The sequence below is a fragment of the Erpetoichthys calabaricus genome, chromosome 8 (genome assembly GCF_900747795.2).
Source record: "Erpetoichthys calabaricus chromosome 8, fErpCal1.3, whole genome shotgun sequence".
NCBI lineage: Eukaryota > Metazoa > Chordata > Cladistia > Polypteriformes > Polypteridae > Erpetoichthys > Erpetoichthys calabaricus.
The window spans coordinates 676,207-745,626 of NC_041401.2; the positions used below are offsets into that span (position 1 = coordinate 676,207).

Here is a 69,420-nt window from a genome sequence, read left to right on the forward strand (position 1 = left end):
CTTTATCCACTATTGAATTGCAGCGGGTACTTAGTGGGTGAGAAGGGTGGCACAACACTTTCTCGCCACCCCAACAACCACCACGCAGCGCTTTACAGTTTCACTCCAGGTTTGGTTAAAGGAGGCATGAAAGACGGAGCAACAAATATATAAGTATAAAAAATAAGTGGCAGATTAATTAAAGCAATAAAAGAAAAAATGAGAAAAAAATCAATTTATAAAGAAAAATATCTGGGGGTCTGTGAGTCCAGGGGGCCAAAAACTCAACAACGACGAGCCACTTGAAGAGTCCAACTGTCTAAGAGGAGACGCGCAAAAGTCCTGGGATTCAAACACGAAAAGGACGGCAGTGACAGAAAGGCTGGGACTCGCCATCCAATGAAAAGTCAGGCGGGAAAACAAACAAACAAACAAACAAACAAACAAACAAACAAACAAACAAACAAACAAACAAACAAACAAACAGACAGACAGACAGACAGACAGACAGACAGACAGACAGACAGACAGACAGTCTGCGGTACAATACAAGAACATTCATGACGTCTCCATTCTAATTTCTACTGAAGCCCGTGAGGGGGACATGGGAAAAAAAAAAAAAAAAAGATGTACTCTCGCGAGATCTCGCTGAACGTCTCTGGGTCATTTGGTCACCATAGAAACGACAGGGACGGGTCACATGTTGTGTTAGCGTCTCTGTTCTCGGCCTCAGCAGGTTAGATTGGTTCATTAGCTCCTTATAACCGCACTGAGGGGCTCGCCACGTGGACGAGAAAATAAAAATGACAAACGGAGCACCAAAGCCTGAAAAGTCACAGAGGAGGATTTGTTAGAAACAAAGAGACAGGGTGGGCGGAAAGTCCTTTCATGATCTGAAGTGCTTGTGTATTGTGACGTCCCGCCGCATAAACACACAAAAAATGGAGCCGCTTGTCCGGGGGAGTCTTCTAAATAACGACTGGCTTTTTATTGAATGTGCCGCGATATAAACGGTGCCCGTTGTCTGGGTCACAGGGACACCCCCAAAATAACAAAGACAATTCACATTCGTCCTATCTACCTCTTTAACTGTTCGCTCCCTTGGCCACTTGGTGCTGTCCGTCTGTCTCTCCGGCCATCACCTCCCCTTTTCTTCACACTCCGTTAATTAACCCTTCACTCAACTCTCTCTCTAGAGAGGCGCCCCAAGTGTAACCCCAAAACTCTACCGCAACGCTGCCTCCCCTCCCTACAGCCCATGCAATGGCAGGACACGCCACAATACTACTATTAATAATACTACTGTTACTATGTCAACGGTGACATCATACAAAGTTACTGTCCGTTATACCAGCCTGGGACTCTCTGGGACTGTGTGCTTATCAGTATGCTGCTGGTGGTGATGGAGTGTGTGAATTAGGGATTAAGAAAGTATCTATCTATTATATAGTGCCTTTCTGTCTATCTATCTATCTATCTATCTATCTATCTATCTATCTATCTATCTATCTATCTATCTATTATATAGCGCCTTTCTATCTATCTATCTATCTATCTATCTATCTATCTATCTATCTATCTATCTATCTATCTATCTATCTATCTATTATATAGCGCCTTTCACTCTATCTATCTATCTATCTATCTATCTATCTATCTATCTATCTATCTATCTATCTATTATATAGCGCCTTTCACTCTATCTATCTATCTATCTATTATATAGTGCCTTTCTATCTATCTATCTATCTATCTATCTATCTATCTATCTATCTATCTATCTATCTATTATATAGCGCCTTTCTATCTATCTATCTATCTATCTATCTATCTATCTATCTATCTATCTATCATATAGTGCCTTTCTATCTATCTATCTATCTATCTATCTATCTATCTATCTATCTATCTATTATATAGCGCCTTTCACTCTATCTATCTATCTATCTATCTATCTATCTATCTATCTATCTATCTATCTATCTATCTATTATATAGCGCCTTTCACTCTATCTATCTATCTATCTATTATATAGTGCCTTTCTATCTATCTATCTATCTATCTATCTATCTATCTATCTATCTATCTATCTATCTATTATATAGCGCCTTTCACTCTATCTATCTATCTATCTATTATATAGTGCCTTTCTATCTATCTATCTATCTATCTATCTATCTATCTATCTATTATATAGCGCCTTTCACTCTATCTATCTATCTATCTATCTATCTATCTATCTATCTATCTATCTATCTATCGATTTTGAATCAAATGTTAAAGTCAGACAACGAGACTCAGTAGGACACGTCAGTAAGCACACACAGCCATCGTTCTTCACGTCATCTTAAAGTGTAAAGTGTTTCATTTGCTTTATGTCAATTTCTGTGACTTTCTAGTTTACAAAGTTAAGAAACGTTAAGTCAGTGCCACCTCATAGCCACCTAACACGGTACGAGACACGCTGTAGAGGCTGCTGTATCCATCATTCACCTAATTCTGATCTAATCTAATTTAGTAGAAGGTCTCTGTAAATCCTCCGCCATACCGTATATACAGGCAGGTGATTACCGAGCGGCGCTGTGTGCCCAGGACACGTGGATGTGCTGTAAATTCCTCAGGTGTTCTTCTTCTGTTGAATGACACACTGACTGTGATTACTCCTTCGATTCTCACCACTGGATTTCTGTAAAATAAAAAGGCGTATAATGAATTTTGTAAGCTGTCTGTGTGTTTTTCTTATTCCTGTTTATTACTCTTCTTACATCTGATGTTCCGTATTTACAGATTGACAAGGCGGTGCTGCCCAATGTGACTGATGTCCAAACGGCACAGTCCCTCTCTTCCTGCGGTGACAGACTTGCCGTCCTCTCTTTCTGTCCACAAGTGACGTCCATCACTGATAAAGAGACTCGTTTACAAACACGAAGAGCTAAAATAGAAATGAAAGACAAAGGAGCCTCGTGTGGCACATCATCTGCGGTTGGAGAGGAAGGTGACGTGATAGCAAGACAGGAGAAAAGACTTCAAGGAAGATGAAAAGATGAAATTAGGTAAAGAATCCCAGCAGGTGAGGACCAGGAATGGTGGAGGAGGAAGACGTGTCACCGTCACAAAGACATCAGCTGTGTCTCTGATTTTGAAATACGGTTGGAGTTGAGTTTCCCAGACGGACATTTGACAAAAGGAAGAGCTGAAGATTTTACTTTTGATGTCAGTGATTTTCAAAGAGAGCCGATTCCTGTGGATGTTACGGTCGGCACGTTTTACTTTTGCACAAATGCAGACGCTCCTTTGACAGACGAGTCATCTCAAGTCTGCCAGCCCAGTGGACTCAGACACACCGACACCTGTGGACCTGGTAGTGGGCCCAGTGAAGAGGTGTGTGACATCACAAGATGTTTGTTTCGGTACACTAATGTATTTTACTCGACTTTCCCCCCTTTTGTGTTATTAGTAAGTAGCCTCAGTCAGAAGGCCTCAGATCTCCCAGACCCTCCGTTGTTTCTAAGGTGTTGTACTTCATATCTTCTCACCACCTTCAGTCCTCCATTCATAACCTCAGGCAGTTAGGTGTAGTAAAAGACCAGCAGGAGTTACACTTTAACTAATGTATCATTGATAATATTCATAAATAATAACAATATGCAAAGTACATTTGAATATCGACAACCATACCACCTGGTGGAGTTGAGGTGGCACACAGACATGTGAGTTACTGTAAACGTCTCCAGTGAAGGCCTCATCGGTGCTCCTCTTTCTTCAGCACAGGCCACGCGCCCGTCTCAGTATGGCTGCTCAGCTCTGCTCTTCATTGTGTTGACCTTCTCAGTTCATGGAGTGTGTGAGCTGCTCCTTCATCAGCTGGTAAGACTGAGCAGATTTCTGGATGTTCTCTCCAACCCCTACAGCCAATAGGACGTCATGGTACTTAAAGGCTTCTGATACAAGCCACTCCCAGACAGCCACACTTCAGACCAATGGGGTGACAGAACACCTTCACACCTGCCACCCCCCCAAACCACATGTTAAGGTAAAGCTTGGCACTTGGGCAGCCTGACTTTCCTATTGGCTGAGACGTTCACTAAACTTGTTTCAGGAACTTCATCTGTCATAAAATTCAAAGAGACTCAGCCCTGGTCGTGGACATGGATGCTTCTCACCAACGTGACTCTGATATTCCATTTGGTTTGTCTAAGTTACAATTAAAGACATACAAAATATTTATCAACTTAAATGCAAAATCTCACATCACAACAGAAGTATTCATAATAGATACAGTGATGATGGTGATGATGGGGAACATGGATGGAGATGGAGTCAACTTTAGGTAGGAAGTTAATCCACATGAACTTTGTAAACACAGAGCTGCATTTTGTGCCAGCAATCACCCTGGTGCTTCTCTGGAACTTTTTGCACGTGCTGTGTGGCGAGTGGCTGGGGGTGGCACCCAGCTGGGATGCCCAGAAGGACCAGAGGAGGAATTTGCCTCCTCCAGACCACAAGTGGATAACCGCCCTGGTGACTTTTGGGACCACAGGAACTGAGCTTGGAAGCTGAACCCTATGGGGGCCTGTGGCCACCACCAGGGGGTGCTCTGATGCCTGGAAAGCTCTGGTCCCTGGAAGTGCTGGGGGAAGACAACCAGGGACACCCGGAGTGCTTCCAGGTGCACAGCTGGTACTTCTGCCACACTGGGGAGTGCCAGTGGAAGATTATTGGGAGGCACCTGGAGCACATCTGGGTGATTATAAAAGGGGCCGCCTCTCTCTGTTCAGGGGCTGGAGTCGGGAGCGGAGGAGGAGGAGGAGGAGGACGAAGAGGCATCATTGTGACAGGCCTGGAGTTTGGGGGAGTTCTGGGGTTGTGTGCACCTTGTAAATAGTATTATGGTGTAACTAAAGGTGTGCTGGTGCTTTAAACATGTCTACCTGTCTGTGTCCAGCCGTCCTCCTCAGCTGTCACTGCTCTGTTTTTAGGACTTTATTCTTTACGTGTGCTGAGGTCCACTTAGTGGTGAGAACATTTTAAAATTGATGGAGTGCTTTATCCTTACTAAGCCGTGTGTATCTTGTGCAGAAGTGTGGATTTCTCACTGCCACTATTTGAAATGAGGACTAAACACATTTTGTTTCTGTTTACTGCAGAAGTTCATTTTCAGTTGCAAACAAGAACCAAAAAACAAAGGAGAACAATGTCAGCGGAAGTCACGTCATTGTCATTCAACCCCAGAAGACCCTAAAGTGCTTCACACTGGAAAAAGACAGGAGATGATGATGACAGCATTTGGAATCCATTCGTCCACCCATCTGTCCACCTGTTATCCAAGCCGCTACATCCTAACTACTGGGTCACCGGAGCGTTTGGAACGACACTCCCAGTCCTCGGATGATTTCCCCAACTCCTGTTTGAAGGTGTTCACCTGACTGGTCCACTCGTCTCTCCTGAGTCTTCTGAAGATCTGGCAGAACTCGACACAGAAGAGGCAGAGACAAGTGCTTGGGATCCACAGGATGATCTTGGTGGAGAATTTGGTGATAAATGGGATTACAACACGGGGGCCACACAGCTAATGACTAAGACCAGGAATCATAAGGGCACAAAATCCAAACTCCTTCCACTTGTTAAGGTAAACCTTCTGTCAGGTTTGTATGTTCGGTGAACTCCATTATCTAAACGTTACTCACCTGTGCGGTGTTACTGTAATTATGTTGTTAGACTTAAGCGCAGCGTTTGACACCATCGACCATTCGATTTTACTGCACAGGCTAGAAAATGATGTTGGGCTTACAGGCACCGTGCTCGCTTGGTTTAGTTCTTATTTATCAAATCGATTCCAATATGTACAGAAATGTGCTGACAGGACTCCATCATTATACACAGAAGTTCAATATGGTGTCCCGCAGGGCTCAGTACTGGGACCTTTACTGTTTTCACTTTACATGCTTCCACTGGGATCTCTCATTAGGAAACATAATGTTAATTTTCACTTGTATGCAGATGACACCCAGTTATACCTTTCATATAAATCAAATGAAGTTTCTCCGATGTTGTCTTTAATTAGTTGTGTTTGTGAATTAAAGGAGTGGATGGATGAGAACTACTTGTCTTTAAATACAGATAAAACAGAGATGTTACTTGTTGGAGGGAATGACGCTGATCATAACAATATTTTGTCATCATTTAACTCAGTTGGAATCCCAATTAATTTTACTGAATCAGCCCGCAATCTAGGAGTTATCTTTGACTCTAGCAGGTCATTTAAAGCGCATATTACAAAGTTGTCCAAAACATGTTTCTTCCATCTTAAAAATGTTAGGAAATTAAGGCGCTTTCTAAATAAACAGGATTCTGAGAAACTAATTCATGCATTTATCTCTAATAGGATTGACTACTGCAATGCGGTGTTCACTGGATGTTCAAACTGTTCTTTATAAGCCTCCAGTTAATACAAAATGCGGCTGCAAGAATTATTACAAGAACAAGAAAATACGAACACATAACTCCAGTTCTTAAATCCTTACACTGGCTCCCGGTTAAGTTTAGGGCAGATTTCAAAATCCTCCTTTTAATATATAACACATTAAATGGCCGAGGTCCGGCTTACTTGTCTGAACTTATCATGACTTACAAACCTGAGCGCACATTAAGATCTCAAGATGCTGGTCTGCTTAGGATTCCAAGGATTAATAAACTAACAGTGGGAGGTCGAGCTTTTAGCTACAGGGCCCCTAAACTGTGGAATGGTCTGCCTGCTACTATAAGAGATGCCCCTTCGGTCTCAGCTTTTAAATCCCGGCTGAAGACTCACTACTTCAGTTTAGCACACCCTGACTAGAGCTGCTGATTAACTGTACAGACTGCATCTCTGTTGTTAGTCATTAGCACTTAAACATAAGTCACATGACAGTTAGAATTGGATACTAACCCTCACCTATTCTGTTTTTCTTCTCGGTACTCAAATGTGGCACTTGGTGCCATGGCCCACCTGCCAACTTGTTTTGCCTGCCTAAGGAAAAGTCATCTCTGATGGAGGATCGCAGGAATCGTCAGTTTGAGGGGTCCTGTCATCGGATTGGCTGGCCCAGTTATGGAATGGCCAATAGGGGGAGGCAGCTTGATGGCTGAGGTCTCCAGGACTCTACACAAATCCAAATCTTATTATGGGATATCATCTACTGTTAAATTCTGCTCCGTACTTCTAAACTTTTTATTTGTATACTGTATTGAGGATTTGTTCTGTTCTGTGTATTGACCCCCTTTTTCTTTTTGACACCCACTGCACGTCCAGCCTACCTGTAAAGGGGTCTCTCTTTGCCTTTCCAGAGGTTTCTTCCTTTTTTTCCCTACTAGGTTTTTTTTGGGAGTTGTTTCTTGTCTTCTTAGAGAGTCGAGGGGCTGGGGGGCTGTCAATAACCAGGGTCTGTTAAAGCCCATTGTGGCACTTCTTGTGTGATTTTGGGCTACACAACAGATAAATTGTATTGTATTATTATATTGTATTATATTATTGTATTGTATTACATTCGTACTCTGGAGAGGATCAGCTGCCTCTCCTGTGATACGCCGTCCGTCTCCGCTACTCTGCCCACAGCGTGTGAAGGAGCCGCTCTGACTTACGTGTCTTGTTAGGATCTCATCGGCCAGTAACTGAGACACATTTATTTTTCAAACTGCATAAAGTCAAACAAGAGCTGATGACAACCAGTGGAATGACAAGGACTTTTTCATATTTTTATTAGCATTTCTATAATAACCTTTTTGTTTGTTCGTATCTCTGAAGAGCGTCACATCCAAGTCACAGACGAACAACAAAGCAGCAACAGTTGTTAGCTGAGGCCTGTGGATCAAAGCGTCTGATGGCACAGATTTCACGATTTCTTCTGCCCGTGGAAGTCGGCTTTTTACTTTTTCATCTTTTGTTAAAATCTAAATCTCGATGGTCTCACAGCCATCCCTGGATTTAACTTGAAGGGCGTTATTATAACATTTTAGTTTTTACCCACAGCAGTATGCAATACCATTTTTGTGTTGTATTCCTGTTGTCTACATGACAGGACGGTGATTGTGTCTTCTCATGTCACTAATTATTTAAGAGCCTTAGTCATCAGCTAGTGGCCAACATCTGCCACAATGTGCTGTCAGTGAATGAAGAAGAAATGCCAACTACACAGGTGAAGCGCAGCACAGCAAGCAGCCCGTCTACAGACGATAGTAGGATGACATTACAGCCGGGACACCTGGAAGGAGGTCTAAACGTCCCCTTGGCCACGAGGGGGCAACTGCCCTGGATAAAGAGGGGACCACGGGGACGGAGGCTCAAGCCCAGTGGGGTCCGTGGCCACCCTGAGCTTCGTGGAGCCTGGGAGATCTGGGGTGCTGCAGGAAGCTCATCAACAAGCACCTCTGGGTGACGATAGATAGATAGATAGATAGATAGATAGATAGATAGATAGATAGATAGATAGATAGATAGATAGATAGATAGATAGATAGATGACAGGCACTATATGATAGATAGATAGATAGATAGATAGATAGATAGATAGATAGATAGATAGATAGATAGATAGATAGATAGATAGATAGATACTTTATTAATCCCAATGGGAAATTCACATTCTCCAGCAGCAGCATACTGATACAATAAATAATATTAAATTAAAGAATGATAATAATGCAGGTGAAAAACAGACAATAACTGTATAATGTTAAATGTTAACGTTTACCCCCCCAGGTGGAATTAAAGAGTCACATAGTTTGGGGGAGGAACGATCTCCTCAGTCTGTCAGTGGAGTAATAAGAGGGGCGGCCCCCGGACATTGAAAGGTCCGTATTGGAGTGTGTGTGGTGCACGACTGTGTCATCCATCCATCATCCAACCCGCTATATCTGAAGGGTTGCGGAGGTCTGCTGGAGCCGATCTCAGCCAACACAGGGCGCAAGGCAAGAAACAAACCCCGGGCAGGACACCAGCCCACCGCAGGGCACACACACACACACACACACAGTCTTTGGACTGTCGGAGGAAACCCACGCAGATGACATGCAAACTCCATGCTGGGAGGACCTGGGAAGCGAACCCAGACGGGTCTCCTTACTGTGAGGCAGCAGCAGCGCTACCCACTGCGCCACCCTGCCAGCTTGTGTTAAAATATCAATTACAACATTATACTGAAACAAACCCAAGACTAAAAAGTTGAAAATAATAGCAGTATAAAAAATACTTTATAAAAACCACACTTAGATCAAGTTACAAAGTCTACTGAAAGTACAAAAGAAGTCAGTCAGTCGTCAGTCGTTGGGCGCCTTTGCTAAGATCTGAAGCCGTGTTTCTGAATGTTGATCGGTGAAAGGCGCCCAGCGCTGTTATTTTACGAGTGACGACTGACTGACTTCTTTTGTACTTTTCGGTAGACTTTGTAACTTGATCTAAGTGTGGTTTTTATAAAGTATTTTGTATACTTCTATATATTATTTTGTCTTTCTGGTCTGTCCAACAGTCCAAAACAAAAGATATTCACATTTAGAATCTAAACCACAGCTGGTTATTAAAAGTCAATCTGATTATTTCTGACAGATGAACTTCTGACAAGCAGCAGCGTCTTAGGCTCACTGATGTCCTGTTTGGGGTCACATATGAAGTGACCCTCCAAGACACTCCGGACTTATGGGTACACGTCGAAGTTCACAGCGTGACACGGATCATTTGGTAGACTGAGGTGGCTCTCCGCCATATTAATATCGCATATTAAGTTCATATCTTTCTACAGTATTTAGATCTCTGGATCGCAGGGTTTGGCTGACCGACACACACACTCCTTTCTGCCCAGTTGATGCTCATCGTCAACTGGGTTTAGAAGATCTCTTGTCCTGTACACTTCAGACACAGCAAACATGACACGAGGCCGAGCGCTGGGGACATTCGTGTTTTTGGACGGCCTGCTGGCGTGCGCACCCCAAACCTGTGCAGAGTCACCCAGAGAACATGCACACAGATTTAGGCAGGCCACTAATAATCCTGAACCCGATATGAAGCAGACACACACAGCAGATTTTTAACTGTACTCCTCCCCTCTCTCTGTCATTTCCCATCCTGTCCTCCTTTTTCTCTTCTTTCTCCTTCTCCTGCTCTTCCCCTTGCTTCTCACAAACAAACTCCCGTATAACACTATAATATGAGAACATTATCATCCATCAACTCACCTGGATAAGTCCCACGCAAGAAAACTGGAGAAGGTGTTTATCCAGTAGCCTGCCGTCAAAGAAGTCTGCACACAAGCCTAAGCAGAACTCTATGCCCTGGCTGTGAAGAAAGCCCACCAATACTCAAGTCTTTGATTGGCAGCGCCAGTCCAGGTGACTGTCAAGTGTATTGTCTGGCTGAGTGGGGAGGAGGAAACGCTGAAAGCCTCGGACAGAACTGTTCTCGGCCCCAAGATCACCCCTGACAACTCTAGGACTGCCACCTAAACGTTGCACTGCTTCCATGTAAAATCCGCCGATCACCTTTGGGTCACTATCTGTTGTGTAGGCATTACGCCAGATGATTCTTCTGGAAAAGCCATCAATACATCCGTTTAGACCAATGTCAGCACAGGAATCCAGGTGCCAGATGAAGGTCGAGAGCTACCACCCTGGCACCTCGGCCCCATCCTCACAGGTGGCACAGTGGCAGTGCTGTCGCTGTTTTGCAGTAAGAAGATTGTGGGTTCGCTTCCAGGGTCCTCCTTGTGTGGAGAGCGCTTTGAGTAGTGAGAACAGCGCCATATAAATGTAAAGAATTAATATAATAATTATTATTATTATTACAAGACGACCTCCTTGGCACGAAGACGGCGCGCGTCCTCCCAAATAAACTTCACAAACCAAACCTCTAAGAGCTCCAGACACGTCAGCTCTGACGAATATTGAAAAGGCCTAAAAGGCTCCTTCGGTAGCCGCCCGCGTGTTTTATTGGATTATTAATTATTAATTATTATTATTATTATTATTCGTTTGCTTTACGTGAACGTCTTCGCGTGATGCCCGCCGCAGTCCTTCTGCACTTCGCTCTGCGCCGCTAGTCTTAATGTCGTTTGTCTATCATTCCTTACTGGTGACGTTGTAGGTGGGGCCTCACCAGCGGCCCCGCCCCTTGGCGCTGATTGGCTCGCGGCAGCAGTGCCAGCCAATGGCAGCGCAGCAGCGGGGAATACCGGATGGCCCCGCCGTCAAGCAGAGCGCCACTCTAACGGAGGGCCGCGCGCCGAGGTAAGTCGCTAGCTGGGCTCCGAATTCGGGATCGCAGAGAGGGACGGACGGAGGGGGGAGCGCCGCTCGCGATGGCTTCGCTTTTTTGCCGTCCTCCGCTCGGCTCGTCGGTCTCCTGTTTGAAAGGCAGAGGCGCAGGCGCGAAATCGCGTAAAGCCCCGGGGAGGCTGGCAGGAATGTGCTCGGGGGGCAGCGCGATGGCGCCTCGTAGCTCAGGTGAGGGGCTGCGTTACAAAGGGTACAGTGCGGCCACTTTCAGAAACAGAAAGAAGGGTCGGGAGAAAACAGGAGGCAGCCATCATCATCATCCTCACCTTTATCGCCATCCCGATTGAGCTTGAGGGTCGAGGGGGCTTCTCGGTGTAAAGTGCTTGTTGTAATTGAGAGCTGCTGGGGTCCGCTGGGCACACACATGGGTACACCTGAACCAGTTCCTTATGGTGGTCCCACAGACCCCTCGCGGCTGAGGGCTGAAGGGGGCCGCTTGTATTTGTAGGCTGGCCTGCATGCTGCCACCCCCTTGAATGAGTGTGCCAGTGTCCTCAGCTCTGAGTCTCCTGTTCACCTCCAACCCGCAGAGGGGACATGACGGCGGGCACACGGCTGGTTTGTTGCCTCTGGTGAAAAGGAAAGCCTCACCCTGGGGAAGTGCCAGTGAGGTGGTGGTCTTAGATTTATGAAGGTATTGCTGTGTGCTCTGCCCTTTGAGTGCCTGGCATGCTATTAGTGCCACCCCATTCGCCTTCCTGAGTTGTAAGTAAGGTTACTTTGTTGAACCTACAGGGCACAGTGTCAATGATGAATGTGTCACTGCAGGGTGCCATCTCAGGAGAAGCAGGAGCAGGGCACCTCCAGCCAGACCAGGCTGAGCCCGAGGACACGAGAGGTAACGAGAGCGTGAGGTGCCAGGGCTCAGAGGGCAGTGAGCCGTTCTGTTTATATGGCACCTTTCACCGTCACATTGAGTCTTCACTGGCTGGCTGTTTACTCCAGTGCCACCAAACTGGTGGGCAAGTGACAAGGACCCTCTGGATTGGAGGAGCGTGACAGTCGGACATCATCTGGTGACATCAATAGCAGGGACAGTGCAGGCTTGAGGTACAATATGTGTAAGGGACGTGTAGAAAAACAAAAGGCCATATCCAGCTGGCAGGTGACAAGCCAGTGCCACAAACCCAGGACAATTTTGGGAGTGGCGTGTATGGCGAAGTGTCATGGTAATAAAAACATAAAAGAGATGTGGCCATCGGTCACTCCCAGGATACGAGGCCTGCACGAGTGAGGGACACTTAGACAAACAAAAGGCCACATCAGACCGGTGAGTGGCAGGCCAGTGTAAAGAGCCCAGGGAATTCTGGGAGTGAGCGAATGTGTACAGTGAAATGCCATGTAGGGTGATAAGGACGTCAAAGACGTGTGCAGCAGTAAGGCGCGGTGTGTTTGTGTCACACGTGTGACTACTGTGTGTGCCGCCAGTGACAGGTGTGTGTTACATGTGTGTGGGCGGGACTGGGCCCTCAGCATGCCTACCGAGTCCTTATCAAGTGACGGGCACCCTGGCATGCCATTCACTTTTCTTGTCGTGTTCTCTCTCCGTTGACCTTCTCGTGGCCTGCACTGTGTGAGTACAGAGAGCGCCCCCTGATGGCGCGCTCAGCGTTTTCCATTTCAGTTCTGGTGCCCAGGAGCCGCGGTGTCTGTGGCCAGTGGGTTCTACGCCAGGAGCTGGACCGGGCACCCCACCTTAACTTGGCCACATGGGCCATTTCTCTCTCTCTCCTTTCCCCCCATATGTTGCAGGACCCGAAGCTGGCAGGATGTCCGATGTGCTCGCCGCCCTGGTGCGTGCCTCTGAGAAGGCGGCCAACATCGCTCGGGCCTGCAGGCAGGAGGCGCTGCTCTTCCAGCTGCTCATTGAGGAGAAGAAGGAGGAGGACAAGAACAAGAAGTTCGTCACGGACTTCAAGACCCTGGCAGACGTCCTCGTCCAGGAGGCCATAAAGCACGACATCGGGCAGCAAGTAGGTGGAGCTGCTTAGACGAGCGCGGTCTTGGCCCCCTCTGGTGGGCACTAATGTTACAGTTGGACTGTCGGAGCCCAAAAATAGACACTCGGTGCTCCGCCATCTGTTTGGGCTCCAAACGGACCACGAAGGCCCAGTGCTGTCCTCAGGGGTCCAGTGGAGAAAGTGACACCTAACTCTGTCCTCTGCTGTCCCCCTGAGTCCCCATGTGGTCACCACAGGAGGGAGTGTTTGGGCACTGGAGGTGACCACAGATGATCAGGCTTGTTACTACGCTGTTGATGGTCCCTCTGCACGTCCATAGTGTCCCAAGAGGGGTCTGGTCAGTGATGTTGGCCGACTTTGCCCTTTGACTCTTATCTTCTTGTTTTCAGTTTCCTGACCTCAAAGAGTACATCTTCGGCGAGGAGTCCAACGAGTTCACAAACGGCCTTGGTAAGCCTGCTGACCGCTCATCCTTATCTGGAGGGGAAGGCCCGGGTGGCCACTGGACATGGTGGTCACCGCTGGTCACAAAGCTCTGGCGCGTGTCTCCACAGGACAGAAGATCTGCGTGAAGATCTGCGAGACGGAGAAGGAGACGGCCAAACTCCTGTCACTTGTGCTGGATGGCAATGAGGAGGCGGCCAGTGCCCTCGCCAGTGCTGCCCACCAGAGTGCTGGCGAGCTGGAGCTGGACACTGGGCACACTGAGATCCCACCAAGCATGCTGGGAGTCTGGGTGGATCCCATTGGTAAGTTCCTTGTGCCACGGGGAGGTGGAGGCTCCGGGTGGGCACCTGGTGACTGTGCCTACTTCAACTTTGTCTTCCAGACTCCACCTTCCAGTACATCAAAGGCATCGGGGACTCGGTGGCCCGCGGCGGTGTGCACAGCCAGGGTCTGCAGTGCGTGACTGTCCTGATTGGTGCCTACCTGCTTCACTCGGGAATGCCCGTCATGGGCGTGGTCAACCAGCCGTTCGCTGCTCAGGACCCAAACACAAAGAGGTGAGGTGGCACTGAGAACACATGGCGCCACCTGTGGGTGAAGTGCGGGAGGCCAGTCAGTTTGGTGCCGTGACACTGATGTCCCCTTTACCTTTGCAGATGGACTGGCCAGTACTTCTGGGGTCTCTCATTTGAGGACGTGAAGCTGAACTCGCTGCAGACCACCCCTGACCCCTTGGTGGACAGCACCCATCTGTCTGCAGTTCTGAGCTCGGGCGAGGCGCCAAGTGTCCGGGAGCAGCTGGGCATGGCCTGTGGAGAGGACATCCACTACGCCGCTGGGGCTGGCTACAAGTGTCTCTGTGTCATCCGCGGACTGGTGGACGTCTACGTCTTTTCTGAGGACACCACCTTCAAGTGGGACTGCTGTGGTCCTCATGCCATCCTCTGCTCGCTGGGCGGTGGCATGGTGGACCTGAAGGAAAGCCTTCGGCGGAGGAGAGAGGGCACCTCTGACCAGTGTGCCGAGCTGCTTTATAATGCCCCAGTGGCAGGTGCCCACGGTGTGGACAGATGGGCCAATGCGGGCGGCCTGGTGGCCTTCCGGTCTTGTGCCCACCTGGAGCGTGTCTTATGCGTTCTGTCCAGTCTGCCTTGTTGAGTAAAGTGGGGCTCAGTGCCCGAGGGCCAGTCGTGTGTGGCTTTGTGACTCAGGGTGTGGGAGGGGTGTGCTGCCCACCTAGGGCTGGGCACAGGGTGTGATTGACATGAGGCTGCGGGAGAAGAGCATGCTGGGAATGAGTTGGCCTGCAACTGCTGGGGTAACTGAGTGGGAGCCTGTCAGTGCCGCTTGGCATCCCAATTCCTGGGCCAACATGGCAAATCCAAGTAAGTCAGGCGGTGACAGTCAAATAAATGACAGCATTAAAAAAAATATATATGGCACTGAAATAACATGGGGGGAGGGTGGACAATTGAAATGGGGGGAGTAGTGGGCACTGACATGGTGGGTTCAAGTCCCCATTTCCTGCCCTGGGCTGCTTGTGCCCACTGAGTTCAGCTTTCATGCCAGAAATGCTCCACTGAGAGCACACAGGGTGGTCCCAACTCAACCCCCCCAAGTAACTGACACACAGTGGTGGTGGCAGCAGAAATGTCCCCCACATCGCTGCTGACCACCCTGTGGCTCACTGTGAGGGGATAGTCCCAGGTTCAGATCCCACCGCTGGCACCCTGTGGGGCTTCACACACAAGTCATTTCAAGACTCGGGGCCACTGGTCTTCTATGATGCCCACTTGGGTGTGTTTCAGTGGCACAGAGCAGGCAGGAGCAAAAGACACTCAAAATAAGGTGGGCACTTGCTGGGGGTGACAACTGGCAGATGGTAAAGCACAAACCTAAACCAATGGCACCTGGCAACACACTTGAGTTTGTAATGTACAGTTCACGCAGGATGGCACATCTAGGGCATCAGACATGCTGAGAAGGGCACTTTGATATGCCAATAAGCCCCCGAAGCAGAAAACTAAACACCTGAAAATCTCAGAATCGCTTTGAAGGATTTGATTGAAAGGCGTTGACTTGCTGCCACCCTGCGTGTTTTACTTGTCGGTAATAATAACGACGACACTATTGGTGGGCCACAGTGGGAATGCCATAAATGACGACAGACTTTATATAGCGCCTTGATAGACTTTACCCAGCAGCCCTCAGTATCTGCTTTCTAAAGCGCCTTGCGAGGGGTCTCTTGAATGGCACCATATAAAGTGCCATTCAATTAATTAGACATAACTTAGTGAGTGCCCTGCGCGTGGTCAGACTTGGCAAAACGAGGAGAGGACGCCACCTGCTTTGTGCTGTGCCACAAAACGACTGACCAAGATGTGTCTGATAGACTTGGATCAATGCCCGCTTCTGTCTGCCCATCTATGGGGCAAAGGTCAGCTGCTAGCAGAGAATGATGCCAGGGTAGTGAAGACAGAACAACGCTTGTCTCATTGTCTACTGTGGTCTGCCCCGGTCACTCTGGTTGGCCCATTGCTCAGTGGTCTGTCCAGGGCTGGTACATCCCTTGTGCCCAGTGGTGCCAGGATGGCTTCTGACCCCTTGAGTCTTGAGGTCCAACCAGCTGTCCAAGTTTATAACTAGAGATGGTGGTGCCAGAGAGTGGGTGGGTTGGCACACTGGCCTGGCATCATTTAAGGGTGCCCACCGATCCCCCCTCACTTCACCACATGTCCTGGTGACTTTAACTGAGCAGAGGAATGGCAGCCTTGTGCCTTCTCTGAAGTTCATGTTTTATAGTGTGAGCACTGGCATGTGAACCTGACCTGCTATGCCAAGATATTAACACTTGAAAATCATCTATTAGGGCACTCAGTGGCACAAGCCGCCATCTGTGCAGGACACACTGCACATAACACCCTGAGGGGTCACTCACGCAGAGGGGCTCAAATGGAACAAAGATGCCACCTCACAAGGTCCTCACAAGTCTCCTTTGGCCTCTTTAGGGCCTCCATGTGTGCTTTGGTCACACTCACAGGGACAGGTCACCAGGCCACTCTACTGACCACCTGAGGTGTCCATCATCTGCTGTTGGCTGTTATGGAGACAAGCAAGTAAGGGGCCTGCAGCTCGAAGGGACAGCACGGCCAGCCTCTAAGTGTCCCTGCCCTTTAGGGGTGACAACAATGGTCATCCAGGGCATTTGACCATGTGGCTTACAGACCACGGGTGAGTTACAGTCACGGGTGAGTTTATGCAGTGTAGCCAGGTGACAGATGGTGGCTTGTCCCCAATCTCCGTTGTCACGTTCTCTGACGCCCATTAAGGCCAAGGAGGGACTGACCTTTGGGACTGCACGCTTGACATGAAGTGACCTGACTGGCCCCTCAAACCTGTCATTGTACCCCCTAACCAAATGAAACAAGCAACTGGGATGTGTGGGACACAAATGGGGGACAAACTGAGAACATGTCTTCAAAAAACAAGCAGGGCCTCGAAACCACTCAACGCCTTGTGAGCGAGGGGCCGCAGTGGGGTCAGCACGCAACTTCATGGACGCTTTAAAGGATTTGTCAGGCGGTGGGCAAGCTGAGGGTCTTGGAGCGCAGCGTTGACGTCCGGCTTTAGACGAGGCGGTGTCTCCGGTCTGACTTGTTCAGCCTGACGTGGCCAATGAGCTCGACTGTGTCACGCTGTAGGTGACAAGGGCGCCAATTGGCAGACAGGCCGAGTGGTGCTGACATGAGCCGAAGATGAACAAGGACGTCACCCGACTTGGACCCCGGTGGGCTGCAATGGCTGTCTGTCGTTCAGCCCCTTCCTTCATGTCTGCTCTTCTCTTGCTTCTTGGCTTCATTTCGTTACTTATCAGCCAGACATAAAAAGATGGAACACAGAGGTCTCCAACAGTCCCTTGGGCGCCATGCCCACTCCGCACAGTCTTCTGTCTAGCGGGCACTGATTTCATGGGCACAGTCTTCTGTCTAGTGGGCACTGATTTGATAGGCACAGTCTTCTGTCTAGTGGGCACTGATTTCATGGGCACAGTCTTCTGTCTAGCAGGCACTGATTTCATGGGCACAGTCTTCTGTCTAGTGGGCACTGATTTGATGGGCACAGTCTTCTGTCTAGCAGGCACTGATTTCATGGTCACAGTCTTCTGTCTAGTGGGCACTGATTTCATGGGCACAGTTCTGTCTAGTGGGCACTGATTTGATGGGCACAGTCTTCTGTCTAGTGGGCACTGATTTCATGGGCACAGTCTTCTGTCTAGCAGGCACTGATTTCATGGGCACAGTCTTCTGTCTAGCGGGCACTGATTTCATGGTCACAGTCTTCTGTCTAGTGGGCACTGATTTGATAGGCACAGTCTTCTGTCTAGTGGGCACTGATTTCATGGGCACAGTCTTCTGTCTAGCAGGCACTGATTTCATGGGCACAGTCTTCTGTCTAGTGGGCACTGATTTCATGGGCACAGTCTTCTGTCTAGCGGGCACTGATTTCATGGGCACAGTTCTGTCTAGTGGGCACTGATTTGATGGGCACAGTCTTCTGTCTAGTGGGCACTGATTTCATGGGCACAGTCTTCTGTCTAGCAGGCACTGATTTCATGGGCACAGTCTTCTGTCTAGTGGGCACTGATTTCATGGGCACAGTCTTCTGTCTAGCGGGCACTGATTTCATGGGCACAGTCTTCTGTCTAGCGGGCACTGATTTCATGGGCACAGTCTTCTGTCTAGTGGGCACTGATTTCATGGGCACAGTCTTCTGTCTAGCAGGCACTGATTTCATGGGCACAGTCTTCTGTCTAGCGGGCACTGATTTCATGGGCACAGTCTTCTGTCTAGTGGGCACTGATTTCATGGGCACAGTCTTCTGTCTAGCAGGCACTGATTTCATGGTCTCATTCAAAAACTGATTTTCCCAAAGGCTTGCAGACTCCGCAGGTCAGAATTCCTCAGGCCTTCCCTTCTTCTTTTCAGATTGGGAAAGACGCGGGTGCAAATGTCCGGCCATCTCGCTCTGCATCACTTTATTAAGAAAAACCGAAACAATTCGAATGAGGGCGACACCCTCACACATCTGGGGGGGCCACAGGAGGACAGCAGCAGAGTCCCCTCTCCCGTCGTTTCGTCTCCTCGACTGCCCTCCTCACAAGTCACGTGCAGAAGGGGCGCTCGGCCGACTGCGGTGGTCGTGCTCTGGATGCCCGTCCATCCCTGACTGAGACCGGAGGACTCGGCAGCCCCACTCGACTTACAAGAGGAGAGGAGCGGCCTCGCGGGCCGTCCAGGGAGCGCGCGGCGGGTGTCCGCGGAAGCGGGGCGGGGCCACTTGTGCACGAGCTCGCGAGTCGCTGCCGGGTTTCGCCCCACGTGACCGAAGCCGCGCCGTCACACACTCGCTCGCCTCCCGCCCAGCAGCAGCATCAACAGCAGCAGGTGAGCGCTGACGTCACCAGGAGGAGCCTCTGACGGACATTCGGCGTTCCGGCAGCGGCTGCTCGCCATGGACAGGTGGCTGCCTCGACCGCGAAGTAAATCCCGCTGAGCCCGAAGCCAGGAGTCGCGCGAGTCCAATCAGGTGAGCCAACGCTGTCGCCCCCGCTCCATCCGCCCGCCGATCGTTCCATCCGGCTTTATGCACCCCGCACCAGCCGCTGCTCGTCTACGCGTCTCCGGGCCGAGGCTCCACCCGCCGCTGCGCTTCCGCAAACGGAGACGCCGGTAATCCGCCGAGCCGCCGCCTAAAAGTTGGCAGGAAACAGCGTGAAGAAGAGCGAGTCCAGCCGCCGCCGCGGAGAGCTTAGCCTCCGGTAAGTAAGTGGCACGGATGAGGGCTGGCACTGGCGGTGGCAGCAGAGGGCCTGGGCACAGGAGAGCTGGCGAGCCATTAGGCAGAGCTAGTGCCATCCGCTGATGGCAGGCCTGGCACAAGGCTGCTCAGGGTGGCAGCACCTCGGCTGGCGGCGGGCAGTAGGAGCGCGTCCCCTGACCCTGTCCATGTCTCTCTCTTGCAGCTTTTCCATTCTGCCAACATGGCCAGCGATGACCGTGTGGCTATCCTGTCTGACGACGAGGAGGACCAGAAGAGGAAGTATGTCCTGGCAGAGCCTTTTAACACGCTGTCACTGCAGCAGACCCCCGAGCCCCCAGCAGCACCCCCGACGCCGGCCACGCCGGAGTCCTCAGACGGGGACATGGACTGGCTGGAGAGGCGCTGCTTGAACATCAACAACGACCTCCTGGTCTCCAAGGTCTTCTATTTCTTCTTCTTTTCGGCTTACGGCTCCCTGCACCCCTTGCTGTCTGTGTACTATAAGCAGCTGGGCATGCTGCCCAGTCAGAGTGGCCTGCTGGTGGGCATCAGGTACTTCATTGAGTTCTGCAGCGCCCCCTTCTGGGGGGTGGTGGCCGACAGGTTCCGCAAGGGGAAGGTGGTCCTGCTCTTTTCCGTTCTCTGCTGGATCCTTTTCAACTCCGGGATTGGCTTTGTGAAGCCGGCCACCATGATGTGTGTCCTAAAGAATCCCACCACGAGTCCCGCCAACCTGACGTCGAGCACCACCGGCCCCCCCATTGCGCCCAATGGCAGTCACGGTCGCCTGCAGAGAGACATTGCCTTTGACCAACCGCTGCTGCCACTTCGGCGCTCGTTCAGGAGCGTGTCGGGCAATGCCACCGACACCAGCACCACTGCGCCCGTCACCAGGCCCCCGAGCGACTACAAGCTTGAGTCTGACAGCGAGCAGGTGGAGACCATCTTCTTACTCATCCTGCTGGTGATCATCATTGGAGAGTTCTTCAGCGCCCCGGCCCTGACCATCGTGGACACGGTTACCCTGCAGTACCTGGGCAAGCACCGCGACCGCTACGGGCTGCAGCGCATGTGGGGCTCTCTGGGCTGGGGGCTGGCCATGCTGTCGGTGGGCATCGGGATCGATCATACCCACGTGCGGCCCCTGGTGGAGGGGGCTGGCTGCCTGCTGCCCGACTACAAGGACTACCGCATCGCCTTCATCGCCTTTGGTGTCCTGATGACGGTGGCGCTGATTGTGGCCACGCAGTTTCGCTTCCACCCCAGCCACTATAAGTCGGAAGAGGAGCTCAAGGAGGCCCAGGAGATGCCCCAGGTCGCCCGTAATGTGCCCGATGGGGAGGCCCCGGCAAGCGGCCAGTTCCAGTTCCGAGAGCTGGTCCGGCTGCTGTGTAGCGTCCAGTATGGCAGCGTCCTCTTCGTGGCCTGGTTCATGGGCTTTGGCTACGGCTACGTCTTCACCTTCCTCTTCTGGCACCTGGAGGACTTGCAAGGGACCACCACGCTGTTTGGCATCTGCTCGGCCCTGAGCCACGTGTCGGAGCTGGCCGCGTACTTCTTCAGCCACAAGTTCATAGAACTCGTTGGTCACATCAGGTAAGCCCACCGGGAGGCGGCTGGGGTGTCTTCATGCGCCCGCTTATCAAGCTAACCACCAGGCTGTCTCTCGTGGCAGGGTGCTGTACATTGGGCTGGCATGCAACACGGCGCGCTACCTCTACATATCCTACCTGGAGAACGCCTGGATCGTCTTGCCCATGGAAGTACTGCAGGGTGAGTGTTGGGGCTTGGGTGGGGTCTCCGTGGTGCTGCCAGGTTCAGGGGGCAACAGAAGCTCTGCATGTGTCTCTCTGTCTCCCTCCAGGTGTGACTCACGCGTCGGTCTGGGCCGCTTGCATCTCCTACCTGAGCGCGGCAGTGCCACCCGCCTTAAGGACATCTGCACAGGGCATCTTGCAGGGACTGCACCTTGGCCTTGGCCGAGGCTGTGGCGCCATGGTTGGCGGCGTCTTTGTCAACTATTTTGGTAAGGCTGGGTGAAGCTGGCAGGAAGGGGATGGAGGGCATCGCGCTAACTTGTCCCTCTCTTGGTTCCAGATGCTGCCAGAACATTCCGGGGAATCGGTATGGCATCGCTGGTCATCCTCTTGATCTTTGCTCTTATCCAGTGGCTGTCAGGTGACAAGGATGACGAAGGTGATTGGCCACTGGGCTGGCGTGGGTGACGTTGTGGCCTTTCTCGTTCATTTGTCCTCATGCGTGTTTCTTCTTTCCTTTGTGGGGCAAAAGAGGACAAGATGCTGGCAGAGAACATTCCGGTCCCGTCTAGTCCAGTTCCCATTGCCACCATTGACCTCGTCCCCCAGGTGAGCAGTGCAGAGCTGCCCCAGGCGGAGGCCAAGCTCCCCCTGAAGAAGACCCGGCACCAGGAGGAGCAGGAGGACGTCAACAGGCCGGCTTGGGTCATCTCCTCGGCGCCGTGGGTCAGCATCACCTTCTCCCTCTGCCAGGTCAAGGAGATGATAAAAGTGTTCAAGCGCAGCCGCGCCAACGAGCAGCAGCCCCCCCAGGTGAGCCCCCTTCCAGCAGGTGCCTTTCTCCCTCTGACCTCTTTGTAACCTCCTCTTTCTTTCTTTTCCATGCCAGCCTGGCTCTTGGCAGAAAGGTGAGCTGCTGCAGCCAGGCTCTGAGCACTCGGTGCCCCCGTGCCCGACCCCGACTCACTCCTCTGTGCTGTCTTCTACAGCGAACAAGTGAGGCGGAGGTGCCAGCGCCCACACAGGAAGCCCCCGAGGTTCGGGACGACGTCCCTGGACAAAGCCACCCAGATGCCACGCCGGTGCCGGGAGATGCCGCTTCCAGTCATGCCCCAGGGACACCACCCAGCACCTCGGGCACTTGAGATGTGGCGGCAGCCCCTGAAGAGAACTCTGCTGCCAGCCTGGGTGAGGGGGGCACGGAGCCCCGAGACGCGAGCCCCGCCTTCTCCCGACGTCATGTGCCTTTTTATCTCTTACTGTTGGTGGAAGTGTTTCCCGAGGGAGAAGACGGGCGCAGACGCGCCAGTGCAGATGTCGGACTGATTCTGTTGCCCGCTCCTTTACTTTATAGTTTTAAGCTTCAAATTAAATCTGAGAAGTCAAGTCCTGTTGATTGTGGTGCCAGTCAGTCTGCCTGTGGTCGGGTTTAGCTTCACATTTTAATTGCTTTGCATTCACCCACATGCACTCTTAAGTGGGCACTTTGCATCATGCTAGTAAAAGACAGCAGAGCTGCTGGCACCAAGGGTGGTGGGCCGCAGCCACGACAGCTTTTTTCATTACTTGGTGGCGTGGACGGGCAGTGCCCTCGTTGGTCCACCTTGACATTTGTGACATTCCCAGGTGACAGTCAGTGCTCCTCCTTTCACTTCACGCTGAATTGTGCCCCCTCGCCAGTATGGCAGCCGATGTAAGAAACAGAGAAGCAGTTCAGAGTTTGGCCCCAACATGGCAGAAACAAACTCCTGCAGCCGTGGCACGGCCCCTCAAACCCGAGGCCCACACCTGCTGCAGTTTATGCCAGTGCCGCCGCGGCATCTCGTGTTTCGTCTCCGTTGGCCGCCGTCTGTCTACAGCTGACTTCATGACACGTGGACAATAAACTCAGACCAAGGGACGCAACTTGTGGTACTTAGACGAGAAGTGGATGTGGCAGGAGCGAGCGAGTTTGGGAATAGGCCAGCTGGTACAGAGGGGGGAGTCACCCACCTGGGTGCCAACTTTAAACAAAATGCTTGGAGGGATGCCTACTGCTAAAGAGCGGGTTCACAGCAGAAAGGCACTGTAGGGCGGTGGTGGTGATGGTGCCCATCCCCTCGTGTAGCGGACGTGTTGGTCAGGGCGCTGCTGTTCTTCTGTGCCAGCGAATGACTGGACGACTTGGGTCTTTATTACAAAAAAAATCGGAAACAGCACAGGAACTTTAATTCATTGTGGATTTTCTGGAACCATCATGGGATCAAAAATATCCTCACACCCACCATGATGACTAGTGAGGTGGTGCCAACGGTCCTGGAATGTGCTTGAGTTTGGTGCCCCTCGTCTGCCTGGCAGCACTCAAGGCGGACCCCACATTTGACCAACACACAGCATGATGGGAAAGTCCAAGGAGCTCAGTGCAGACGTGACGAGGGGGGTCAGGAATGGGGTCTACTACTTTAGGGTCCTGGGTCAGCACAAGTTCTTTGGAGGTGTAGCCACACTGTGCCAAGGTGTGGAAGGAGACCCCGACTGAATCCCTCAGCTGACAGGCAGGTGGTGCAGAAGGTCTGATCAAATCCAAGAGACCACTCTGCCATGAGCTGGAAGTTGGTGGGACACCAGTGTCACTGGCCAGCGGGTCCTACACCAGCAGGGGCCGAGAGGCCGCCTCTCGAAATGGACGCCTTCAGGCCCGACTCAAGTCTGCGGCTAATCAGAAGGACTAGAATAAAAGTGTAAAGGTCAGGCAGGGATGGAGTCCTCCTGTTTGCAGGAGTAAAGGTGGCACCGTGACAGCACTGCACCCTGGGGTGGTCTGGTGCATTGTGGGAAACCTCCGAGCAGCAGCACACCAACGCAGGCTCACGTCAAACATGTGGAGTGGCCCGACCTCCGCCTAATGGTGCCCAACGGTCCGCTCTGTGCCAGTAAAGAGACAAAGTCGCTTCAGCTCTACGAGAGTGGCCAGACCTCCGGCCCACGCTGCGCGGGTGTCCTGCCACAGGGTTAGGCGGACTGGCGATGTGTGTGTTCGCCCCAAGATGGACTGGCGCTCTGGCTGCCAGTCTGACTGCCTTGTGCCCCCTGCTGGCTGGGATAGCTCTGGTGACCCCTGACTGAGTGACTTGGTCTAGCAGAAGCTCACTGATGGCTGCCAGAAGTGTGTGACGGAGGCGACAGTTGACCACATTTTAGGATATTTTGGACCCTGTGATGGGCTAATAAATTAAAACGGGGGTGCACTGAACTTCAGGTTTTTTGTAATAAAGATGGACGTTGTGCCCTGCTCTCTGGACCCCAAGGACGCACTCTAACACGGGTGGGTGAGGACGTCGCCCCGCTGAGCTCTCTTCACAAATCACGCCGGCTCACTCGCTCTTTAAAACCAGTTTACTATAAAATCCTTAAAAACTTCACCTGAGCGCATTCTCGGACCACTCCAAAGAAATGCAAAGAGGATACAAGACTGCAAGTCAAACGAGACCCCATTAAAAACGGAGCTAAAAAAGGTCCTCCTCCTCCTCAGCTGGCATGAGAGCCATGGGTTCAGAGTACTCCATGTCATCGTCGTCATCCTCCTCCTCCTCCTTCTCGTCCCCTCGACCGCCCTGCAGAGCCGCGGAGGTCATCCCGTTTTCGCTGCGGGGTATCAGGGGCTCATAATAAGCCCCTCCTGCGCCGTAGTGCTGGTCGTAGGCCTGCCTCTCCTCTGGGGTTACATGAGGGGCGCCCTGCACGAAAGCTGCAAACCTGCAACGAGAAGGTGGGCACAGTCAGAGCGCTGCGGCGCCACCCAAACCCACCCACATGCGTCAGTCACCGACCTCTTGGGGGACTGCAGCCTGTGCACCACCTCCCACATGGGAAACAGGGGGCTGCGGCTGTGCTCCCTGAGCCCCTGCAGTGCAGCCCTGGTCTCTGCCGCTCCCTGCTCCCTGTACTCCTCCTCGCTCAGGAATCTGAAGTGGGCTTTTGAGGGCTTCTGTTGTGTCAACGCCGATTTGAAGGCCCTGTGAAGGAGAAGGACAGTTGGAGCCCACCAGCGCTGCTGCGGCAGTGCCCCCCCCCCCCAAGCCGTGGCGTCCGGTCAGGCCTGTCATTCCTGGGAGGGCACTGCTTGCATTGTTCTCATTTCAGGAAACACCCTTAGCGCACACACCCTGCCACTGCAGCGCCACCCTTTCCCGTTAAACCAGTCCAACGGCTCCCAGGGCTGAAAGCAAATGACACGGCTCACCTGAAAGCTAGCGGCAGGACCGCGACAACGAGGGCGCTCGAGACGATGGCATTGCTGGCGGTGGGATGAGTGAAGCCACGATACAGCAAGGCCACGGCTACGGTCCGCAGAGCCCACGTCAGCCCATTCAGGACCTGCGGGCTGCTGATCGGCCCCCTCTTGTAGCAAACAGCCAAGCTAAGGAGACCCGAACAGAGCAGGTACACTGCAAGAGAGACACAAGAGGGCGCATTAGAGGAGGTGCCCACCTTCAGCTGCGGGGCCGTTGACGAGCTCCTTACCAGACATGTATTTCTGGTACATCGGCTGAATGGCATCCCAGCGGGAGACAATCTGCTGGACCACCAAATACGACGCACAGGAACTCAGGAGGAGCAGCAGGACAAGAAGGCCTCTCTGGAAAGAAAGGGAGCGCAAAACAATTACAGCAAAGTGTGGAGTGCGACAGGCCCAGCAACCTCCCAGGCGGCAGTCGGACCACCTTTGAGCACCACAAGACGGACAAATCCCAGCTCTCCGCCCCTCCACCTGCTTGAAATGGATTGTGGGACACGTTTGTCAGCTGCAGGTCCACACGGCACCCCACCTCGGGTGACTTCAGAGACCCCGAGACATGTAAGCCACTGGACATGCTGCCCACCAATGTCCACCCCGGTACAATGCAAGTAGCGAACTGGGAGCGATCCACGCCTGGTGACGTCTGCTCCAACTCCTTCATCAATGGAGTCCATCCTGGTGGGCTTAGGAGTGCGCGGTGCCCCATGCAGGACCCGACATCCCAATGCCCAACACAAGCGGGTTGTGACAGAGCGCTGAAAGTGGGCTGGGCAGTGACAGGACCTGACAAAGCAAGCAACACAACACCCTCAGGGGGGGGGCACCCACAGGCTTGGGGTCTTTTACAATCAGCCACTCAGCAACAGAAAAGGCACAACAGATCAACACCATAAAGGAGCAGCTTAGAGTGCGAGGAAGAAGAGCAGCGCCAACCTGGGCAGCACCCACCTCTCACGCCCACAGACTCGGCACATCCCGCACCATCGCCCACCACTAATGCCAAGGCTTGTGCTTAAAACATTTAAACTTCAATGCTTGAATAGGATGGAGTGAGGGTGGGCACATGACTAGAAAGGGTAGCAGGTAATTGGCACTTTAAGGGGCACATGACTGAGCACTGGGCCCCAATGCCAGTCCAAAAACTGACACTTCTGGGCGCAGAATGCTTTGTGGTTGGGGCTGCGGGCAGGGGCACCCCCAGGAGATGTGCTGTGTTCCCCATAGAGGAAGCAGGACCCTGTAAAGCTCACTAACAAATTAGATATGCTGGGATTTCTAAACTGGCATCCTCAGAGCGAGTGCAAGGCTGCCACCGATGGCCCTCAGGAAGTGGGTTTAAAGAGGTGACAGGCCCAGTGAGCCTGGAGGAATTGGCACAGGACATGAGAAAGGGGCGCGCGTTGGACTACCGGGGCAGTGCAGGTAACAGACAGGGCGACACGCCTGGCACAGCGAGTTGGCGTCCTTTCTGGGTTTACGGCGTATGTCAGACACACTCGGTGACCACCACATCCACGCCGGTGTTCAATTCTGACACAGAAGGCCTGCTTACTTCGGAACTCGGGCTACCTTGGCATTCTCAATCCTTCCCCATCTTGCCAGGCATTCCAAGACTTTAGTTGATGGCGCACATGAGGACAGCCTGGCATTCCACCTAAAGGCCCTGATATCTTCAGTCACTAGGAGACTTCACTTGCATAATCTTTGTGCTCCCGAGACCGCCGATCGCGTAACCAACGACACACCCCGAGTGTTACGTCACAGCAGTGGGCTCTGAGTGTGCGAGAGGTGACAGCCAATGAGCGCTCAGCCAGCAGTAGAAGGCATGCAATGAGGCTATAAGGTGCTTTGGACCCCGCAAACTGAGGGGAGGCTCGTCTGTCTGATGTCTCATGTTTTATGGACCACAAGAGAATGGAAAACAGGAAGGATTAAAAAAAAGGGCCATCCCCCCCGAGACTCTCGCCATACCTGGAAATCCTTTGCACAAGCACTGGCCCAGTCAGCTGCCATGTTACTGGTGGTCATAAAAGGGGTTTGTGACACTTTAGAAATGTGCTGGGAAGTCGTCATGGAGATGCGACTCTGACATCCTCAGGCAGCAAGGCCAGCAACTGCAGCTGTCCAGTGTAACAATCAGCCCAACGATAAGTCGTAGAATGTGACGCCGGCTTAGGGGGCACAAAAGGCCCACCATGACGTGGGATGCCAAGAACAGCTGAGGCAAACAAAAGGCAGCAGACGTGGCTCACTGACTGCATACAAGAACCTTCTGGAGTCACGTGTGTGTGTGTGTCTGTCACCACCCAGGCCTCTTATGACTCCAGAACTTGCGTCAATGTGCCTGCTAGGCTTCCCGCCAGCTGTCCCCAAGTGACACCTGTCAGGGGGTAGGTGGCCTGCCCCCCTGTTTTTGAAGAGATGCCAGTGAAGAACTTGCATGCCTGACAGAAGGTAAAAAAGGCAGGGGGTGGCACTGCTCTGGTCACTGGCACATTAGCTGTTACACCCGGGCACGACTGCAGTGATGTTATGAAAACGCCAAGTGGGATCCCGGACTCACCACAGCTACCGAGGAAGGCTAAATGACGGCGACGTCCCCAACTGCCGAGATCCTTCATTTTCCTGAATAAGGCCTGTCCAGTCACCCATCACTTCAGCTCGTTGGTGGGCCTGTCACGTTTACCGGACACTCGGTGGTCTGTAGTAATTTAGTCATCGGTGTAATCGACACTTGGATTTTAAAGGACAATTTGTGAAGAGCACCAGGCCTAAAGGGGGTGTGCTTTTTGAGGTGGGGGGGCACCTTTAGGGCGGACTGGGGGGTCCTGGCTAAGGGTTTGGTTTTCTTTTTTCCTCCTCCTCACCTGTCTGTCACCACTCATCACTGCCCTTGTGTTCTTGATTGGACATTTGTCACGGTCCCTGCTGATGCGAATGTCACCCAACCCTGAGGCCTTAGGATGTCTGAAATGGGCGTGAAAGGCGTGACAGCTAAGGGAGCTTCAATGGGCATAAAGCTGACGGCGGGTCCTCCTCGCGGATTATTTACACGCAGGCCTCTCCGTTACAATGCTACGTGCGTCATGCATTGGAGCGTCTGAAGTCATCCAAATAAGAGCTCCATGCCCACGAAAACAACAAGAATAATCAGCTGGCTTAAGACAAATCCACAGAGCGAGGGTGACAAACTCAAAGCCAATCACCTCACAGCAAATGACACCCAAAGCTGAGCGCTGACCAGAATGAGTAAAAGTGACAAAGCCAAAGATACCGCGTGTGGCTCAGAAGGCCGGGTGTGAAGCCTGACAGAGCAGAGCCGTTAAGCCGGGCAGAAGGAGAGGAGGGTGGGGTTCAGCCGGTCACAGCTAGCAGCCTCTTGTCCTCGGCCACACCGTCACGGGCAGGGCATGGACACAGTATGTGGCGCCAGGTTTGAATCTTCAGCCAGACATCTCAGAGCAGCGCCGGCGTGCTAAAGACATCCACACTACTGCCAGTTGGCTGCCCACAAGTCCATTTTGGTTTTGTTTTTTGGCCCTTTTCTTGGACTCGTTTCCTGTGTTGTGTCCTGCACTCCGCACAGCTCAGATGTTCCTGCTGAAAATAAAAAGCTGAATTTCCAAAAACGTCTGGATACATCACAGCTGGTGGGAAAGAAACACTGGAGAAGCACCTAAAAGCTCTTTTCATCCATTCAGGTCTTTGCAGGTCAGCTTCAGACCCTTCAGACCCCTCTGCCAATCGAGTCAAAGGCGAGTCCCTCAGCACCCAGCACAGGTCCTCGGGTTCAAGGCTGTCATGTAGTTCTTACTAGGACCGGGAAGACAATACAACAAACGGAGCATCCGTCAGGCATTAAAACGCACAGGTGGGCCGACATGACTGCCTGAGGGTGCATCACACTGTTATTGGGTGCTTTCTGTCCCACGTAGACAGTACGGTCAAACTCCTGTCTGCATACCCGCTGCGCCCAGTATATGAAAAGGTCGACATGTACGGCACCTATGGTACATTGTATTCATCTCCGAGGGGAAACTTTTTTTTGTTGCATAGCCCAACTTACTCAGAGTTTTAGGGGGCACAGCGCAGGGTCAGCTGGTGCAACTGCAGGTTAAGGCCTTTGCTCAAGAGCCCAACAGAGTAGCATTCCTGCTGGGATTCGATTGGCAACCTTTAAGGTACCAGCCCAGATCCTTCAGCCACAGAGCCACCACTCCAACCCTTCCAAACGAATGTCCACACTCTAATGGGTGACATCACGTAGGCCAAGGGTCCAAGCTGTCCCTCCATCGACGCTGTGAGTGGCCCTGGTAGGGACTGTGCAGGATGGCCAAGGCCCTTCAAAGACAGTGTGTCTGTCACACATGCCCAGGGCTGACAGATCTTCTGTTGACTTCAGTACCCACCACGATGACCTTTGTCCCTGCTCTGCACAGGTGCCACTTCAGGATGTCATGCCGACTGTGAGTAAGGACAACTACACAAGCTGGGGAACATAAATGGGGACATCCAGGCTTCCATCAGGTGCCCGAGGAAGTAAAAACATCGGTCTGTGGAGGTGTTGGGTGCCCACCTCACGTATGCAGTAACGGGGAAAGCCGTTGATGCCCTTGGCAGCACGCGGGACTGTGGTGGGTGTGGATGCTGATAACTACAATGCTGTAAAGTATATTGAAGCTCCATCGCTGGCATGTGCCAAATGGCATTCCAGATTAATCAACAAGCGGACACTTGGGCCTTGAGCTCTTTAGCAGGGCACGTAAACCAACCGAAATAAACCAAAAAACGCAATTAAAACACAAAATCCACCCAAATCTTAACAAAGGAGACGCAGACGACTTCACACTCAAACCGTCTACTGGCCATTAGCTGGGTGGTCCTCCACTCTTGGGGGTCCTTGTTATGACATCATCGTTTACCACCTCCCACCACGCCCCTCTCTGGCCTCCTCACCCAATCCCGCTCTGCCTCAGCGTTTTTCTCCATTACCTCCACGCCACGTCTTCCTCTCAGCCCAGTGGTCTTCCTCGTCTCTGCTCTTTTTAGCTTCACTTCACATTTCAGCCGCACATCTCACTGGCACAGACCATAACGTTTCTCTACTACACTTATAATAAGCCTTTCAATCGGTGCCATCCAAGCATTAAGTGAACTCAAATGAATTATTCTCATGCACAGTCTTTTGTAAATTGAAATTAACGGCCGAACAGCAAATCCCACAATGGATTTCTAAAATGAAATGAAGGCCCGGCTGATGCCAAAGGTAACACTTTCAGTTTGTAGCCCAAAGACTGAGAGCTGCCACTGGGCACTGGGCTGTAAACTGTGGCAGTAGACTGTGTGTGCCCCCTACTGGCATCCAGAAGTAGTGCCACTCCAGGGCAATTTGTAAAGAACTCCCTGTTCTGCACTGTTAGGTGAGTAAGACCACCTGGAGTCAAAAGAAGCATCGCCTGCGCCTCACTGCATCCCATGGAGTCTCCTGCCAGTGCTAAGCAGAAGACACTCGGCTTTACGAGGACCACAGAGTCTCCACTAGAAGCTCAGCTTGTCTCATTGACTCCTCAACATCTCCAGCTCATCCTTGCAAAGCTGGACCACCCCGTTATCTCCCATCCCATCCCATCCATTCAACACCACACCTTTGTTCAGCTCGGGCCTGTTGAGCTGTACACGTCCTTGGGGTGGTGATGGATGACCAGCTGTCCTTCACTGACCAAATTGTGACCGTCTCTTACTCGCATAGATTCTCTCTGAACATCGTATCTGATGGAGTCAGCAGCAGGAGCCCTGGTGCAGGCACTGGTCTTGTCACTTCTGGACTACCGCAGCTCCTTACTGGCACAGCTGACTGATTCAACAATGCAGCGCCAAGTCTTGTGACTTGTCACTTCTCTTTTCAGGTCACCATGCTGACCCCCAGTAGCAGGGGACATTACGTTCAAAGTCATTGATGCTCAGCACCTCTGTATTTGGAGACACTCAGGGGGCCTGTGCTCCTCCTGGTGATGCCACCTCTGTGTGGTATCAAATCTCAACCCAGAGTCCTGTCACGTGTAGCTCCTGGCTGGCAGAACGAGCTGCCCACCTCCGCCCCTCAGTGTGTTCAGGAAGCGTTTGGGACTCGCCTGTTCTGTGAATTTCTGCCCAGCTGATAACGGCTTTGTTGTGAGGACCTTTGAGGCTAAGGTAGAGCTCGTCACTTGTGAGGGTCAATTCTGTACCCCTCTCATGTGACTCAATTATGGTTGACCTCTTTAGTAAGTAACATGTCAACTTTTAAAGAAAGAGCATCCCACTTAAAAAGAAAAGGACATAAATACAGCGGGAAGCTAAGAACGCAGCAGCACATGCACTCCACCACCAGCAGGCAAGTCGAAAGGAGAAGCGACGAGCAAAGACACACGCGGGCACAACAGCTCAGCGTGTATGGGCCTGGCCAGGAGACCACCGAGGAAGAGCTTGGGTTGCTGCTGGAAGAAAAGTTGGTGAGGCCAGAAGGGGGCGCTCACCTTGTGTGTGGATCCCAATGTCCCAGTGCAGCGATGGGGACAATGGGCTGTAAATGCGGGTGCAGTCGTGACTCTCTGTGGTCAGAAAGGACCCTGAGTGTTTCTTGATGTCCTGGCTAAACTGCCCACCATGACATCCTGGCCCCCCTACTCATCCCCGGTCTCTAACTGGCTAATTTCCTCTCACTCTAATGTGTGGAGGGCGTACTGGCACAAGAATGGCTGCCATTGCGTCATCCAGGTGGTTGAAGTGGCTCCCCACCGTCTACACATGTCGGAAGTGCGCTGTATAAATGGAATTATTAATTATAAGAAATAATCAGGCCTTAATGTGCCTTCACTAAAGCAAAAAAAAAAAAAATTCCACGAGACGCCGACAACAAAAGGTAAAAATAGGAATATGAAGAAGGGATATGAAAAAGAGCAAAAGTAATAAAGCGCCTGGAATAGTTAAAGCTGTCCGACTATATTTAAATAAATACTTCTGACGATGATGATGAAGAACATTCCTCTCTTATTATTTAGATTAGACTACTGTGATTTATTGAACCAATATTGAAGGTCAGCACAGTGGGGTGAGAGGACACATTGAGCTGTGTGTGTTTGGGGGTCTTCGGGGGTCTGAATCCACCGTCAAAACAAGCAGTGGGCTGGAAGTCTCAGCAGTTATAGACGGAGCGACCATTAGTACTGTGGTTTCAATGCTTCACACGAACATCTCCTACTAGTGGTGTCACACCTCCGCTTGACAGACAAACCCACAGGATGCCACACAAAGGCAGGAGCCAACAAGTCGATGGTAAAGGATGGCAGCTGCCGCCATCACAGTTCAGGCCTGTTTTTTTTTTTTTTTTTTTTTCTTGTCAATTCCAGTCGCTGCCAGTTCTACCCTCGTGGTTGGCTCCTCTATGATACACAACTGTACATAATGTGCATACAAAAAACAGATTTGTTTAATTCTTTTCTTTTTGCATTTATATAGCGCTTTTCTCACTACTCAAAGCGCTCAGCAATTGCAGGTTAAGGGCCCAACAGAGCAGAGTCCCTTTTGGCATTTACGGGATTCGAACCGGCAACCTTCTGGTTAGACGTGCAGTAAACCAAAGCAGATTCACACAGACTGATGTACATCTGAGTACTAGGCTGCTGTACCCCGTTAGCCATTCTGAATGTAGCGAGAAGTCAAGCAGAGTGACCCCCTTTTATTGGCTACAATATGCCAGCTTTCGAGGTAACTCCTCTCGCCTGAAGCAGGGGCCCGAGTTACCTGGAAAGCTGGCATATTGTAATCTTTGAGTTTGCCAATAAAAGGGGTCACTCTGTTTGACTTCTCGCCACGCAGACTTGTGTAACACCGCACAGCGCGTTCACAAAGTCTTCAGACCCTTCCCTTTGTTCATATTTGGTTCTGTTACAGCCTGGGGCTAAAATCATTTCAGTTCACGTTTCCCTCATCAAGTGACACTCAAAACCTCAGAGTGACAAAGTAAAGACAGCATTTCAGCAAAATTCTTAAAAACAGCCAACTGAAATCTCACCTTGCCACCGGTATGGAGAACCTCAGCTGGGCCACTTGAGCCTGGGCGCCTCTGCTGTTTAGTAACCTGGTCGCTCACCGACAGACGGTGTCTAAAATGCCACGTGAACTCGTATTCCAGTTCGTGAAGTCAGGTGAGCAGACGTAGTCTACTCTACCAATAATAAACCCTCAGCCAGATTCCACTTAAGGACTCTACTCTGTGTATGTGCTTTGCTTTGCACTCCATTTCAGCGTCCACAGAGGTCATTTCCGGCTGTTCCAGCGATCGCAGTTTTCCTTCTTCTGGTTGAAATAATCCATCCTGATATTTCAGAAATTGCTAAATGTATGTCGATGAGCTGGCTGTACGGTGCCTACCTCAGCAGTAGTCCTTGGGGTAGCGTGTTAAAAGGAGTGTGCAACACGTAGTCGGAGTACTCTTTAAAGTAGGGGTACTCAAACGGCGGACCGTGGTCCACAATCCGGACCGCCAAGACGTTTTTGGCAGACCGCGACTGTCTTCTGCGCAAGTCAAAAGTCCGAATATAAAAGCACCAATACTATTGCAGATGACCTTTCTGACAATGTCGGTGGTCAGTTAATATCAGATTTCAAACAGGCTGAATTGTTTGCTCTCGCGTGCGATGAATCCACTGATAAAACTGCCATGTCTCAACTCTGTGTGTTCACGAGATTTTTTGATGGCCATAATTTTGTTGAAGAGTTTCTGACATTACTACCGCTAGCAAAACAGACCCGCAGTGAGGACGTGTTCTCAGCATTATCGCAGTTTATACACGCAGCTGGATTGGATGTAACAAAAATGGTTTCCCTTGCAACAGACGGGGCACCAGCAATGACTGGTAAAGATGGAGGACTTGTCACTCGTATGAAGGCACTTCAGCCCAACCCTGTTGCTTATCACTGCATCATTCATCAGTCGGCCCTCTGTTCAAAACTTTATGACGAACTGGCAGAAGTGATGTCTACTCTTGCGGAATTAGTGAATTTTTTACGATGTAATTTGTCTCTGCAGCATCGTCTGTTTCGTTCTTTTCTTGAAGAGATGTCTGCAGAATTTGGAGATTTGCTGCTTCACAATGAAGTCAGATGGTTAAGCAAGGGCCGTGTGTTGGAAAGGTTCTGGAATCTCTGTGAAGATGTACAGTGCATCCGGAAAGTATTCACAGCGCATCTCTTTGTCCACATTTTGTTACGTGCAAAAATCTCAAGTAAACTTTTTTCACGTTGTCATTATGGGGTGTTGTGTGTAGAATTCTGAGGAAAAAAATGAATTGAATCCATTTTGGAATAAGGCTGTAACATAACAAAATGTGGACAAAGTGATGAAGCGCTGGGAATACTTTACGGATGCACTGTAGCTGACTTGCTGCAGTCCTTGAATACAAAGAAAGCTGCAGAATTTTTAACATTTATTCAAGACAGTGACAAGGTCGCACTGTTGGCATTTCTTGTTGATATTATGGGACATATAAATACACTGAATTCGTCACTTCAAGGTGCAGACAAAACCGTTGTCGAATTGCAAGAAAAATGTTGTGCCTTTGAAACAAAACTGAGCATTTTCATCAATGACTTGGAAGGTGGCAAGATGCTGCATTTCCCAAACCTGAAGAGCTGCGTGACAGCTGATCAACAGGCATGTTTTCAGTTGATTTCCACATTTCTACATCATTTGAAGGTTGAGTTTGATAAACGTTTTAAGGATTTCAGAAAACTGAAGCCTGTGTTTTTTTTTGTTGCTGATCCTTTCATTGTCCAGCCTGACGGTGAATGGACATCTGTGGCTGCCTCAATTTTTCCGAACTCAAACCCGTCACTGTTGCAAATGGAAGCAGCTGATTTGCAAGCTTCTCACGTTTTAAAAGCAAAATTGAACGAAGTCGGCATAACAATTTTTTGGGCAAAGTTTGTTCCAGATTCTCAGTATCCTGCTGCAAAGAAACTGGCGATATCCGTGCTCACTATGTTTGGTTCAACATATTCTTGTGTGTGTGCGTTCTCCACTATGAACACCATCAAGACGAAACATCGAAGTGTAATTACCGACCAGAACCTCAGGAATGCAATGAGAATTACACTGACTGATTACTCACCGAACTATGCTGCCATTATGAAATCGAAACAACAGTTTCACACTTCACATTGAGTGACAATCATTTACGTACCAACTGTTGTAATTAGTGTGTTAATTGCAAGTAGTCATGTGACTTTTTTGAATTGTTTTCCATGTTTTGTGCATGCCTTGGTCTTCTGTAAAAATTTTATCATTTGCGTTGAATCTATTACTAGCCTCCTACAGACCTACACCTACAGACTTACACGGTAAACCTGGCTATAGCGGACCCCGATGGTTGGTGGCGAACTGAATGTGGACCGGCATTCAAAAACTTTGAGTACCCCTGCTTTAAAGTGACGAGTGACCCAACACAACACTCGACTCATTTGACTGAAGTCAAAATGCCGAGTTTCTTATCACAGCAGAGCGGAGTGCAAAGCGAGACCCACACAAACCAGCCTATCAGCCCGGTGCGGAGAAAATAGTGCGCTGTGTGCAATCCGGTAAACAGACAAATATCAAGAACAAAGTGTCAGGTGTTAAATGAGGTTTAGTTTGAATCCGGCTCTAGAAATGTTGACATGGCGCTGCAGGGCTCAGTGTTCATGCTACGAATCATCGAGTGCTCAGGGCGAGGGTGTGAAATGTCAGCTTACTTCAGAGCACATGAAGGACTAAACATACCAACAAAACACACGCAGATGAGCGCAGGCCTCGTGTTTGGTTTTACTTTCATGGCGGCCAATGACGACATTTCATTCTTTATTTATTTTGCACAGTTTAATGACATCAGAGTGCTTGCCAAAGGAGAACTCCAGAGGATGACTTGTTGAACCGGGTTACTCACCTCACTTCAGTTACATGTGTGCATGTAAACACACCTAAAGGACTCTCAGACTGTGAAAAACAACATTTATGGTCTGATAAAACCAAACCTGAATTGTCTGGAGGAAAGCAGGCACTGCTCACGTCCTGCACAACACCACCAAGAGGATCGAGCATCAGGGACTGGGAGACAAGTCAGGGCTGAGGGAAAGTGAACAGAGCAAAATCCTTAAGGAGGCTCGGTCCATGTGTCACAAAACCAAGACAACACAGGAGTGGCTTAGGGACAACTCTGTCAGTGTCCTCGAGGCGAGTCCAGACTTGAACCTAATCAAACATTTCTGCAGACTACTGAAGACAGCCATCCACCGGTGGTCTCCATTCAACCTGAAAGAGTTTGAGCGGATCTGCCGAGAGGAAGGGCAGAAAATCCCCAACTCCAGGGGCCTCATGAATAAACAGTGCATAGGCACAAACATGTTGCGTACTCCCATTTCCACACTCACATCGCGATGTATAAAACCTAAACTTGGTGTAAAGCCACGCACATTTCCATGGTAGCTCAATCCCTGGCGTACGCAAGTTCTCCACTCGGTTTTGCAGACTGGCAGCACCCAGAGTCAAAGCAGTGCTGCTGTTCCTGTGTGGTTATCCTTTCTTTTTTAGATCCACATCCCTGACGCGGCTTTATAAATACACTGAAATTAACTGCATATTGTTTATTAGTTTAATGCATCTGATTGTAATTAACCAGTAACAATATAACGGTCCACAGAATGGCCATACTATTCCAAATACCATAACTGTTTAGTGTTGTTACTCTCACTGCACCACTCGGAGTATTTATATCACTGTATCTGAGTGTGAATCACAGATGTACAGCAGAGGATTATCAGGATACAGCATCAAGCACACGCTGCCTCAGCCATGCTGTCTATTTGAACTGCTCCCATACGACAAACGCTTCAGAGCCTTCCTGTACGGACCTCACGGTTCACAGTTTCATCCTAAGAGCTCTAAAAAACTCAATCAGCCATCAGGTGGTCCTTGTAGAACTGTCTGGACTTATAAGTTCAATCACCTCACTGTAAACTTGAGATACAGTTATAATATTAAACAGCCTGAGCCACTTTATAAAGCGCATATTTAAATATGATCATGACATCATTGTTAAGATGAAATGCAGTGAAATATGTTTACTACATTATACAGACAAATGGTGACATCATTTAAATAATCTATATTGTTAATAATTAAACATGTGAGGACACGGTGGCGCAGTGCTAGTTCATGGATTGTTCCTTCCTCTCGCTGTATTCTTGCTGGTGCTGGCGTGGCCCTGGATGGATAGAATAATTAAACATGTACTGCGAAGATATTTCAATGTTCCTTAAAAGTTTTGAAGAATTGGCGTTCTAAGCTTACAGATGGCTTAACGTCTATTACAGAGCTGATTGTGTGCCGATTGGTTACTCGGAGAAAGAAAAGGAAGGACAGGACTTGGAGGTTAGTACGTCTGAGAGAGACAGCACTGCTGCAGTAAAGTATCTCATCAAAGGTCACATGCGGCGCAGCAAGCATCTTGTGTGAGGCAGGAACAATCCGTGAATGGGTGCCAGTTCGTCACTATGACTGTGCCACCGTGTCCCCATGTTTAATAACACGCTTTAATTGATATGATATGAATACTGAAATGACATCACATATACATCTCAGTATTTAGATTATTCAGAGAGCTGTAATATCACGAATGTCATGGATTCTGTGTCCTGTCAGAGGAAGACAAAGCCTGTTAAAAAGCACGTAGTGAGTCACACACACAGAGCACATAGAAGGCCACATACAAAACAAAGCATTTAATGTGCTACTTTAGTTATGATGGGATTTGAGAAACTAGTAAACGGTTTTAAGATGAAGTTTACAATGTTCTACTTTAATGATAAAATAAACTACGTGATTAAAGTGGAAATTCCAAGACTGAAGTTGGCACTTCGTGCTTTTTTTCCCCCCACTGTGTGCCTTTTTTTTGTTTCTGTACCCTAATAAGCTTTCATATGACCCATAGACAGTGGGCTACGACTCCCCTTTTCACGCCGACTTTGATATGTGACAACTTCTTTTTTATTTCGGGCACTGTGCGACTTTGTGAACGTGAGCTTTATAGTTTCTCCGACACACTATGTCACTTGATCAACTTCCTTTTGTTGTTTATCCCACTGTTTAAACCAACAAATAGTACGTTTTCTTTGCCTCCACCTGGTATTCGCTGAAATTCTTCTATTTCATCAGTCTATATTCATCATCTATTGACTGATGACTCAGGCACTGCCGAGACTGGCAGCCTTTTCAGCAGCTCCGTGTACGACTTTATTTTTCTATTTTTATTTATTGATCACTCCTATCACTTTATTTTATGTGGATTCGTTCACTGGACACACTTACTTTTACAACGTGGGCATGGATTTTTACACGCTGAGACTCGTCTATTTAAGTACTCAACTTCGAGCACTGAGAACAAATGCCATTGCCAGAGTGGTACCCTATTTACCCGACGAGGTAAGAAGGCAGTATCGTGGCAGCAGAGCCGGCACTAAGCTAAAAATGAAGTGGCTGTCAAGAAAGTGGCGTTTTAATCCTTTGGTGCCTTCTGTTATTCTGGGGAATGTGAACTCAATCTCAAATAAGATCGACGAACTGGCTGTGCTGGTGAAAAATGTAAGGACCTACAGAGAATGCAGTTTGTTGTGTTTCTGCGAAACGTGGCTAACTAACACCATCCCAGATGCTAATGTGGAGCTACCCGGGTTAGCACAGTTAGAGCGGACAGACGCAAGTACCTGTGGGAAGCACAAAGGAGGAGGACTCGCTCTCTATGTTAATACATGGTGGTGTAACTCTGGACATGTTAAAGTCAAAATCTCCACTTGCTGCAGGGACATCACACTGTTGGCCGTAAGTTTACATCCCTATTACTTGCCCAGAGAGTTTGGACACGTCATTGTTGTCATCGTGTATATTCCTCCTCGGGCAGACGTGGAGACAGCGAGTGACATCATCCATTCTGCTGTTGCTAAGTTACAAACGCAGCACCCTGAGGCGCTTGTGCTAATCGCTGGAGACTTTAACCATGTGACGCTGAACAAAAACATTACCTGCCTTCTCCCAGTATGTGGACTGTAACACCCGGGGAAATAAGACTATTGATTTACTGTATGCAAACGTTAAAGACGCATACAGCGCCACCCCGCTGCCTGAGCTTGGGAAAGCAGATCATAACCTGGTTCTGCTTCAGCCTCACTACACACCAAGAGTGAGGGTCCTACCTACAACCACACGCTCGTTCAGAAGTGGTCCCCTGAGGCAGAGCAGGCTCTGAGAGAATGTTTTGGAACTACAGACTGGGATATCCTGCAGGGATCACATAGTGAGAACATTGAGGAGGTTGTTGACTGCACTACTGACTACATCAACTTCTGTATGGACATTGTAGTTCCAGTAAGAACTGTACGCTGCTATGCTAACAACAAGCCATGGATTACAAGTGACATCAAGGGCCTTTTGAACCAGAAGAAAGGCGGTGATCAGCATGAGCTCAAGTGCGTGCAGAAGGAACTTAGAGTCCAGCTCAGGGCAGTGAAGAAGCAGTACAGGAGAAAGCTGGAGCAGAAGTTGCAGAATAACAACATGAAGGAAGTGTGGGATGGGATGAAGATTATCACTGGCTGCAGCTCGAAGCAGGGTGCCACCATCGAGAGAGACGTGAAGAGAGCAAACCAAATGAACAACTTCTTTAACAGGTTTGACCACCCTAACCCACTCTCACTCTCACCTCGGAGTACTGCACCCTCCACACATCCTTCTGCTGATACCAGCATAGGAGAGACATCCCCACCCACAATTACAACAGCGCAGGTGAGCAGAGAACTGAGGAGACTTCGTGCCAGCAAAGCAGCTGGTCCAGATGGAGTATCGCCACGACTGCTGAAGGTCTGTGCGTTGGAGCTGGGAGGTCCTCTACAGCGCATCTTCAACCTGAGCCTAGAACAGGGGAGATTCCAGAGGCTTTGGAAAAGATCTTGCATCATCCCAGTCCCAAAGGTATCACGTCCTAGTGAGCTGAATGACTTCCGGCCTGTTGCTCTGACATCACATGTGATGAAGACCATGGAGTGGCTGCTGCTTCACCACCTGAGGCCACAGGTTCAACACGCCCTCGACCCTCTGCAGTTCGCATACCAGGAGAAGGTGGGAGAGGAGGATGCCATCTTCTATATGCTACACCGATCCCTCTCTCACTTGGACAGAGGCAGTGGTGCTGTAAGAATTATGTTTCTAGACTTCTCTAGCGCCTTCAACACAATCCAACCTCTGCTCCTTAGGGACAATCTGGCAGAGATGAGAGTAGATTCATACCTGGTGGCATGGATCGTGGACTATCTTACAAACAGACCTCAGTATGTGCATCTCAGGAACTGCAGATCTGACATTGTGGTCAGCAGCACAGCAGCGCCGCAGGGGACTGTACTTTCTCTGGTCCTGTTCTGCCTATATACATCAGACTTCCAATATAACTCGGAGTCCTGCCATGTGCAAAAGTTCGCTGATGACACTGCTATCGTGGGCTGCATCAGGAGTGGGCAGGAGGAGGAGTATAGGAACCTAATCAAGGACTTTGTTAAATGGTGCGACTCAAATCACCTACAACTGAACACCAGCACAACCAAGGAGCTGGTGGTGGATTTTAGGAGACCTAGACCCCTCATGGACCCCGTGATCATCAGAGGTGACTGTGTGCAGAGGGTGCAGACCTATAAATATCTGGGAGTGCAGCTGGATGATAAATTAGACTGGACTGCCAATACTGATGCGCTGTGCAAGAAAGGACAGAGCCGACTATACTTCCTTAGAAGGCTGGCGTCCTTCAACATCTGCAATAAGATGCAGCAGATGTTCTATCAGACGGTTGTGGCGAGTGCCCTCTTCTACGTGGTGGTGTGCTGGGGAGGCAGCATTAAGAAGGAGGATGCCTCACGCCTGGACAAACTGGTGAGGAAGGTAGGCTCTATTGTTGGCACGGAGCTGGACAGTCTGACATCCGTGGCAGAGCGACGGGCGCTCAAAAGGCTCCTATCAATTATGAAGAATCCACAGCATCCACTAAACATGATCATCTCTAGACAAAGGAGCAGCTTCAGTGACAGACTGCTGTCACCGTCCTGCTCCACTGACAGACTGAGAAGATCGTTCCTCCCCCACACTATGCGACTCTTCAATTCCACCTGGGGGGGTTAACGTTAACATTATATTAAGTTATTGTCTGTTTTTTCCTGCATTGTTATCAATCTTTAATTTAATATTGTTTTTTTTTTTTGTATCAGTTAGGTGCTGCTGGAGTATGTGAATTTCCCCTTGGGATTAATAAAGTAAGTAAGTATCTATCTATCTATCTATCTATTTCCCCCTGTGCTTTTGCCATTGCCTTTTCACAGAAGGCTGAGCTTAAGGGCTACTTATATTGATTTGCATATTCAAAGAGGTGTAATTCTGGGAGGAGTTTGGGGAGTAGCAGCAGGCGGGTGCACGTGCGTTACTTTTCACACTGACTGGGATTTATGGAGTGGAAGAACATGGAAGTTGGCGAATGCACAAATTTATGCATCTGGATTTTTTTTGTGCGTATGCACATTTCCACTTTTGTCCTTGCACCATGTTTTAGTGTCAATTCTACGCACAGCATTATAGGCCCCTGGTGAGTGATGCTCGTCACCTCAAATCCAAGAACTGAATAAAGGGTCTAAATACTAACTTTCAGTTTATTTGTAATATTTTGCAAACATTTCTAAAATCCTGTTTTGCTTGGTCACATTGGGGTACTAAAAAAAAAAAAAACAATGTGACAAAAGTAAGGGGGGTCTGAAGACTTTCATTAAAATGTTACAAGACAAGCACTGAGAGATGGAGGAGAGGAAAACAAGAGATGAGCCCTGCTGCTGTGTATAGCAAAGCAAAGAGAGGAAGACAAAACTCTCACGCAGTGACCAGCAGGAATACAAAGAAGTGGTTACTTACCGCCGGTATTCTGCTCCTGAACACAAGCAGTAGAAAAGAGGCCGGTGACAGAACACCCAAGCAGATCCCAGTAAGATAACAGAGCGCCGCACTCCTGCCAAAACCCATTCATGTGCAAGCCTGTCAGTACAATTGCCAAAGTGCAGTTCCTCATCTAACAAAGAGAGCACCACCTACCTGCACAGGGCCCTCGCGCGGAACAACAGGAACACTCCAGCTGCAAATGTCACAAAGTGACCCACGTCAAGCTCTGAAAGACAACACAGCCAAGGGTCAGGGGTCAAGGAGAGGGCAAAGAGGTGGCACCACACCAGTCTACTGTTCTTACTACTGCGCTGGAGATCTACAGTGGTGTGCAAAAGTCTGGGCCCCCCCTTGCTTAAAACGTCTGTTACTGTGAATAGTTAAGTGAGCCGAAGATGACCTGATCACCCAAGCTAAAGAGGACACATTTCTTTTCAGCATTTTATGCAGGACTAGTGCATTGTTTTTATTTTGTACAATGAAAAAGGGAAAGGAGCTCCATGCTGGAGTTTGAGCACCCCAAGATATCTGAGGTCTCAGACCTTCATTTGCTCGTTAGGACTATGGCTTGCTCCCAGTCACTGTTAGGTGGTGAAAGTGTAAAGCTGTATAAACCAACGATCAGCAGCCATGGGCTCCTCTAAGCAGCTGCTTAGCTCTCTGAACAATCAAAGCAGGAGAAGACGACAAGAAGAAAGCAAATTGTTTTCAGGTCGCCGTTTCCTCAGTTTGTAATGTTATTAAGAAATGGCCATTAACAGGAATGGTGGAGGTCTGGAAGACCAAGAAAACTTTCTGAGAGATCTGCTCATTGGACTTAACTAAAAAGACCTTCAGGAAGATTTAGCAGACTCTAGAGTGGTGGTCCACTGTTCTACTGTGTAGTGACACCTCAACAAACAAGATTTTCATGGCAGAGTCGGCGTCCTAACCAGAAAATTCAGCGCCTGAAGTTGGACATCTAGACGAGCCTCACGCATTTTAGTCCAAATAGAACCTCTTGGCCACAACATGTAAAGGTGTGTTTGGAGAACAAATTCTAGCGAAAGGAACCGTCTCCAACTATGAAGCATGGCGGTGGATCGATCAGGCTTTGGGCTTGTGCAGCAGCCAGTGGCACGGGGAACGTGTCGTTGGTAGTGGGAAGAATGGATTCAAATAAATACCAACAAATTCTGGAAGCAAACGTCACACCATCTGTAAAAAAGTTAAAAAGAGGAAGAGTCCTATGATAAGATAATGACCTGAAACACACCTCAGAATCTACAATGGAGTGCCTCAGGTGCGCCCTCGGAGAGACCTAAACATCACTGAATATCTGTGGAGAGATCTGAAAAGAGCAGGGCAGGCAAAGACGGCCCAGGAATCTCACAGAATGAGAAGCCACTTACAAGGACGATTGGGCGAAAAACACCCCAAGTGAGAAACAAAAGACAAAACGCATTTACAAGCTGGGATGCTCACCAAAGGGGGTCTTACTAAGTACTGACCATGTCAGGGGTCCAAACTTTTGCTTCAGGCCCTTTAAATGTTTTTGGTATTTTGCACCTGTGATGTAACCTTACTTCAAATCTCAAAGAAATGTGTCACCTTTAACTTGATGCCTTTTGGTGATCAGTTCATCTTCTACTCACTTAACTGTTCATAGTAACAGACGCTTTAAGTAAGGGGGCCCAAACTTTTGCATGCCACTGTACTTGACTGAAACCAAACTGTTTGTCAGATTCCAGGCTCAAATAAAAGGCTAAGACAGGGACGAGTGGAAAGGTGGAGCACCCGGATGCTCACCACAAACGGCCGGTCAATTCAACGACATTCTCGACTCACTTCTGCCACGGAGGAGCACAGTGTAGCTGGACCGTAGTTTAAAAGGGAGGACTTTGAAGCAGGCAGGGTCATCGATAAAGGCGACATTCCGAGATATTGTGTGGTTTGGCTTGGGAGGTGGCAAGTACTTCCACCTAATGCACTGTACAAAGATAGCAAATGTCTCCGGGTATCTGCAATCGATATCTTCAACAGGAAGCAGAATCTTTAGGTTATCGTCTTCATTTGACTGCGCAGTTACCTGTAGAAAAACACAAACAAAAACTGCTACTGTAAAAGACACAAAAACAAATAGAAAGGTTTGGGGGGTCCGCTCCGTATATTATCACGAGGCAGCAAAAAAAAAAAATAAAAAAAGCAAGAAGTGAGGAGTCACGAAGGACTGAGTCCAAAAGGAAGGGGGCGGGTTTTAGAGAGGCATGGCAGGAAGAGGCGGGTTTTAAGGTGGAGTGACATCTGCAGGAGGGCGTGGACTGGGAATGGGCGGAGCTTCTCTTCTGGTGGTCTGTGGAAAGAGGGAGAAAAGGCATTATTGGAGTTCATCAACCCCTGACTCTGCTTCTTGTCCACCGTTAAGCCCTTAGACGGCCCCCCGTGAGTGCGTGTGTGTGGCACTGTGGTACTAGACTGTCAGTCTCCTTCACCGGGCAGCACTAACGCCAGTCTTCCTCTCTCCAGGGAGGTTTTGTAAGTGTGGTCTCTGTTAATAGGCTTGAATTACTGAGAGATTCATCAGTGTTGTCAGCTTTGAACTGCAAGTACAAAAATCAGTAAAGGGGCCGCCAAGTAAGACGGCTTTGGAAAGGTGCGGCCTTTGCATTTACTGCTTGGGTTTAAAGGACACTCTGCAAGTCACCGTCTAGTCACCCACTAAGCCCCTAATCACAGGCTGCAAGACGTCTACTGCAATCATAACCCCAGTCGGCAATACATACATTTAAAATTCTATTTTGAGGACTCAATGGCCGTGTCAACAAGCCTGAAGTGACGCTGTGAGGTACACACGACTTGTTACTTACAAAGCAAACGCGTTCTCATGTGGCGAGTCACTCATTTTTGGATTCCTGCTGTTTTTGTATTTTCTTATTTATATATTTATTTAGTTTACACAGACGTGTCGCAGTGCACATTCTTTGTCCACCCACCATATTTCCCAGGTTCCAGTATGGGTGTCAGCTGCCAGAGGTCCCGTGGCGTCTCTTTATCATTACTGTGTGCTCAAACGCCGCACACGTTGATATCTGGACAGATAACATATCACCTTCAGACCATTTGTGTTTTTATGTGTTTCACCAGGTGAAAGGACTTTGAATGTTGCCACCAATAACCTGACCTGAATGAAAACTCTGTGACGGTGCTACCTTGGCACGGGTTCACCTGCCTGGTATCTTTGAAACGCCGCCAGCCACTTACTCCAGCAATTCAACAGACGCACCTTCGCTCCTGTCACCAAATTCAGTTCAGTGTACTTGCGAGTGGCGCTCTGCAGCGAGCGCATGGACACGGATCTCAGGTAAATGCAAATACAAACCTTACAAATGGCCGATTACATCATAAATACACAGAAAGACAGATTTGTTAAAACGGACAGGAGAACAAACTACTGGGAAACGCAAATGGAGCCCAGCAATGTCTGTCCATTCATTAACTGGCATCTGGAGACGCCACCCCTGCGTGGCATTAAATCTCAATTTCATGTGTAACCCCTAGCTGGTGGGACTCAGTGCCCACCTCCCTCTGATCTGCGGACTCCCTCGGCGAGTTTAAGACGCACTTGATATCCTCTTGCTCAGTGATGACGGCTTTGATGGGTTCTTGTAACTGACAAGCGGGACTCGCCTGCATTTCGTTCTGAGCTCTGATCGCTTGTGGCGCTTCATTGTGTACTCTTGTCCTGTAACAGTCCACAGGCTTACGTTTACTCGATTATATTGACCTCATTTATAAGTCGCCTTAGATAAAAGCGTCACCTGTAAGCGAGTGGCACGGTGCTGTCACTTTCAAGGTGTGTCTCATGCCAGGTCTAAGTGCGCTGCTGTTCCTGTCGCTGCTATCATTGCTTTGCATCGTTTCCTACATTCTTTGCACTTTAACACAATCCCAAAGTTCAACTTGTCTTTGAGATTCTCATTTCAGTACAGCTTGGCACGGGTGACTAGATGTGCTGCACTCTGTAACAGATGTGCTTTTTTATCGCTCTGCTCCATCTCCAGATGTGCAGGCCATGAACCGTTCAACGTAACACAGACGTGCATTTCATTAAAACCCTACGACAGAGTGATTCCCGATCGTTTGGCCTGTTAGTTTTGTTGCCACCGACCTGCACAGTGAAAGACAAACAAGGTGAACGACTTGCACCCAGAGGTGCAGGCTCAGCTCACAGGCCCGTGCCCAGCTTACCTGAAAAGTCGACCAGAGGTCTGCCCAGCCTGGGGGTGCAGAGTTGAAACAGAAGCATTTCTCTCCATTCCCGGCGACAGGTTTGTTCACTCGGAGGTCAGTGCAGCCTGGAAAAGTGAAAGGAGAACATCAGGGTGAGGACATGTTTGTGGAAGTCTCAAGACCATACAGCCCAAAGTGCTGGAGACCCCCATTGTGTCCTGGACAGTGGACTACTTAACTGGCAGAGCAGTCTGTGGGGCACAACGGTGTAGCCGACGAGCAACACTGGCACCCCTCCTGTCACCCTCAGACGTTAGACACCACTGGCTGAACATGAGGACCCCCACTCCTGAATTAAACAGTCCACAATCGAATGATCGACCCGATTATGAACTCCGAGCACACGGGGAGTAACAATGGATGGCACAGATAAGGACGGGGTGAATGTGCTCCTCTGGGAAGTGAAAACGGAGGCAAAGGTGGCATCAAGCTGAAGTCCCAAACACAAGAAACCTTCAATTGACAAAAAGATCAGCGCATGGACAACACAAAGGCAGGGCAGTGCAAGACTGCAGCAAAACGTCCAACTGTGCGTTGGTCCTGTCAAACAGGAGACCCCTGAGGCAAAAGGACATCAGGTGGCCTGCGTTTGTTCTCCTTCAACTTGTTTGGGCGTGAGGGGGGCTCGTGTGAATGAAGGACAGACTTCGGTATTGTCAGGCCACTGTTTCAGTGCTTCCTCCATGTAAGCGAGGGTCTGTGAAGGGGGTCCTCCTTGGTGCAGTACAACAGCATTTGTCTGCGGAGCCGAGCCTGCACACGCGGAGCTGTTGAGACACTGAAGGTGTTGTAAGGAAACTCAGGTTGACCTTTCACTTTGGTGTGTGTGGCGGTTTCTTGCTGTCTCTCCGTGGCTGATGATGAAACCGAGGTCATGGGTTTGGGTTGTTTTTGTGTTGTTAAATGGAGTTTAGGACTTTGTTTCGTCAGCGTATGTCGCAACTGAACTGCCGTGTGGAATGTGCTTCGCTGTCAATGGCGGTCGTGTGTGGCGTTCCTCCTCTCAGCACGACGGTGTGTTTCAACATGAAGTTTGAGCTGCGTCGTACCCGCATCTCTGTTCTGTCTTTGTGCCCGACAAGCGGCGTCCTCGCTCGGCTGTAGTTTTCATGTCAACCAGACCTCGAATGCCCAGGCACGCATATCCTGCCAGGTGAGGAGGGCTGCTGTGTGCTGGACGTGCAAATCTTGGGCTGTGCTGTGTGTGTCAACCGAGACCAAGATCAAGCTTCAAAGGCAGTGGGTGTGTGAGTGGCAGACGGACAACCCTGAGCACCTGATATCTACAGTAGATACTGAATCCCATCATCTGCAGACACTTTCTGATGACACAGCCATAGCTGGGTGTTTATGAGGTGAGCAGGAGAATGAATAGCAGGGCACACACTAGTGGAGGTGCCAACTGAACCGCCTGCAGCTCAGCACCAGAAAGACAAAGCAGACAATCACAGACTTCACGAGGGTCACCCCCAGTTCGTATCTACAATGGGTCAGAGGCGCCCAAGCTGTTTGAAAACTTCTAAGAGTGGCCTGCATACACCAACCAGTCCATAGCGGTCTGTGCAGTAGTGTGATGAGGCAAAAGGCCTTAGTGCCAACAATGCCAGCAGACTCAATTAACTCATCAAAAAGGCTGGGCAGTCAGACTGGACTCACTGGGGGATGTGGTGGAACAGATGGTCACTCCTGGAGCTGCTGACGATCCTGGATAAGACTGTCACCCCCTGGATGAGGTTCTGGCTAAAGAGAGAAGCACATTTAGAAATGAACCAAGATAACTGTGATGCTCCAGGAGGCACCACGCCACGGGAGCCATCAGGCTCTATAATGAGTCACCTCCTGGCCGAGGTGGTCTTGTGAACAGACAATGACTCCACGTGCTATTGCACTGTGCCAATGCTCGGCATCCTGGACTGTGGCATTGTAACTGATAAGGATGTGAACTTCTAGTCATTTGACACTCCATGAATGCCCACACTTTGTTAATCTTGGTGTAGATGATTCTTGGTATGTGTGTATTTGTGCCCTTTTTTGTCTGCAATGTCCTTTTAGAATGTTCAGGTTTCCCTCTCTCCGAAACAGAAAGCGGACAGCTGGCCCTCAGTCACTAACACTAAAGCGTCAGCAGCCATCGGGTATCGCAAGGCCAGACGTGACTCCCAAATGCCAACGCAAGCCAGGGGACAACCCGTTAAAAAGTGTGAGGTGAACTGCGGAAAAACCCTGCACTGCAAAGGCTCCACCCACAGAGCTTCTTCCTAAAACAATCGCCCCCAATTGGTCCAGTCCATGCATTTTAAACCATCCACTGGGGCTTCAGGGTGAGAGTAAAAGATACTGAACAAAAGACTTGACGCTGGGAGAAAATAAAACGCTAAAACTGTGGTTATCCATTCAGAAACTTAGGGTAACTGAAACTTAGTTATTAATTTGCGTGTTGCACCGAGTGCTGCGACAGTGGAGACAGACAGACACCCGTAGACCACCACAGCTCCATGTGTTTGAGAAGTGCCCCGGTCTGCCCCGAGGTCTCTCTGTCTTTTTAACTATTGCATCACCATATGGATAACAGCAGCAAACCGAGTTTAGATAAGCGTTGTGATCTGAGGATATACGACGTGTTAAAACGCCGAGGCTACTGTGTCACGTTTGCACTTCCAATTAGACAGTTTGTCATTTTCTAACCCTCTTAGTCCTGAACAGGGTCATGGGGGTCTGCTGGAGCCAATCCCAGCTAGCATAGGGGACCAGTCCATCACAGAGGACACACACACACACTCCAACTTAGGATCGTCAGTCCACTGGACATGCACGCCTGTGGACTGTGGGAGGAAACCATCAGACACTGGGAGGACCCAAGACGTGAACCCTGGTCTCCTTACTGCGAGACAGCAGCGCTACCACTGCGCCACCCTTCCAATTAGGCGGTAAGGATAATCTCCTTTAGCTTTTCATTCAGACGTGCAGTCACAAGGTGATGGGGTGCAGCCTTCTCCCCGATTTTACTGGTGTCGTTAGGCAGATTTGTTGATTCTGGAGCTCCCAGTCCTGACAGCTGTATCTCCTGCGGCTCTTCGTGAGCTCTAAAGGCATCCCTTTTGACGGAGTGCGACACGTCGTTTACTTGGTGTGCATATTTTGCAGTTGATATTTTCATGAACAGAGTCAGCAGTTCTTAAATGTTTTACATGGACGATCATCAGAACGCTGAACATCGGACAGCCAATGCAGCGCCGGCGACAACACATCATTGGCGTTCAGCCCTCGTCTGCCAAAGTACAATCAGCTGCTAGCCGAAGGATTCTCGCTGGCATCAGGTTATGATTGATTTGAAAGGTGCAATGGCGACATACGTATGCCTAAAAGCAACGTTATGAGACGTCGCGACCACTCATCTCATGCTGCCTGTCGAACCAGCCGGACGAGACCACCTCTGCAGTTCAAAATCAGAGAGCCCACCTTCACGAGGCGGTGGCTTGGATAAGAACTGTGCCTCTCGGTAAACCTTCCCCACCCGGTTTAAAGCACAGTCCACTCCCGTCGAGGCTAACACGCCACAAACTGAAGGCACCGGCCGCCGGTCGGCCACTCCGTCTGCCGCTGCTGCCCCCTCCGCTCTTCCACACTTTTTTAACAGAGCGGAGTGACAGTTCAGCCCGAGAGCGGGCGCAGGAATCCGGAAATGCCGCGACGCCCCGCCATTCCCTTCGGAGAGGCGACAGCACCTACCTGCGACCGGGTACCCGGATACAGAGCTCGTCGCCGCCAGCCACAACACCAGCCCAGCGGCGGCCCACCGGACTGCGACCACCACCATGTCTCCCGCGGCATTCAAACCATGGCGAACGACCTCTTCCTTGGTTACAGGAAATGACGTCGTCACGCACCTCCCCAGTGAGCATGTGCGCTGCCCGCCGCTCTTGCGCATGCGTCGCAGTAGAAGCCGCGCAGTGGCGCTGAGCTGCTCCGGTGAAGACTCGGCGCGTCCCGCTGACCGCACGTGAGTTTGCTGTTGTCTTTACTGCAATTAAGTTTTATCTTTGACCAAAAAAAAAGTACATAGCAGGTTAACTCTGGTGCTTCTTCGTTTCCTGCAGTGAATTTGTTCATTGATAGATTAAGGTTAAGAAGATCGGACATTTAGACGTTTGACAAATCCATTCATTCGCCGTCATCAATCGGGGGTTTCAATGGCGAGGTAGACTGGTCAGGTGTCCCCAGTGAGAGAAGGGAGTTTCAAAATCCGACCCAAAGCGCACCCAGTTAGGTGTGAAGGGGCGAGGAATGGCTGGGCGTTTGTTTGGTTACTGTACAGATGGGAAATGTTCAAAGGCGTCGATCACCAACTCTTGATAATCTCATGACGTTTAAAGTCATTCAGGGTCTTTACTGTCATTATTAGGCCTTCATATGTAAAGGATCGTCGCTTTGACTCCGTCCGTTGCTTCTAATAACAGGTAGTGACATTGAGAAAGTTAAGTGGTGCAATGGAGATCCTCGTTTTAGAACTTTTAAACTATAATTGGAGTTAAAAGGCAGACAAGGACAACTGAAGTGAGTGACACCTGCTCGTTTGACGACCTCTGATTTGTGAAGACCTCCGGCGGTATGTCACATGGAATCATTTCCTTTGTGTTACAACAACAACAGCATTTCTTTCTTTAGCTCGGTTTCATACAAATGGTGGAACTCAAAGTGCTTTACAAGATGAACAAAGAAAAATATCAAAATAAAATCAGGCGACACTCAGTAACAAAGAATAAAGTAAGGACCGATGGCCAGGGAGGGCAGAAAAAACAAAATCTGCAGGGGGTCCCTAGGCCATGAAACCACCCAGCCTCCACTGGGCACAGTTAAGGCAGGTGGGCAGAGGGGCACCACAGCACAGTCATTGTGCCAGCGTTACGCTTTACAGAAGTAAATGAGGGGGGCAATCAGGGCATCTTGAGCTGACCAATTCAGGGAACCAGCAGGATAAAGAAGATGGGTGAGCTCGGGCACACTTGCTAACACATTCATGAAGCTTTTGTATGCCCAGCTCTGTAGCTGAGCTGGTGTCTTCACCACTGGCATAGCACGTGCCATGGGGGTGCCCTCTCGACCCAGGGACCACATTATAAGGAGCCGATGATTAGAACTGGGCTCTGCAGACGCGCTCACTGTGCCACCGCTGGGCAGGGCCTCTCAGCTGTTCCTTTGAGATTCTGGTCCATGTTGATATCATGCCATCCCATCCCAATTTGTGCCAGCTGCCCATTCATGTGCCTGTTCTACCACATCTCAAAGGCATTCTGTTGAACTTGGACCCGGTGAACTCCTTGTCACGTTCACAAATCCGGTTTGAGACGACTTTTGCTTTGTGACATGGCACATTATCACGTCACCTTTAGAAGAGGGTTGTTAAATTGTGGCCGGCAACAACACTCAGAAAGGTCATGGCATTCAGGTGATGATTGATTGGTATTAATGGGTCCAAAGTGTGCCATCTTCCACAGCACCACACCACCACATTGGATTCCTGCCATTTGTATGCCTCAGCAGAACTCGAGTCTCATCAGACCAGGCTACGACTTTCCAGACTTTAACTGCCCTGTGTGGGTGAGGCTGTGCCCGCTGCAACCCCTACTTTGTGTGCTTGCCTGAGCGGAACGCAAGGTGGTCTTCTGCTGTTGTAGCCCACCCGCCTGGAGATGCTTGTCTGCTCATTATAGCTGGCTGTGCTTATCTGAGTTACTCAGTTGTTCTGTCTGCCCGAGCCACTGTGCCCGTTACTCTGCCCATTGTTATCCTGGCTGTTCTCCACTGATGTCTCACATCAACAAGGTGTTCCTGTCTGCAAATCTGCCAGTCACTGTCACCATTCTGAGTGACCTCTGGAGACTGCAGTGCATGAAAATCACCAAAATACTCAGAGCAGCCCACCTGGCAGCACCAGCCATGCCACGGTCGAAACCACTGAGCCAGTCACAATGTCCTCTGCTGACCCCCGTCTCAAACGGCCCATCTGCTGACTGATCTGCCACGTCAGGTGCCACTGGTGTCACTTCGCAGCAGGTGAAGTCGACTCTTTATCTTTTGTGATTTGGCTCACTCTGCAGGTGGACTCATCCACTAACTTCCTCAGGGTCTGCCCGTGACCCCTGGTAGGATATCTACAGCCCACCTTGGCACATGTCCTTATTAGCCCAGCACAGCCTGCTCAGTCGTCCCATCAGGCCAGCAACACATGGAGAGGACAGTGGGACTCCTTAAGAATTAGGTGACCATGTCTGCTGGTCATGGGCACTCCCTTAGGTCACAATTGGTGGTCTCAAGATTGAGCATAAAAAAGTGTTGTGGGGTTGGCCACCGGGGCTTTTCTGACACTTCACGTCACCTGGCCACACTGCACAGTGGCTCAAATCTGCACATTGAGAAGACAATTGGCAGGCTGGCCATGCTGAGCTAACCATGTGTGTCACTTACTGGGTACCAAGTCAGGTGACTCATAAAGCGTAGGATGAGGTGAGGTGGCAGGTGACAATCAGACCACTCAGACTGCAGGACAGGGCAGAATGGATGGATGTCCCCTGGAAATGAAAATTAGGGTGAGGCTGAAAAGCCAACATCTCATGGGGTGGAGGATCAGGCTAAGCTGACTGGCACCTCCTGAGGACAGCAGAGAATTGGCAAACAATGACCTGGCACCAGAAAGATCAGGCCAGACTGGGGCTGAGCGGACAGGTGGGTTAATATGGGGCAGGAACAAAGGAGCTGCAGGGGTCTAAGAGACAGCAGGATCAGCCTGAGTGGGCAAGGAAGGATCTTCAGTGTGGACTTGGGCGACGTTAACAGGGTAGCATCTCACTGAGGGCAGGGCGTCTCTGGAGAGTGGCATTGCAGTGAACTGGTATTTGCCTCCCATAGACACAAAGGTCCAACAGAGAGCAGGATGAGGCTCTGTGAGCAGAGATAAAGAGACTGGTGGCATCTCCTAGAATGCGGACTTGGAATGAAGTGATGGGCAGCTACAAATATGGAGAAATGATGAGACTGAGTGGGCATGCAACTCTTGGATGGCAGAATAGGGCTGAGGGGACAGGGTGAGGCCAACAGGCTAGCATCTCACTCAGAGCAGGACCAGTCAAGGGACACAAGGGGCATCTTAGGAGAGTGGCATTGCAGTGAACTGTGGCAGGACCAGACTGGCTGGGCAGGTGCGGGTACGTGACCAGGCTGCCCCGCCTGACATACAGTGACTGGCTTCTGCCAAGACGGGTGGCATCTTGTAGAAAGAGGAATTGTAAGTAACTGGCAGGCAGCTACAAGTAGGCACAAAGGGTGAGGCTGGGCGGGCAGGCGTCTCTCGGCCAGTGCACATGGAGATCAGGACAGGCTTGGGTGCCACAGAGTGCAGAATTACGGTACAAACGGGCCAAGGGAGGAGAGCGGGATCAGGCTGGGCCAGCTGACATGCACAGGCGGTCATCTTATCCTGCAGGCCCATGTGGTCAGCAGTCTGCCAGTGTCTCATAAATGCCCGCTGGCATGTGCCGCTTTGGGAGACCAACCTGAGGCTGCACTAATTGTCCTGGGAAGCCTAATTTTTCCGTTAGCTGTTGATTGCTCTTTCCTCAGCTTTTTAAACAGTGGCATGGTGAGGGTGTGCCCAGGCTGGCAGCTGGTGAGGCAGTGGCAGAGCAGCGCAGTCGCTTTTGGTCCACCATCGCCTGAGCTGGTGGGAGATGCATGAAGGTCAGGGTGGGAAGTGAGATCCCAAAATATCCCGGCTGAGAGGCGTGTGGGTCGGCACGGTCAGCGGTAATCGCCGCGAGTCTCCACCCCCCCCCCCTGCCGCCCGCCCCCGCAGCCCCTTAACCCTTTCACAGCCGGCGACCTTCAGAACATGTGGCAAGCCTGGTGCTGCTCACAGAGGGGCTTCAGACTGACGACCGGCACAGAGGCTGGCGTTTCCAGTAGCTGTCCAAGGTGGGTCGCCCGGAGACTCTCACTGGCACCGGCTGGCACCACGCAGGAAGAGGGCACTTGGCTGACTGACAGCTCCGAGAGGCGTGCCCTGCACAGCTGCGTGGGCGCCTTCAGCCGGACTCTGAATTGTGTGCGTGGGCACGATGAGGGTTCCAGAGGGCGAGGTTGTCCTCAGAGCGCCCCTTATCTCGGCCCGTTACCTGCACAGATGCCCCCCAAACCACCAAGTCTCGGCAGGTGTGCCCTCCCCGCCAGCCCGTCGCCTGCGAGGCTCCGTGTCGTCATTTCAGAATTTCCTTTCCGGCGCGATGCGTGGGAGGGGAGGCGCACAGCCGCGGCGTGATACCAGCTGCCGCCCGCAGCCCCCCGGCTCCATCCCGGCTCGGTATTCCAGGCTGCAGCCTCCCACGCCCCGCCGCCTCCCACGCCAGGATCTGCGTCACCGCCGCGTGGGAGTGCGAGTGCGCTGAAGCAAGAGCGGAATATCCCGAGCCTCAGAGCCGGGAGGAGGCGGCGGCGGCCAGCAGCAGCAGCAGCAGCAGCAGCGGGAGCCACGGCAGCGACGAGGCCGCTCTCTGGTGTGTCCAGGCCCCCGATCAGCGACGCCCCTTCCCTGCCGGGCCGGCCACCGGGGAGGGGGCTCACGGAATCTGCGGCGACACCACAAGCGGAAGGAGCGGCGGCCCGGAGGTGGGTCCGGATAGCGCGGGGCGTTTGTCTTTAGTGGCCGTCGGGGGGCTCGCGGAAAGGCGCTTGGAATCGACGCGTGCAGCCGGCGAAGGGCATATGGGCTGGGCGAGCGTGCCGGTGATCCCGAATCGAGAGCCCGTCTCGGGGTCCGGGAGGCGGCGTGTCAGGGGGCACAGCAGCGATGACGCCGGCAGGTAATATTTTATATAGCGCCTTCCGTGATTAGAATGCTGCGCAGCGCGGTTCCTAAACGTAACGGAGCTTAGACCGCCCCCGGTGTGTGTCGTGGGGGGGCTCGTGTGGCCCCCGGGGATGGCCGGAGCTCCTTTATAGGAAATGAACAGGCGAGCGGAGAGGCAGGGTAGGAAAGAGTTAATTAAGTGAGGACGCGGTGGGATGAAGCCGGGAAGGGGCGGGGCCAAATCCTCAGGACTCACATGAGTAGAGTTGGCGGGATGGGGAGCTGCGTGCCAGGGCGTTGGGGTGGCACTGGAGGGTGATGCCCACAGTGAACTGTCATGGGCACACTTCATCCTGCTTTTTAAAAAGCTTTGTACCTGGTGGGCGTTATAAAACCCCTGGGGTGCCAGCAGGTGGGAGCTCAGCATCGCCATCTAGAGTCCGTTTGCCAGACGCTGGTCCCCTGGAGGTCAGATGCCAGCCGCACAGTCAACAAGCCGTGTTTGTCACGGGCCGCCTACGGTGCGCCAGGGTGGACTCTGGTATGCGCCTGACGCTTTTCTCCTCATCTTTTCTGCCAGCAGATTCCGATCGTGACGGGAATGGCGGCCTCCCTCCCGAGGACCCTGGGCGAGCTGCAGCTCTACCGCATCCTGCAGAGGGCCAACCTCTTGTGCTACTTTGATGCCTTCATTCAGCAGGGCGGCGACGACGTGCAGCAGCTGTGTGAGGCGGGCGAGGACGAGTTCCTGGAGATCATGGCGCTGGTGGGCATGGCCAGCAAGCCCCTCCACGTGCGCAGGCTGCAGAAGGCCCTGAGGGACTGGGTGACCAACCCCGCACTGTTCAACCAGCCCCTCACCTCCTTGCCGGTCAGCAGCATCCCCATCTACAAGCTCCCAGAGGTCTCGGCGGGGCACCTGGCCGGCGAGCCCCACGTCAAGGTCCCCAAGTGCCTGGCGGCCACCTGCGTGGGCCCGAGTAGGACGGAGGCCTCGACCGACGATGCCAGGTTCTGGCCGGGCTACCGCACCGCCGAAAGTGAGCAGAGCCTGTCTCCGACAGACCCGGGCCCACCCCTGTCGCCGCGGGATGGCTCAGAGACACTGGACGCGGCTGCCGTGCAGTCCGTGTCCGAGTGCGTGGAGAGGATGGCGCGGAGCCTGCCGAGGAGTGACCCGGCCGAGGTGCACGACCTGCTGCGGGGCAACAAGAAGCTGGCCAAGATGATCGGGCACATCTTCGAGATGAGCGACGCCGACCCGCACAAGCAGGAGGAGATCCGCAAGTTCAGCGCCATCTATGGGCGCTTCGACTCCAAGAGGAAAGACGGCAAACACCTGACGCTGCACGAGGTGCGTCCTGTTGAAAGGCGGGCGGGGCGGACCCCCAGTGGCCGCCACTGCTCCCCTGACTGTGCCACTGTTTGCAGCTCACGGTGAACGAGGCGGCCGCCCAGCTGTGCGCGATCGACACGGCGCTGCTGACCCGCAGGGACGAGCTCTTCGGCCTCGCCCGGCAAGTGTCGCGGGAGGTGACCTACAAGTACACGTACCGGAGCAGCAGGTCAGATAACCGGGACCGCCACACGTCCCCCCGCACCAGTCGGCCTCCCACTTTTGTAAACGCTCTTTTTCTGATGTGTCTGCGCAGGTCCCGGTGCGGAGGCAGTGACGATTTGTCGCCCAAGAGGATCAAGAGCGAGGTAGAGTGTCACCTCTGGAGACCGCCGAATATAAGCGTGTGACCTTTGTGACCCATGTAACCCCTGGAGCTGGCCTGCCTCTGACCTCATGGGATCCCCGAGCTCCTGGTGAGCCGTGTGACGCTCGGACCTCGGGAGCCTCATGTCCCCTGCTTGAACCTGTGCAAAGCCCCCCCGATGCCAGCCCACCTGCCACGCGCTGTGCCCTGCTGGGACTCACCCGCTTCTTGTCGCTTTCTTCCCAGGAGGTTTTCTTTGACGTCCAGGAGGCCCTGCAGACCATGAGGCAGCGACACGAGACCCTCCGGGACCAGCTGAGCCTGACCAAGTCCAGAGGACAGGAGGGGACGACGCCCGATGTGCAGGTGCAGTCTTCTCTCGTGACACACTCGGGGACTGAACCTCTTGGTGGGTACAGATATTATATCATGTAGCGCCTTCCCATGGTCCTGAGTGTTTATATAGTGCCTCGGCCGAGTTGGCACCGTCTGTCTGGGTCTCCACACTCCGTTTGATTTCCAGTGCTGTGACATGTGCCCAAGTCGCTGGCTCAAGTCCCACACCTTAGCCACTAGGGGGCCGTGCCACCTGCCCCCTCTGTCCCGTCACACACCCCAGCCCAGCCCAGCCCCCTGTCACCCACCTCAGTGGTTCTGGCACTGACCTGGCATTGCGTGCCCTTGACATCTTCTGTTCTCTGCTGCAGATCCAGCTGGACCGACTGGTGGCCCGCCAGAGGGAACTCCTCCAGGAGACAGCTGCCCAGGACCGGCTGCACTTGCATGAGTGGTACCCGCCACAGAGCCCCCCAAAAGTGGACATCGAGGAGCCCACCGATGACGGCCTGTCCCCAGACCTGCCAGCTGAGCTTAAAGGTGGGTCATGTCCAAGCTGTGGACTTCTGCCAATCGAGGAACTTGCAGTCTAGCCCTAGGTGGCACCTTTGCCCCCTGTGTCACATGTATGTGCTCTGCTCTCTGGCCCACAGCCGAAAAGCCGCTGAATCTGAGGGTGAGCAGCCGCCACCGACAGCGCCCCCTCTTGGGGGCAAGGATGCCAGCAGCAGAGCCGCTCTCCTGCAGTGCCACGAGGTTTGGCACCTCCTTAGATGGCAAGTCGCAGGCCTCAGGTGGGTGGCAGGCAACTCGTCCACAAGACCCCTGCTACCGTGGCCAGAATCTGACCTGTGCCCGCTTTGTTTTGTTTCAGAAAATGGAGGCGTGCTGAACCTGGCAGAGAGGAGAAGTATCAAGTCGGAGCCCGAAGAGCCCCGGTAACGGTGCCCACCGCGCCCAGGCTGCCCTCACTAAGCCGAGCCTTAACCAGCATTGCCTCAGAGTCGCCCGCCACAGCGTCGGCCATGCAGTCCCAAGCCACCTGGGATGGCACGTCCTGTGTGGTGGCAGCGTGTGGTCCCGTGGCTCAGCCCCCTGCCCGCGCTGCGGCCCTTTTGTAAACACTAATATATTTAATTTCTTATTCAGCTCATGCGCTCCTCGCGGATTAAACTCTATTTTTGAGTACAAAGCTGGCGCTCCCGCCGTCTGATTTTGGGTAGTGCCCTCCAACCTCACCGGTCCCGCTCGTGACTTTAGTCATCTGCTTAGCAACGGGCCGGTGGAAACTGGTGGCACTGTGTTATGTCTCGCCAAGACGCTCGCCTGGTTACACATTCTGAAAGTGGCACAGTGACGTCAACGGAAAGTACCAGCAGCTGCCAACGGCAAACCTCGGAAGGGCCATAGAGCACTTATGTGTGCCACCCCAAGGACTGCAGGGCCATGGCATGGACAAGGTAAGGCCAGTGTGCAGGATACGGCCAGGCTGGGCATCAGAAACGGGCACCAAAAGTGAAACTGGCGAGGTGTGCGGGACTTGAGAGACCCTCGATCTGATTCGGGGATAAAGTCGAAAAGTACAGAAATACAAAGGGGGCTCTCAGGTGGGCGGAGCAACTCCTGGCTGTAGCGAGAGATGGAAAGGCTGAGCCACAGGATGGGAGGGGGTGTGGGCACCCACCTGACGGGACCCCCAATATCAAGTGAGCGAGTGTGACCTTAGGGGGACATCTTGAACGGCCAGGGTCAGCTACCAGTGACACCGATATGCTGTGAGCAAGCAGAATCAGCCTGTGAATAAGTAAGTGCCCCCCATCCTAGCAGTCAGAGGTCAGCTGCTCCTCTCTGCCCTCCATGGGCCTCGTTCACTTCTTTCACTTTGCTGCTTTTTGGCCGTCCTCAGGTGGACTTAGGGAGAAGGTCCAGTCCTCCATCCCTAAGAATCGTCTGAAAGAACTCCTGGTGCCTCAGCAAAGTCCTCCCACGCCATCCCACTTGTACCACCATGTGCGACGAGCGCTGTGCCATCATGAATGCAGTGACCACCTCGTCCACTAAGGCCCGGGCACCAGGAGGTCCTTCTCTTTGCCCGGCATGCCTCGCTGTGTGTGGCATCACAAACACTGACTGAGAGCAGCCGACGGGCATTTTCAGGATCCTTTGTGACTTCCTGGGTGATTTCGGGCCGCACCCTTGGAGTGACTTTGGCAGGTTGGCCATGTTGGCACGACCCCCTTCTACTCCAGGTGGGACATTTGGGGTCTACTGGGGTCTCTTATGAGTATGTGTTAGCAATGAAGAGGCAGTACCCTGGGGGCCGGGCACCAAGTTGACCTTTATGAAGAATCAGGGAGATGCCAAAGTAAAGTGGGGGTCCGAGGGTCTGCCTGTGTTTCTTTATCGACTTCAACTTGTGGTCTCTTCACGTATTTTCTGCATGCTGGGGGTCTGCACTGAGTGGGGTCGGCTGTGTTAAGGCAGCCACAGTAAACGTCATTCATCTGGTCAGGTGCCCTTTAATTCTAACGTTACCGTTGGCTGGCACCTTGGGCACATGCAGTGTCAAACAAACATTTGTGATAACAGATGAAGCCACCATGGGGGCAAATACACACCGTGCTGTGAGAAGGTATCAGCCCAAGTCATTCACCAGAGCCACGCTATCATTTCCCACACTTTTCAAACTTGCTACTCCAGTGGGTTGGCACTGCAAGTGGGCGGTGAGGGCATTGATCTGCCAGGATCAGTCACGTCATATTCGGAGTACAGAGCTGGTATGTGACATCAGGGGACACACCGGGATCAGGCTCCCAACTAACACTCCTCAGGTACTGCAATATGTGACAAGGAGACGTGACAGGACCTCTCAGATAGGAATGAGTGGCAGTGGGCAAAGCGGCACCAGGCTGAGGCCTTCTGCACCTTCACTTGTGAGGCAAGGAAGGGGACAACCCAGAGCCATGAAAGAAAGTCATGAAAGGCCACAGTCTGACAGGGTCAGGCGCCCACAAGGCCAACTGGCAGAGCAACTCGACTTGATCAGGTGCCCGACAGCTTGGCTCAGAGTCCTGAGGTGTGGCAGGGGGCTCAGCCGGCAGGCATCTCAGGCAAAATGAAGACTGATGGGCATGGCACTGATCCAAGTGACATGAGGCAAGGGGACACGGGGTGTTGTCACTGAGCTGTGGCAGGATGAGCCTCCAGAGGGAACGCTGCATGCCACTGCCAGGCTCGGGCTCACAGACCTTCACTTGGGCACAACCTGAGCCTGGAAGAATGATAAAGAAGGATAGATAGATAGATAGATAGATAGATAGATAGATAGATAGATAGATGTGAAAGGCACTATATAATAGATAGATACTTTATTAATCCCAAGGGGAAATTAGAAGGAAGGAAGGAAATCAAAGTGTGACAATGAACAGCATCTGCTCAGGACCCTCGGATGTGACATGTGGCCAGAACTGAGACAGGGTACTGACGACTGACAGGCTCAGGTTCCTAGAACGTCTCCACTGGCAGCCATTAAACTCGACTGGCAGAAGCCAAAGCCTCGGGCTGCTGAGGGGCGAAAGGGTCAGACAACGGGCAGAGCGCCAAGCCACACAGCTTGACACACACCAGCCGAGTCCATGAAGGCTGCAGGGTGAAGGCTTTGACATGAGACTGGCACAATATGCCAACTCAGTCCGGCTCGATGAGGTGCCCCTCTGGCTCCATTTCCTTTCCATCTGATGGTCTTCTTCTCTTTTCTTGAACCCTCCCCTTCATTTCTAAGGATGCCATCCTCCACAACCCTGCAGTTGTGCCAGTCGGTATGGACGTCGGGCGCCTTTCGTGTTTCAGGATCGCTGGACGGTTTGCTTCCTTCATTAAAATCTCCGGTCGCCGCCGCCGTCTCTCCGTCTCCCTCTAGCGGTCATGCGGTGTCAAGACAGCGGCAGCAAATGTCGGCAGAGCGTGCGTGCGGGTGTCGGAGGAGACACAGAAATGAAGCGGGGTCGGGGGGGACGCACTGCCCACCGCACCTCCGATACGCCCCTCAGGACTTTCGTTGATTTCCTGGCACAGCTTCACAGCACAAGGCTGGCACTTATATAGCGCCCTCTTCATTCAGGTCCTCCGGCAGACTTCAGTGACTGCACTCTGCGGGTGGGCGACCTGGGAGACGCTTGTCATGGCCGCTCCATCACCGTAGCGGGTCTTCCTCCCCTCCGATCCCCAACTCCCACCTCGTCTACTCGTTCCCCTTCACCGCAGGCCTTGACCCTCACTTGTGATTCACCCTGTGCTGGCGAAAGGAGCTAAATGAAGTCAAAGGGCAGGAACCCAGCAGAGTGGGCAGATGGGTATGAAAGGCGCTATATAATAAAAGATGCCATATAAGAGGTTTATAAACCAAGCATGTCACCACTCTGCAGTGCCATCATTAGTGACAGAGATAAGAAGGTTCAATAAAAGAAATATTTATGGAGGGCACTGCATATGAAAGGCGCTATATAATCATAAACAGGCAGCTTTATACACAGATAGGACAATTGCTGTATGAAGGTTATATTGACATGACGTGTGCAAAGGTCGGAAAGGCGCTATATAATAAATAATGGACAGACAGATATGAAAGATATGCTGCCACTATTCCATAATCGGATCCTTACTGTCACGAGATCCTTGGGTTCCGCACTGCACTGCACTTCACCCCATGCCCCTGCTGCTCGTTTCCTGCCAGGACACTTGTACTGATGGCTGAAAATGCCACTCTGTGACGAAGACCACGATGGCCATGGTCTTACCCCGTGTGGGGCCATGGGCTCCGCAGTGCCCTCTAGCACACCACGGTGGACCGTTCAAGTGGCTTGCGTGTCGTGGAGATGACACCTGCGACCCCCCCTTATTCTCTTGAATGCCCCCTGCTGGCACTTCTGAGACATGCAAGTCCGTGCCAGTCTGGGATCACTTGAGGTCACAGCCCGTGTGAGCGTGTTAAAGGAGCGCCACCTGTTGGATGAATGAGACACTCATTAAGGAAAGAAAAACTAAAAAGAAAACGCATCGTTAAGGAAAAAAAAAATTAATTAACTCAAACAAACAAACAAACAAACAAACAAACAAACAAACAAACAGACAGACAGACAGACAGACAGACAGACAGACAGACAGACAGACAGACAGACAGACAAGTTTCAAAACGAAAGTAAAACATCCATCCATCCATTACCCAATCTGCTATATCCTAACTACAGGGTCACGGGGGTCTGCTGGAGCCAATCCCAGATAACCCCGGGCAGGGCGCCAGCCCACCACAGGGCACACGCACGCCCCCCCCACACACCAAGCACAATTTAGGATCGCCAATGCACCTAAGCTGCATGTCTTTGGACGGTGGGAGGAAACCCACGCAGACACGGGGAGAACATGCAAACTCCACGCAGGGAGGACCCGGGAGGTAAACCCAGGTCACCTAACCTAGCGCTACCCACTGTGCCACCGGGCCGCCTGAAAGTAAAACAAAACCGTTTTTATAATTTTGATTTTCATCACCCGTGAGTACAGTTGATGGACAGGTGAAAGGCGCCACCTCATCAGACAGACAGCCAGACAGCCATTAAGTAACAGATGAGCTGTAAGGACACTGTAAGGGTGTAACGGGCGACATGGAGACACGAAAGGCACGACAGTAAAGAGTGTGAAAGGTGCCACTTAGACACTAAACAGCCGACATACAGACTGGATATAAAAAGTGACGGATGTGAAAGGCGCGACATCACAGGTTGGCAGCTGTTCTCAGTGATTTTGGCCCACCGTTGTTCAGATTAGTCAGGTGGCACTTGAGCTCCACAGGTGGTCCATGAGGCTGAGATGAGGGGTTTAGATGGGCCACTTCATGGTCACTTTGGCCTCGTTGTCATTTTTCAGATGACTCACATTTCCCCTCCCCCATTCTTCCTCCTGTTTGACCAGATGCTAAGACCCCCATATGTCCCCCACGCCCCCTTTATGATAATGATGCGTTTTGTTGATGCGCCAACTGTTGGAATGACGAATGTGATGCGTTTTCTTACGCCACTCATTACATCGCATACCCTAGCAGACGTTAACAGCGGATGTGCTGAGGTCTACGCTGAGGTCTGCGCTGAGGTCTACGCTGAGGTCTACGCTGAGGTCTACGCGGCCTTCTTGACTCGTTTGTTTGTATTTCTGTAGTTTTTTATTTCAACGTCTGGAGCACAAACATAAAGTGTGACGTGCCATCTCTGTGCCGCCGTGTCCCTCGACTGCTCGTCCGTTGTCATATCCCACTGAGGTTCATCCCCTGGCTGGGGTCCGGATGCTCATTTTTGGGTTTTTGTCCTCCATTTTCGATTCGTTGGTATTTGTTGCCATTCTTCACGTTTTACGTTTCTAAGCCTGTGTGATGTCCCGTGAGTTTTGTGGGTGGTCCCCCAAGAGGCGGGGTCTCCTGCAGTCCCTGGTGGTCCAAGTTCTTGTGCTCTGTGATTTTCTCGACCGTCTGCTCAGAGTTTTGTCCTCGTCATTGGGGTTTGTTTCAGGACGTCTTTGTTTTGGGTGGTCTTCTTCTATCTGGCCATTCCAGTTGGCCTTTGAGCTCGACAGAGCTTCACTGTGATTGGAGAACATTTTTATTTCTTTCTTTATTTTCTGAAGAATAAATCTTTTACGTCACAAAGGTTCAGCGAGGCCCTTTTGTGTCGAGTCAGGGGTTTTCATGGGATTTCCCCCTCTAGTGGTCACTTTTGGAGGTGCTTTTGGACATCTGGAAAACAGGAATTTGACTGGAATCCCAGGAAGGGGTTAACAGCACTTGGGGGTCCAGCGCTGAAGCCCATTGGCCAGCTGTGAACTTACACAATTTACAGAAAAAACAAAAATGTTTGGGACGTTGGCCAGGGGTTCAACCATTTAGTGCCCTTGAGATAACACGATGACACATCATCTTCTCAGGAATGCTTTGGGGTCAAGCGGTGGGACAGCCGGTGGGCTGCCTAAACGTCCCCGTTGTCCGTGACTGGCCTGGCCTTTGTGTTCAGTTACTCGATTGGTCTTCTCCTGTCCTGTCCTCGCTGCGGTCACTGCACTCCACCGATGTCACCTCACGGTGCTAAGGAGGACCTGCACAAAAGCCAAGGATGGCAGCGACGTGGCCTCTGACGTCGAAGCCACCTCAGCGGTGGGCACTCAGGCTGGCATGTGTACCCTGATTTAGTGTTGCGGAATCACATGACGAGTGAAGTGGCCAAGGTGTGAAGAAGAACATGGCAGCTTCAATCAGAAGTGTCTGAATCTGTCCCTTGGAGAGTCACAGTCAGGGGGGCTGATGGGACGGTCCTCACAGGTGACACTGCACTTGTGACAACCCGCTGGCCTGGCTACTTTGAGCAGCTGATTAAAGATGACCTTCCGGTCAGGACGCTGGACCCTCCAGTTAGCTGTGAGCCCCCCGTCTCACTGAGATGGCACAGGGAAGGGAAGCCTGCAGAGGTCTGTGGTCTTCAGGGTGAACCTCTCCAGTCTGGTGGTCAGGCTATCCTCCTGGCACTGCCAGCAATCTTTGTGTCCATGTGGGAGACTGGCATCATGCCAACTGACTGGAAAACGGGACCTGTGGTCCCTACCTGGAGAGGGAAGGGGGATCAACTACAGGGGGCTACCACAGCTCTCGGTGCCAGGTAGGGTCCTTGCTAGGGTCATACTCAGTAGGATTTGGGATCACCTGCTCACCTACCAGTCTGGTTTTATGCCTATGGAGCTGACCGTCGACCGCATCCTGGCACTGAGGGTCCTCATGGACCCCAAACATGGATATCGGCAGAGTTTCTTTGCAGCCTTTGTCGATTTTCATAAAGTGTTCGACTTGGTTGTTCCAGGGGCCCTGTGGGACGTCCTGAGACTTCGCTGGATGTCATGGCCGGCCTGTGCACTGGTACTGGGAGTTGATTCTGGGGGTCCGTCAGGGGTGTGTTCTGCTCCTCCTCTGTTCAGTGATCACATGGACTGGGTGTTGTGGGGGGGTCATGGGGGTCCAGCGGCTGGGGGGCTTCTGTTGGTGAAGAAAGATTCACTGATCTTGACTTTGCTGACGATGCTGTGATCTTCAATGGAAGCTCGAGAGACTGAGTGAGGGCCTTTAATGACCTCGTGGGCACGGCCGTCAGCAGTGTGTCTGTCATTGAGAGGTTTAGTGACCTCGGCGGTGACAGTCACGTGACTCTGGTGACTCTTCCTATGAAGTCAGTAGACGGATTGGGAGAGCATTGGGGGGTCCGGAGGTCTCTGTAAAGGGGTGTGTGGCGCTCCCGAAGGTCCAAGTCTTTAGAGTCCCGGCGCCCCCTGTCTGTGAGACATGGATGCCATCCGGTGACCTGAGATGAGGACTCGACTCCTTCATGTGGGTCTCTTCAGAGGGTCCTGAGGTCCCGTTGGTTTGACTTTGTGTTGCTCACGGAGTCCCCAATGTGGCACATGACCCGCATTGTGAGGGAGCGTCAGTTACGACACTACAGCCACCCGAGGGTGGTCCGGCTCGCAGGACCCTCATTATTGATGACCATGCCAAGGGGACCCCCATGTAACTCCTGGCTGCGGCAGATAGAGGGTCATTTCTAGTGGGTGGGACCGGACTGTGTGTCTGCCTGGGGGGTGCCAACCGGGATCCTGAGGTGTTTGATTGTGTGGTGGGTGCTGTACCAGTGTGTGCCCCCAACCTGACCTGGGGTACAGCCCCTCCAACCCCGAGGTGTCACCACTGTCACCGTATGCACGTCTGAGCTGTGACATGTTTCAGTAGCGAGTGTGGCTTTGAAGTGAGACAATCGGACCTTCTGAATTACGTCGTCCTTGTCACTCGAACTGCACGTGTGGAGCTGTGCGTTCGGCTCTTACTGCTAGAAGCGGAGCGGGCGTTGAGACCACCAGGCACTCCTGTGAGGCCGAACACTGGAAGACCACCGAGTGAAAGGCAAGCTGAATATGTGCGGAGCTGAACCCTCGACTTTTAAACAAGAAGCCCAGCGTCAGCAGAGTGCCAGTCGTACTTCTGGAGCCCATTCAGATACGCAGGGTGTGCCCACCGAGACGTCAAAGGAAATCAAAATTAAAATTAAAGAAGAAGAAGAATGAACATCACACACACACACAGACAGAATTCAGAGAAACGTGGCATCGTCCCGCACAACATCACATTCCACAGAGGAGTACGACGAGAAACTCAGGGGGCCGGGAGGACAAGAAAATCTGCAGGACAGTGCCCACTGGGCATTCGGCCACCCATAAATGTTTACAAGTACTTTCTAGGAAGCAGAGATGATAATTCTAGGCTTGTATAGCAGAACAACGAAAAGGGGGCTACAAAAACATCCAAAATACAAAAAAAGGTGGGCTTTTAGTAATGAAGTTGTGCCACGGTGCCAGCCTGGTGTCTTAATCAGTAAAGCAGTCCTGACTGTAGTGCCACCTCAGCACTTGTTTCTAATAATAAGCAGACCACCACAGTCAGACCCAAGGTCACGTGGCACAGCACATATTACAGTTGATATCCCACTTTATGGTGGGATTGTAAAGTCAGCTCAAAAGCACACGGGCGGCCAATGCAGCGGCGCTTAGACTGCTGTGATGTGCTCACGTTTCCTGGTGGCATCTCACAGTGTTACAAGGGGGTCTGCATTTTGTGATGTTCCTTAAAGGTGTGAGGGACGGGATGGCAGCTGCTTTAGGGAACTAGAGGGCAGCTTCCCTGGTTTACAGCAGTGCCCCACATTACCACAGGACACCACGGGACTTGGAGTTTGATATCTCAGCCCTGTCAGGTACCATGGGTGCTGCCAGGGGGTGCTGTGGATGAGAAATGTGGCATGACGTTCCCATCTCTAGTGTTGGCGGAAGAGCAGAAGCAGTTCTGGGTTGGCAAACATAAAAGGACGAGTCTGACCACACAGAAGAGCGCCAGTCGGGAGGAAGGGGGACGAAGCTTGCTGGGCGGAGTGGAGGAGAAAGAGGCAGAGAGAGACCACCAAGTGAGTGTCATGTTGAGTATTTACTTGTGGCTGTGGTGGTGGGAAACGCTTTGTGAAGAGTTTCCTGAAAATAAAGAAGACCCTTGTGCTTTGAACTTGTGCCCGCGTCTGCTGGGCTGGGCTGGAGGAGTGACAGTGCCCTCTAGTGTCCACAAAGGGTACGTCTGGCATTTTTCACATTCAGGACATTGATTCATTTGCCACATAAAACTGTCTTCTAAAGTGAAGCGTTTTCTAGAAATTTTAAAAATATCTCATCGGTGTGCCGCTCTGATACTCCTAATGGATACGTGGCTCCACAGGGAGATGAGAAAGTCTCAAAACATAACAAGTACGTCGTCCATTTTCAAAAAGAAAACCACCGTGGTGAGACACAGCAAATTCAAAAGGGGCTCACCACCTGTCTGTCACTCGTCTTCCTCCATCTTTCAGGGTCGAGGCGTGGATTCTCCTCACCAAGACGTCGCCCGTCACTGAATGTGCTGCTTGTGTTCTGCAGACAACGTGGTGACAATGCGCTGCTTGTATTACTCCACTGTATGGACGCCAATGTCATTATTTCAGTGGCCTCCTCCTCCTCCAAATGGCAACAGCAGGGTGACAGGCCCCCACGTGCCACTCATCAGGGTCACCATGTCAGTCATAATCTGTCACACGAGGTACGGCTAACAGGACCTCCAAATGAGGCACAGCACGTGTGGCATTGGCAGTCTATGCCTTCACCCCCCGCCCTTGGCACTGCCACTGCTGTTCAGGGAGCCCCTGTCATGTCGGCTTCTGCATGTGGCACAGAGCTGTCATAAAGAATTGGCGGACCTGGCCCAGGTGTTCTTTAGAGAGATAGTGTGGACCCCCAAGGTGGCGCGGGAGGAGATTCCAGACCAGACAGGTAGAGATAGGTGGGTCACAGTCACATGGTGTAAGGTGAAGGGTGCACACTGTCCGGGGGCATCATGCCCTGGCGATGTTTCTGATGATTCTGAGGTGGTAGGCAGGGACGAGGGGCCCCAACAGACCACCTCAAAACCAGTTCCCAGAAAGAGACGGGTAATGATAGTGCGGGTCTCAGTCATTAGGGGGATTGAAGCGCAGGTGTGCTCCAGAGACAGAGAGTGTGTTGCCTTCCGAGTGTACAGCTGGGGGACCTCCCTGGAAGGGTGGATAGACTCTTGGCCAGAGTGGGGGTGGATCAGGTGGTCTTTGTCCATGTTGGAACAAATGACACACATAAGGGTGGTCTGTCAGTTCTCTGTTCCAAATTCAAAGAGTTAGGTAGCAGGCTGAGGAGCAGAACTGACAAGGTGGTCTTCTCTGAAGTTCTACCTGTGCCACGCATGCCAGTGCAGGTAAGACTGAGGAGGTCTTGCTGCAGGGTAGAAGGGTACAGGCTTAGGGGGCACTGGGTCTCCATTTACAACAGATGGGACCTTCTGCCACCGTGACGGGTTACATCTGAACTGGAGGGACACCAATGTATTGGGGGGCACATGAATAGGCTAGTCGAGGAGTGGGGGGGCAGGCCAGGTTTAGATCTGAACAAGGAGGCACAAACAATGAGGTAGAAGTAAAAAGGAGTAGTAATGTAAATTGTGAGCCAGAAGGAGTAACACATTAAAAATAATTTGACTTAACGCTAGAAGGATCAAAAATAAGGGAAGTGAG

At 51.3% G+C, this 69,420-nt stretch overlaps 4 protein-coding genes across 8 annotated transcripts; 3 read left to right on the forward strand and 1 right to left on the reverse strand.

Moving 5' to 3' along the window:
• The first annotated feature begins 11,102 nt into the window (after positions 1–11,102).
• Positions 11,103–14,876, forward strand: inpp1 (inositol polyphosphate-1-phosphatase). 2 transcript variants are annotated; one of them, XM_028806083.2, is made up of 6 exons: positions 11,103–11,233; positions 13,034–13,254; positions 13,632–13,692; positions 13,797–13,991; positions 14,072–14,246; positions 14,346–14,876. In XM_028806083.2, the coding sequence occupies exons 2-6, from the start codon at positions 13,051–13,053 to the stop codon at positions 14,845–14,847; spliced, it is 1,137 nt and encodes a 378-aa protein (XP_028661916.1). In that variant the 5' UTR covers positions 11,103–11,233; positions 13,034–13,050; the 3' UTR covers positions 14,848–14,876. The 2 variants fall into 2 exon arrangements, with proteins under 2 accessions (XP_028661916.1, XP_028661915.2); XM_028806082.2 differs by lacking the exon at positions 11,103–11,233 and adding an exon at positions 11,374–11,449.
• Positions 14,877–19,090: 4,214 nt separating this feature from the next.
• Positions 19,091–22,652, forward strand: mfsd6b (major facilitator superfamily domain containing 6b). Of its 2 annotated transcripts, none has more exons than XM_028806085.2 (7): positions 19,091–19,275; positions 19,712–21,105; positions 21,185–21,282; positions 21,374–21,535; positions 21,607–21,705; positions 21,799–22,079; positions 22,256–22,652. In XM_028806085.2, the coding sequence occupies exons 2-7, from the start codon at positions 19,730–19,732 to the stop codon at positions 22,409–22,411; spliced, it is 2,172 nt and encodes a 723-aa protein (XP_028661918.2). In that variant the 5' UTR covers positions 19,091–19,275; positions 19,712–19,729; the 3' UTR covers positions 22,412–22,652. The 2 variants fall into 2 exon arrangements, with proteins under 2 accessions (XP_028661918.2, XP_028661920.2); XM_028806087.2 differs by lacking the exon at positions 19,091–19,275 and adding an exon at positions 19,355–19,507.
• A 1,975-nt stretch (positions 22,653–24,627) lies between these two features.
• On the reverse strand, positions 24,628–50,789 carry nemp2 (nuclear envelope integral membrane protein 2). Its single transcript, XM_028806090.2, has 9 exons — positions 50,576–50,789; positions 46,805–46,911; positions 44,405–44,645; positions 42,731–42,803; positions 42,554–42,647; positions 25,770–25,884; positions 25,489–25,693; positions 25,076–25,261; positions 24,628–25,001 (listed from the first exon to the last, which is right to left on the reverse strand). The coding sequence occupies exons 1-9, from the start codon at positions 50,772–50,774 to the stop codon at positions 24,752–24,754; spliced, it is 1,470 nt and encodes a 489-aa protein (XP_028661923.2). The 5' UTR covers positions 50,775–50,789; the 3' UTR covers positions 24,628–24,751.
• On the forward strand, positions 50,739–58,916 carry nab1b (NGFI-A binding protein 1b (EGR1 binding protein 1)). Of its 3 annotated transcripts, none has more exons than XM_028806089.2 (8): positions 50,739–50,846; positions 56,269–57,039; positions 57,117–57,250; positions 57,338–57,389; positions 57,635–57,754; positions 58,096–58,264; positions 58,378–58,518; positions 58,599–58,916. In XM_028806089.2, the coding sequence occupies exons 2-8, from the start codon at positions 56,287–56,289 to the stop codon at positions 58,664–58,666; spliced, it is 1,437 nt and encodes a 478-aa protein (XP_028661922.1). In that variant the 5' UTR covers positions 50,739–50,846; positions 56,269–56,286; the 3' UTR covers positions 58,667–58,916. The 3 variants fall into 3 exon arrangements, with proteins under 3 accessions (XP_028661922.1, XP_028661921.1, XP_051787315.1); XM_028806088.2 differs by lacking the exon at positions 50,739–50,846 and adding an exon at positions 55,102–55,504; XM_051931355.1 differs by lacking the exons at positions 50,739–50,846; positions 57,117–57,250; positions 57,338–57,389 and having other exon boundaries at positions 56,207–57,039.
• The last annotated feature ends 10,504 nt before the right edge of the window (positions 58,917–69,420 follow it).

Bases quoted from the DNA above. Each gene is read 5' to 3' on its own strand.
- nab1b (XM_028806089.2), top strand. From the start codon at position 56,287: ATGGCGGCCTCCCTCCCGAGGACCCTGGGCGAGCTGCAGCTCTACCGC. The intron at 57,755-58,095 runs GTGCAGTCTTCT...TCTCTGCTGCAG, and splicing joins GGACGACGCCCGATGTGCAG to ATCCAGCTGGACCGACTGGT. The intron at 58,519-58,598 runs GTGGGTGGCAGG...GTTTTGTTTCAG, and splicing joins TGGCAAGTCGCAGGCCTCAG to AAAATGGAGGCGTGCTGAAC.
- nemp2 (XM_028806090.2), bottom strand. From the start codon at position 50,774: ATGCGCAAGAGCGGCGGGCAGCGCACATGCTCACTGGGGAGGTGCGTG. The intron at 44,646-46,804 runs GTAAGCTGGGCA...GTTTTTCTACAG, and splicing joins ACCTCTGGTCGACTTTTCAG to GTAACTGCGCAGTCAAATGA. The intron at 42,804-44,404 runs GTGAGTCGAGAA...GTTGTCTTTCAG, and splicing joins TGTGCTCCTCCGTGGCAGAA to AGCTTGACGTGGGTCACTTT.
- inpp1 (XM_028806082.2), top strand. From the start codon at position 11,410: ATGTGCTCGGGGGGCAGCGCGATGGCGCCTCGTAGCTCAG. The intron at 13,255-13,631 runs GTAGGTGGAGCT...TCTTGTTTTCAG, and splicing joins AGCACGACATCGGGCAGCAA to TTTCCTGACCTCAAAGAGTA. The intron at 14,247-14,345 runs GTGAGGTGGCAC...TTACCTTTGCAG, and splicing joins CAGGACCCAAACACAAAGAG to ATGGACTGGCCAGTACTTCT.
- mfsd6b (XM_028806085.2), top strand. From the start codon at position 19,730: ATGGCCAGCGATGACCGTGTGGCTATCCTGTCTGACGACGAGGAGGAC. The intron at 21,106-21,184 runs GTAAGCCCACCG...CTCTCGTGGCAG, and splicing joins GAACTCGTTGGTCACATCAG to GGTGCTGTACATTGGGCTGG. The intron at 21,706-21,798 runs GTGATTGGCCAC...GTGGGGCAAAAG, and splicing joins AGGTGACAAGGATGACGAAG to AGGACAAGATGCTGGCAGAG.